The sequence below is a fragment of the Hordeum vulgare genome, chromosome 7H, assembly GCF_904849725.1.
Source record: "Hordeum vulgare subsp. vulgare chromosome 7H, MorexV3_pseudomolecules_assembly, whole genome shotgun sequence".
Lineage (NCBI taxonomy): Eukaryota > Viridiplantae > Streptophyta > Magnoliopsida > Poales > Poaceae > Hordeum > Hordeum vulgare.
The window spans coordinates 4,559,890-4,631,978 of NC_058524.1; the positions used below are offsets into that span (position 1 = coordinate 4,559,890).

General features: G+C 44.5%; 4 protein-coding genes across 4 annotated transcripts; 2 read left to right on the forward strand and 2 right to left on the reverse strand.

The window, feature by feature from the left end:
* Nucleotides 1-16,360: 16,360 nt before the first annotated feature.
* On the forward strand, nucleotides 16,361-18,509 carry LOC123410594 (WAT1-related protein At3g30340-like). The gene is made up of 3 exons (XM_045103538.1): nucleotides 16,361-17,535; nucleotides 17,649-17,800; nucleotides 17,985-18,509. The coding sequence occupies exons 1-3, from the start codon at nucleotides 16,744-16,746 to the stop codon at nucleotides 18,145-18,147; spliced, it is 1,107 nt and encodes a 368-aa protein (XP_044959473.1). The 5' UTR covers nucleotides 16,361-16,743; the 3' UTR covers nucleotides 18,148-18,509.
* A 24-nt stretch (nucleotides 18,510-18,533) lies between these two features.
* LOC123410596 (ferredoxin--NADP reductase, leaf isozyme 1, chloroplastic-like) lies at nucleotides 18,534-21,084 on the reverse strand. Its single transcript, XM_045103539.1, has 7 exons — nucleotides 20,533-21,084; nucleotides 20,366-20,444; nucleotides 19,613-19,704; nucleotides 19,443-19,520; nucleotides 19,253-19,315; nucleotides 18,893-19,127; nucleotides 18,534-18,783 (listed from the first exon to the last, which is right to left on the reverse strand). The coding sequence occupies exons 1-7, from the start codon at nucleotides 21,007-21,009 to the stop codon at nucleotides 18,716-18,718; spliced, it is 1,092 nt and encodes a 363-aa protein (XP_044959474.1). The 5' UTR covers nucleotides 21,010-21,084; the 3' UTR covers nucleotides 18,534-18,715.
* Nucleotides 21,085-22,944: 1,860 nt separating this feature from the next.
* LOC123410390 (SKP1-like protein 1) lies at nucleotides 22,945-25,004 on the forward strand. The gene is made up of 2 exons (XM_045103328.1): nucleotides 22,945-23,415; nucleotides 24,651-25,004. Exons 1-2 carry the CDS (start codon nucleotides 23,080-23,082, stop codon nucleotides 24,822-24,824), a joined length of 510 nt encoding a protein of 169 aa, XP_044959263.1. The 5' UTR covers nucleotides 22,945-23,079; the 3' UTR covers nucleotides 24,825-25,004.
* Nucleotides 25,005-38,006: 13,002 nt separating this feature from the next.
* On the reverse strand, nucleotides 38,007-38,877 carry LOC123413159 (B3 domain-containing protein Os06g0107800-like). Its single transcript, XM_045106111.1, has one exon. It carries the CDS (start codon nucleotides 38,817-38,819, stop codon nucleotides 38,157-38,159), a length of 663 nt encoding a protein of 220 aa, XP_044962046.1. The 5' UTR covers nucleotides 38,820-38,877; the 3' UTR covers nucleotides 38,007-38,156.
* Nucleotides 38,878-72,089: the final 33,212 nt, after the last annotated feature.

The following is a 72,089-nucleotide window of genomic DNA, read 5'->3' on the forward strand; positions in this document are numbered from 1 at the left end:
TCATCTCTTACAAAGGGATTTCATTTTTTTTGAACTTATTTGAAGTACATACTTTTTGTGTGTTCAAAATGCACCATTCAAAGGCGCATCACAAAATTTCAACCATTTCTGACTTCATTTGGTATATTTCGTGCATTTACTTATTTTTTTTGAGCTAGTTGACCCTGAAATTGAAAAGCACTACAAATGAAATCTGAAAATGTTGAAAGTTGGCATGCTATCATCATTTCACCCAAATAGCATTGTTAAAAATTTGAGAGGGCTACGACAAAAACTGGATGCAGTTCGTGTACAAAACTGACAATCTCTCTCGAAGTAGCAGGGTTTCGAACGAGAACTCATCTCTTACAAAGGGATTTCATTTTTTTTGAACTTATTTGAAGTACATACTTTTTGTGTGTTCAAAATGCACCATTCAAAGGCGCATCACAAAATTTCAACCATTTCTGACTTCATTTGGTATATTTCGTGCATTTACTTATTTTTTTTGAGCTAGTTGACCCTGAAATTGAAAAGCACTACAAATGAAATCTGAAAATGTTGAAAGTTGGCATGCTATCATCATTTCACCCACATAGCATGTGTTAAAAAGTTGAGAGGGCTACGACAAAAACTGGATGCAGTTCGTGTACAAAACTGACAATCTCTCTCGAAGTAGCAGGGTTTCGAACGAGAACTCATCTCTTACAAAGGGATTTCATTTTTTTTAACTTATTTGAACTCCATACTTTTTGTGTGTTCAAAATGCACCATTCAAAGGCACATCACAAAGGGATTTCTTCTTCTCTCATATATGGTGGACACTAGCTCACCTACTTTCCCTAGTGCATAACCAATATCTAGCACAAGGAGAAGAAGGAGAAGCGACCCCCACAACAAAAGTGGTTCCGCGGCACGCCACGTGGTTCCGCTGCACGCCACGTGGGACTAATGGTCTTTCATTTTTAAATGATTGTTTTAATCAAAAACAGATCTGTTACAAAAGGGATTTCATTTTTTGAACTTATTTGAACTGAAGACTTTTTGTATATATATGTGGTCGAAATGCATGATACCATGAAGTTAGAAAGGGCTAAACCATTCAAATTTGGAAACTATAATGGCACAAACAGAAACTAGACATATATAAATTGGTCCAAGAAGTACATGATACTAGCCCAAACAGTACATAATAATAGCTACCATAGATATATATACAAGTGTTCGACGTTCAGAACACTACTCGTCTGAATCATCTAAATCAGAATGTCCACGTTCCTCGAGGTGACGCTGGCCATAGTTGATGACTCGAATCTTGCGGTACAACTCGTATGAAACGTATGCATCTTTTGCTGCATACTCAATGTTGATATCATCAAGTGGGCCCTTCTCCCAAAGTTTGTGCTGATACTTTGGGAAACTGGTCTTCATATCACCATATGACTCGTCGATCAAGGCAACTGCCATATGAGCCATCGAAGTCCTGTCATGTCGAAGCCTGAATATCGTTTGGAGATCAACGAGGCAACCAGCTAGTATCTCAATACCGAAGCTGTGCCTCATCTTCAGCTTGTTGTTCCTTATGTCAACGGAAGCAAAAGTGATGCCGCTGCGAAGGAACTCCATGAGTTCTGGACAATGCTTGTCACTCCTGCAACAGAAACAAATTAAAATGGAACAAATGTTACATACTGCTGCAATAAGGAAACATGTTTCACTACAACTAAAGAGAAACTTATCTTTAGTATTCAAATAGAACATATGCAATGGAACCTAGAGAGATCACTATAGCTATCCAATGGAACCTAGAGAGATCACTAGCTATATGCAATTTTCATGACTATGACATATCATATTGCTATCCAATGGAACCTAGAGAGATCGCTAGCTATATTCAATTTTCATAACCTTGGATCAAAGAACACCGCATAAAATTGTATCACTACAACTATGATTTCAATTCTAATACGATTTTTCAGATTATGGAACACTATTCCAATTAGATTGTGCTCCCCTTCAACTAATCAAAATTGTTTCACTACAACTATTTGAAGGGAACCGACTATGATTGAAACAAATAAACTTACAATGTCATTATCTTGGATCAAAGAAAGCCTCAAAACTTACCTCGCCCATTGGAAGATCAAGACATGGCGTGCGAAGCATAGCTGGATCACGCAACACCGCGTTGATCGGCCGTCTACTCCAGATCAAGCCCCAAGAACTTCACATGATCCGCTGCGTGGTCAAACCATCGTTCCTTCAACTGTTGAAGAAAAAACGGCACCTCCCTGCTCAGGTTCGTGTACACGACACGGAGCTTGGTCGTGCCATGTGCGACCACCTCATGAAAGCTAGTTGCCATGGTGGAAGAAGAGAAGGGAAGAAGAGAGGAGAAGAAAAGAGAGGGCGACGCGAGAGAAGAAGAACAGAGAAATGGCGACTGTACGCTTCGGTTCGTGCTTTTCATTGCCCGAAACGACGCGGGATGCAAACCGTTTGGGCCTTTAATCCCGGGTTGAGCCACCAACCGGGACTAAAGAGGTATACCAAACGGTTGCCACAACTACGGCAGGCCACGTGTTAGGCTTTTAGTCCCGGGTTGAGCCACCAACCGGGACTAAAGAGGTATACCAACGGTCGCCACCACTACGGAAGGCCACGTGTTAGTCCTTTAGTCCCGGGTTGAGCCACCAACCGGGACTAAAGAGGTATACCAACGGTCGCCACCACTACGGCAGGCCACATGTTAGTCCTTTAGTCCCGGGTTGAGCCACCAACCGGGACTAAAGGGGGATACGAACAGTTGCCACCACCACTGCCCGCTGCGTAGCCCTTTAGTCCCGGTTTGTGACACGAACCGGGACTAAAGGCTCCTTACGGGCCAGGACTAAAGCCTCAAGGGAGGCATTGAGAATTGGGGCGACGTGGCCGGGCCTTTAGTCCCGGCCCAGAGGCAGGCCGGGACTAAATGGTCCAGGCCAAAGGCCCGTTTTCTACTAGTGCTCGTTGATGAGCTGAATAAGTCTTTCTTTTTCCACTTTGTAAAATCCACTCTGGTTTTTGGCCCAGCCCCTTAAGAATTGTCGCAAATGCCTGATTTTGTTTTGCCATCTATCGATACTAGAGGTCCCACCGGTCTCTTTGGCCCATTCAGTAGCAAATATATCCCAAACGTTGTCTCTCTCGAACCACCATAATTCAAAAGAAAAGACGTTTTTGTTGCCCACATGTGTTGCCTTCCCTGAGTCAACTAGAAGTGGTGTATGGTCCAAAATTGCTCTCTGCAAGGCCTAGACCGTTACAAGTGGAAACTTTTGTTCCCATTCAACATTGGTGAGCACCTGGTCCAGCTTCTCATATATTGGAGCGGATAGTGAATTCGGCCATTTGAATTGTCTACCACTAAGGTCTATCTACCTTAGATGGAGACTCTCAATAAGTATATTGAATATGAATGACCATCTAGCATCAAAATTATCATTACTTTTCTCTTCTCGTCTTGCAATGATATTGAAATACCCCCAACTAAAGTAGGTAATCCTTCATTTCCGCAGATCCTCACAAGATCGGACAAAAACTCAGTTTTAAGCTCTTGTTGAGTTGCTCCATACACAACCACTAGAGCCCAATGAAATCCATCAACTTTCGATCTCACCCAAAATTTGATGGTAAAATCACCATATACCACATTAATGACTTCCAGCGTTTCACATTTTACCCCAAGGAGTATTCCTCCGGATCGACCCCTTGGAGGTAAGCAATGCCAATTAAAATCAACCCCACGTGAAGTATTACTCAAGAACTGTGGAGTAAAATTATCTCTACCAGTCTCTCGTAGAGACATAAATTCTAATTTATGCTCTACCGATGCCTCCACCAGGAACCTCCGTTTAGCCAAGTCCGCTAGACCTCTGCTATTACAAAAGATTCCTTTAATTTTTCACCATAAAATTTTCTCGTTTGTTTGACTTGCGCACTTCTATGTATTACTGACGTAGGATAAATTTTCCTCTTCCAAGAACATTTTGGTTTATCCGGCATCAACTCTTCAGTCTCGTGGCCATACCCAGAGACTGAACCATCTATTGGTTCTAGAGGATCCACATAGCCCTCAGAAAACCAATATGTTTCCTATCTTATCTCTAAGAGAGGTTTCTTGCCCTCCAAGTCTTGTAACCAATATATACTAGTCCATGAGGCTCAAACAACATACATCATATTCCGCACCAATTCCCTCTCTCCGTTCTAACATGGTATCGGCCGCAAGTTCCTAGACCTAGCTGCCGCCCGTCACATCCGCCCTGCGGCCGCACCCGGGGCGGTCGGCCTGCATGATTGTCGTCGGGGGTCGTGCTGCCCGTACATATGGTTTGTCCGCGAGTCGTGTTGATCGGCTGCCCTAGAGAGTCTTTTTCCCGATCTCTAGATCCGGGTTTTTTTCTATCTCCCGCCAGTCGCATTGATCGGCGTTTTTATTTTTGGTTTTCTGATCTAAGATCAGTTTGCATCACCAGCCGCCGCCATCGATCCCGTGACTCTAGTACGACATCGGTGCGACCCGGCCTCCAAACCAACCCGGCGGCCTCGCAAGACGCGGCGCCCCCTCACGGCCATCGATCGTGCGTCTGCTCACTCGTCGGATGGAACAGGCTGTCACCGCCCTTCTCCGACCGGGACTTGTTCATCACCACCCACCTTCGTCGCCTCTACATTCGCGCACCATCTGCGTCAGGCCGGATCTCGGATCCGGCCGCGTAGCCCTCGTCGGCTTCCTCAGGCCGGCCTTGCCGGCTGCCTCGGGCTGGCTGCTAGCTGTCGGCTGTGTCGGCCTCGCCGGCAGCCTCTAGCCGACTGATTTCTCTGGCTGCGTCGGGCTCGTATGCACGTCGTCTCACACACACTATCGTCATCGACTTCATCTCTGACTCTGTCGCCACCTCGCCTCCACCAAGCGATGTCCCTAACCTCGCGTGTGATCGGATTGATCACCCACCCCCGCGCGATCCGCCTCATCTACGCCGTACGACCGATGTGGCCATTTGGTTGCACGCGCCCCTAGGTCCCGTGAAGACTGTCCCAAGTAAAGCATGCCCCTCCACCGATCGAGCAACGGGCTACCGTTGCGTCACCCCGTCACGACACAACGCCGCCACCCCGTGGCTCTCCTCGCGGATGCACCGACTCGTGTGTTGCCACTACGTCGCCCCTTCGAGTCGTAGTGCCACGACACACGGTCCCTGCGACCCGCGACCTGCTACTACACTGCCCCTTCGGGTTGTAGTGTCGTGACATGCGATCCCCGTTGCCGCCGAAGGCCGTCCGCGTGGCTGCATCGACCTGCGTACCGCTGCTGCGTCGCCCCTTTCGGGCCGTAGCACCGTGGCACGCGATCCACGCCGTCGCCCCGAGGTCTTCCCGCCGCCGCACCGACCAGCGTGCTGCCGATTTGTTGCCCCTTTGGGCCATAACACCACAACGCGTGGTCCACTCCGCCGTCCCCATGCGTCAAGTTCTACATGGCATGCGTCGCGCTGACTCTCTCGATGTGGGAACGCCACCGTTCGCGCCGATGTTCGTCATGCTATCGGGTTCTTTCTCACGTGCTTCAAGAATCATCGCTGCGATCCTAACCAGCCGTCACCACTCTTCTTCGGTGCCGCTGCAGCTCGCTCACCCGAGCCGCGCCGCCCGTCCACCCCCTTCATCTTTGTCCAGCACCAACTCATCGCCAGCGCCGCCATCGTCTTCCTCGACCACTTCATCTACTCCGACTACCGCAGGCAACATCCCCCCCCCCCCCCCCGCCGCCGATTTGCGTCGCAACCGTCGTATAGTCCTTCTCTGCTAGCCCCCTTGACATGGCGTACAAGTTTTGTTGAGGTCCCCCTCTACGCATGCCCTTTGATGGCAACACAGTCGCATGCCTTCGTCCCCGGTGCGTTCCCAGGACTGGCAAGTCTGGAGTGACACATCATCAACATTGACTCCGTCCGCCTATGGATGCCCGATGCTGGCAACACCGAGGCGTGCCTTCGTCCACGACGAAATGTGTCTCAAATATGTCTTCTTCCCGGTACATCACTACTTCGACACCACTGCGTCCATGACTAACTTTCCGCCCGCAGATCTACGGCGACTTCCTAGACACCGGCTACCCAGACTCGACATCGACCACGGCGTTTTTCGCATGGCTACCCCGACGACAACTACACCACCCATGCTCTCGGCTACTTCGACAACGGCACAAAGGGCTATCACCTCGCTTGAGCAACTCAACGGATTCCTCTATAGTCCACGCGTCCACGACGCGACACTGTCCTCGACGCTCTCGCTGCGACCGGAGGGATGTCAGACCCGTCGGCTGTTATTCTCTCTAGTCTGACCGTCCGTGACGCTCCTGTTGTTCTCAACGCTATCGTTATGGCTGCGGGGTATGTTAGAGATATATTTGGTGTACATGTATTTGGTAGTCTAGAATTTGTAATTCGTCTCCTACCTTATCTCTAGTAGAGGTTTCTCGCCCTCCAAGTCCTGTACCCAATATATACTCGTCCATGAGACCCAATACAACATCCATCATATTCCGCATCAATTGCTCTCTTCCCCTTCGAATAAGAAAATGACATGGAGATCTAATTCCATGACGCCGTCTATGCAATCACCTCACCACCGCTAGCTAGGCCCTTGGCAATGCTAGGGAGATCTAAACATGGCCAACCCGAAACCGCGGTTCCCTCCAACTCGCCGACACCGGAAGGCATCTAGGTGTGAGTTGAACCATCGATGGCGACAACCATTACACAAGAACCCTAGCCGCTTTTTTTCTTGAGAAAGCTGGGAGACGAGAGACGCGGCTTCAGATCTCATGTGTGTTCATGTATTCTTCAGATGCATGCTTTATACCTTTTCACTTTTAAAATATGGAAAATGTTTTCCTCCTGCCGACGGATTGCACATGAAGGATCTATCGTCTTGTATGCCTGCCACGTGCCATGCTAGCTGCAAGCTTATCTTTTTGGTCAATGCGTTTTTATCCCATTCATTGATTTCCTCCGTCTTCATTCATCTTTGTTTTTCTCCATCGCTTTGACTCTCTGCTTCTCTTTTCTGCAACATGATCTCCGTTGCACAAATATTTTGTAATATGATCCGTGTTGCAAAATTTTCTATAGCAAGGTCTATGTTACAAAGATTTCCGCAACATGATCTTTGTTGCAAAAATAGAGGACCACATGCGACCGCTAGATTGCAACATCTGGGTGGTGATCCGTCGACCGTTGTTTTAGAAATTGTTTCTGCAATATGGTCGTTGTTTCTGTAACGTGATCGTTGTTTCTACAACGCGACTGATGTTTCAAAAATTGTTTTTACAGCATGGCCATTGTTTCTATGACAGGACCGTTGCATGGTGACACTGGGCGTAGGTCTGTCAAAGAGGAAACTACACATGCAGCGGAACCTAGGGTTTCATGATTTTTTCAAAGTGGAACAGAGATGTTGTTTCAGAAATTAACCCAGGCTTCTTGATGAGATCTCCTCGAAGACGACAGTTGAGCTCCCGCACACCTGCGGCGGGCTGATTTTGCGATGGGCTGGTGGCGGCGCCGCGCGGGGCGCAACTCTATTAGGGCCGGGGAAGAATGTCTAGTTTCTGCAACTGACCGCTTGTTGGAGGAAATAACGATTCAGCATGCGGGATGCGGACGCTAGATCATACGGCTATCGAACGGCTATTAACTGGGGCATCCAACGACTATCCAGGTGACGGATAATTTCTAGAAATCGACCGGCTGAAGCGTAGCGTTCCCCTTAAAATATAGACATAATTTTTTTGTGAAGTAATTATGTCACATCACGTGACACCATGCTCCAAAAAATCTGGCTATTTGCTTTTCCACTTGTAGCGCATCCAGTCATCGGTGCCCCACGTGTTGATCATTTACACAGTGGCCTCGTGAAAGTATATATTCACAAGAATTTTAGTTACCGGTCTCTTCAAGGAGGACGGTGTAATTTTCTGGGACAGCTTCCACAAATGGAGCGAACTAAATTAGGAAGGAGGTGTAGCGTGCACTCCAAAAAGTTGAAAGAAAACCAGGAAAGGCTTGTCCCTCCCAGTGACCATGCCATATGTGATAGGTTGATAGCTAGCCTAGCAAGCAAGAGAAGCCATTATTGAAATAAAATAGTGCACTTTGCATTGCAGAAGATGAGAGGAGGCAAGCAAAGGTGGCTAAGCTAGCTCCTCAAAGAGGATGTGTAGTGTAGTGTAGCAATTGCTAGCAAAGCTAATTAAGCTAGGATGATCCGATATATTCAACCCTGCAAGCTCTTTCTAGATCAAGATGGAGATGATGATGACCTAGCTAGCCGAATGGTCTCGAAGGAAAATGATGTAATTAGGGACTAGTAAGCTACATTCGCGTCCATCTTTGAATGCTCATGGCTAGCAGATCAGGGCGTGTGAGTGAGTGCCACTACTGTCGACTAGTCGAGTAAGCTGATCATCATCATGTAGGTATATATGAATCAATGAATGTGATGATAACTTGCCAACCAGGGCATGGAAAAAGGATCTCTGCATCCATTTCAGCTCTTTAATTTCGCCGTCAGAGTTGAGTTTACAACAACACAGACTTAACTGATCATGGTTTATCTAAAAGTAACTTAATTGATCATGCAGCTAACCATACAAACTAAGGAGATCATTTCCGTTTGGTTTTTGAAGCAAAAAAGAAAAAAAACGCTTCGTTGATGTACTAATAGATCATGGTTTCTGAGAACCAAATTTTGAATTTGTTTCCATTGATCATAGTTGTGTACATCAATCTAGAAAGAGGCCGGAGGTTATCCTCCTTTTTCCAGAAACAAAAAACCAGAGCAACACAAACTAAACTGATCGTGCGGTACAGAACCATCCAAAGAGGATTCTGACATCTGAATTGCAACATTTGTGAAAGATATCATCGATGAGCCGACGTCGGTTGCTAGAGGCCAGAGACGTCGCTTGGACGGACGGACGGAACAGGAGAGGCACACTGTTGAGCTAACAAAAAGAAGCATAGCATCAGATCCATATGCCGTCCCATGTCAACCGTTGCCTTTTGCAATATATGATGGACAGTGCATGGGATCTATCTATCTAGCCAATATTGTAATGTGTGATTCAGCATCAGTTGTCAGGTGTCACTAGAGTACTGGAAGAGAGAAGAAAGAAAGGAACAATTCTATTCCAGTGACTACCGACACCGACTGACAACTGATTCTTCCATACACTTGACTGGCTATGGAGCTATCTATCTATAGGTTAAGATAGATAGGTCAGGTTCCCAATTCATCTCATGTCATCTCATTTGTGCCTTTTCCCTTTCATCCTCACTATTCTTTTCCCACCTCTGGTCTCGATCCACAGTTAGAGTTCAGTCAGATCGATGCAATCTTTGGTAGGGATGCATGGGTAACCATGAATTGGTAACCGGATGTGATAAAGCTTTTTGCTCGGTTTTCGCTGCGAAATGTTAGTTTATTTCATCTCATACTTTATTCTTGCCGACCAGATTCTATTCTGTGTTCACTTCACTTCGCTTTAACCGTTATTCCGGCCCCAAGTACAGATGCTTCAAAGATAGAAATGCTCGTGACATAGGAGAATTTATTTAGATAGATGAAGATTCCCGCACTATGTTTTTACCTTTTTAGTTACGATCATGGGACACTTTTTACTATTCTGGATAAACCGAGTCGCATTACCCCCCATGATTAGGACATATGATAATTTATATAGATAGACAAAGGGTTTATTCCTATGGGTTTTTTTAACATTTCATACATGATCATGTGACAATTTTTACTATTCTGGATAACCAAGTCGCATTTATTTATATATGATGATGGCACAACTTTAATGTTTTCGCTGCAAAATGTTAGTTTATTTCATCTCGTGGTTTATTCTTGCCGACCAGATTCTATTCCCCGTTCACTTTGATTTAACTATTATGCTCGCCGGACCCAAGTATAGATGCTTCAAAGATGAGAATGCTTGTGATGGTATCAGTTACATAAAGGGTTTATTCTCTCCTTATTTAACCTTCATTTACAACCGTGGGATAGCTTCATTCTATTTTAAAAACACATACAAATCAAATTTACACCCACGGTTATAAAGTTGTGACAAAATTTATCTCACCATAGGTTGTTCCTCCCCGGCGCGCTCGCAATGCTGAAGTGGAGATGACACACACACATTCATAGAATCCTGTGAAGAGGAAACCACACGGTGCATAGTAACCTTTTGTGAGACGTTGTGTTACACAATATTCATGGGCTCATCAAACCAGCGTTTACCACCAGTTGCACCTCAGACCCACCCTAAACCACAACGTCACACTGGAGGGATGGGATAAAAAATGTGTTTCGCTTTTGCTACAAAGCCATGTCAGTTATTTTCATCTCACTCATGGTTTATTCTTCCAATCAGATTCTATTCCATGTCCATTTTAACCGTTATGCGGGCCCCAAGCACATATGCTTTGAATATAGAAATGCCTGTGAGAGAATTTAGATAGATAGAGTACTTTTTTACTTCCCATTTACAATCATGAGACAAATTTTACTATGACCTTGCAGCACCTTCCATCTCACAATGTTTCAGAGTTCGGTTAAACTAGCCATGCCACACCCACTCGACAAGCGACGTATTCATTGGGTTGAGAAAATATGATAAGTTAAGGAAAATCATTGCAATAACATAAATAAACAAAAACCGCGACATATATGAAGATTCAGAGTATAAAGGGGGGTGGATATACTAAGAAAACAAACAACCTAAATTTTCTTGTCAAATTTCTTTATATATAAATTAGAAGCTTCGCTAGAGATTTCTTACACACAAAAGTTTTTATGGAAGAGTAAGTGCGGAAGTAAATTTTGCAGGGTAAATTTCTCAGGAGAGAGACAAGAAATGCTATTTCTCGGATAGTTGGTTCTATCGTACTCCTCATTGGTGGAGGTTTCAACCACAAAGTCTCTAATGCCCTGTTTGGTTGCGCAGAATTCGCCGCGGAATTGAATTGGCAATGGAATACAAAATCAACGATTTGAATGGAATTCCAGTTTTGCTGTTTGGATGCGCATGGTATTCGTCCGTAGAATCAAGGCTAGAATGGAATTCCAAATCCTCTTTGGATATACATCATGTGGAATTGTAATTTTCTGGAATTTGAACAATATAACATCGATGATATGCAGGGAGGGGCCGGCCAGGGGTAGGTGTGGCGGCGGGTCGGCGCAGCATCCATGGCCGCCGTCGGTCACCATCCCGTAGTCAATCCCCGATCTGGGGTTCGGCCTATGCGGGGAGGGGCCGGCCAGGGGTAGGTGCGGCGGCGGGTCAGCGCAGCAACCATGGCCGCCGTCGATCACCATCCCACTGTCAATCCCTGATCTGGGGTTCGGCCTATGCGGGGAGGGGCCGTCCAGGGGTAGGGCGAGATGGGAGAGGGAGGCGGCGAGGAGAAGGTGGGCGGGGAAGAGGAGGAAGGGCTGGAGATGGAGGCTGACCTGCTCGGGCCGCCGGCGACTCCCGCCTCGTGCGTGGTCGCTCGAGTAGGTTGTCTCTCGATGCAGCAGGTCAGGGGGAGGAAAACGCGAGACGAGCAGATTCCGTGAGATTTCCCACCTCCACAGCTCGGAAATGTTTCGCACACGGGGCTGGTCCGCTCGGAATTGGGCCTGGGTTTCCAGATGCAAATTCCTAATACAACCAAACAAAAGAATTAGGGACCCAATTCTAGATTCTTTAATTCCATGCCCAATTCTATGCAACCAAACAGGGCATAAGACTACATACCAAAAGGTGTTTGTCTCGGTAGCATTACTCAACAAGGGCCTCCAAAGTGCTTACCATCTATACCACCATGTCTTATCGACCATCAAGCTCGAGTCTCACTCGAGGTATAATCTTCACAAAGTAGGCGATCTTCAAGCACCCCCAAAACTTCTTTGTTCCTCCACACATCGATGGTCCCAAGCAGACCTAGCCAATATACGAGGTGCACACTCTCCAAAAGTTACAAGATAAGGTTGCTTGTCCGTCAAAAGAAAGTCGCCGCCACACTTAGACCTTCAAACGATGAAGCCTTTAAAGGCTGACTTGAAAGCAAAGAGTATAATAGAGCTAGGAAGGTTTGGCATGGATGTTGGAGTAGAACTTCCTTTGAGAAACACACATGATTGGTGGCTCTCTCTTAGAAGTGGATGTTCGACATGAAGTTTTTTTAACAGTGGGATAGGTATATGGGTATATATAGGCTAGACCTAGAATTCTAATTTGGTGGACCAAATAATTTGAAGTGTGAGAGATAATAGGGAAATGATTGAGGTGCTTGGGAAATTTTACAGGTTGATCTCTAATAACTTCGTTAGAAACTCGTCACCTAACACAGTTGATCACTTTGGATAGTACCAGCATATGTAAGGACTTAATATGATTTTGAATCAGTAAAGCTATATGAGAAATATCCTTTGCCTTGCCCACACTTGGACATGAAGAATTGAGCTTCCAACACTGAGACTTAATTTGAAATATACTTAGAGAAACATTAGTCTATTTAATTAAGTTGTCAATAAAATATCCACTATAGAGGCAAGGGGTGAACTTTCACAGTGTCATGTGATTTTAAGACCGAGTAATAACCCGCCACGAGGTCACACAAACACGGTCACAAGGTGAATGGGTAAGCTCATGGAGAGAAGAAACAACTTGTACAACCTTATCGCCATATCACATATGAGATCAAAAGGCCTAGTTGTTCAATGTTGTGCTAGCCCTAGCGCAGCCGGCCATGCATGCATGAACCAAAATACGAATGGATAAAACATATCCTATATGTTTAGTTTTTCTTTCATTCCTTTGGAAACCCATACCATCCACAATCAAGAGTCGACACATAAAACAATATTTTTTCTTAAAACGAAGAGATTATAAGCAAGAACGCGTATCTAAAATGCACTCGTTTTCTTGTCGTTGTAAATCCACAACAACCTACATGCACAATGAAGAGAGGACAAAGCAAGAAAAGATCTTCTTTGTTGCTTCCTTTGGAGAAAGAAAGGTGGATACAAGGGTGTAGGTGGCTTAGAGCAATTCTAGCTGATGTTGCATAATTTGAGAATTACCATACTCGTTATGTAGTCGATTGCCAAGAAATGTCGATGCTGACTAAGTTGCATGCAAAGTCAGATTTGATACAATCCAACCCCCAAAAAATTCTCACCTTGTGGGATCCGAATGTTAGTCGGACACCTCTTTATTTCCATTTATTTTTTCAAAAATCCCTCCTCCCACAACTACACGTCCAACCCCCCCCCCCTTCTCCAAATCGCCCACAACGACTACTCTTAAATCCAACCAACCACCATCGCTGGCCCATGGCTACCCCCAAATCATCTTGGTCCTCCCACTGCTGATTACTCCTCCTGCTACCATGCCGCCTAACTGCACCCAACAGCACTAACACACGGCGACGCCATGGCTCAAGATCCTAAGAGTTATGGCGGCCATCCTCTCTCCGGGAGCCCCCTCCTAGGACTTCATCATGGATGTGCACAATATGGGCCCCATCCTCACTCCATGGGCCTCAAGATCCTATGAGGCACAATGACCTTCGTCTCCCAAAGCCATGGCATGGAACTTCGCGCGCGCGCGCGGGGGGGGGGGGGGGGGGGGGGCAATGGCATCAGCAATGACGCGATTATGGCGGCGGCACCTCAATTTCAACGACAGAAGACGACTCAATTTTTGAAGGCAGTCCTTGATCCGGTGAGATGGTTGAGGACAATTTTCCATCCAGCCAAGCCTAGTAGATTATGGAGTCCACTCTAATGTATCCCTCCCATGCTCCAAATACGGAGGTTGTGATGCCTAATATGGAGGGAGCTCCAAATATTATGGTGATTGATGGGTGGATGGCAACTCTGGTGAAGGTGATTTTTGTGGTTTGTGCTCCATGTGGCAGGTTTTATCAATGTTTTAAATAACAGTCTATGCCATTTAGTGGTGGCTTGACCAGAAGCTATGAAAGGCTATAGGGGAGCTAAGCCTCATTTACGTTTCTCTTAAATCATGAAAAATTGAAACAAGAAGTATATAATCAAGCATCATATATGATATATTGCATAAATTTTACATATACACATGTTCACATATCAATACGCGAGTATAAGGGAGCATCCTAATTCAATAACCAAGCTTCACATCAATGCATCATATATATCATATAAACAAGAAAAAATAATATAATGTAGAAGTATGGTTTTGTATAGCAGCTTAGCAGGCTAAATGACTTCAAATTTAGCGCTATAGTAGAAATAGCGGGCTATTAGCCACATTTTCAGTTTAGCACTAAAAGTGCATAGCTTTAGCAGGAGAGCTCCCAAAGGCTACACCGGGGCTATAGCGGCCGTCTATTTAAAACATTGGTTATTATTGTAGTTTGAGTGAATATAGTGACTATGCTAGAGTTGCTCTTAGCTGGAAGAGGTAAAATAATAAAAAATTAAATTTAGTTTCTGAAAGAGTTTGAAATTCTGGCAAGCCCTCGGTAACACGACAAGATAACAAAGCGATTACTAGGATCCGTGTAGAATAGTTAGGCCAGCCAACAATAAAAGGAGCAAAACCAAAATTCGCCCATGTAGGCTCATTTAACAAAGAGGGAACCTTGGTTGTAACCCAACCCGTGGTCCAAGCCGAACCACGGAGAAGCACACGGTTAGAAGTCATAGTATTCATCATGATACAAGTGTGTGATTAAACCCAACACACATAGAAATCTTTGAGCTCACCGTAAGTTGTTGGTACAAATCAAAGATCTCATATTGCACGGGTGTGCACCTATTTGGTAGGCGCACTCTGGTCAGAACCAGGTTCGGTTAAACTCCTCTCGCCGTCCGGACAAGGGGTGCTGTTTAATATGATGAAATAAGGTAAAAAAATCATATGAACAAGTGAAATAAACGAAAGAACATAGTGCCACGGGATTTCCAAAAGGAGTAAAATACACCATAAGGTCCCATAAACGGTTGGAGGCAGGAGTGATATAGGGATTGTTTGGATCGTGCCCACTCCCTCCGTACCAAATCACGGTGTACCAACTAGTTGGGAGGATTTCGCCTCCGTAGTTTCGTCCGCCTTTGGCGAGAAAACGGACCGTTGGCCCAAACTTTGGCGTATATTCGAAATCCTGGCCATGATGTAAACCCATGCCAATGCCCTCAGTCAACATGGAAAAATTGGCAAGGCCGTTGTTGGCTTTTATCCAATTAAACGTACCCATAAACTCTTGGACAAAAGTGACAGTTTGTATAACTTTGTGGCATGCGCGCTTGTGGCCGTATAACATCCGAGATAGATGATGAGATCAAAAGACCCACAAGTAGCGCCCCCGACCATGCAGGAAGAGGCATGGGCCAAATTGCCAAGGGATAACGCATATCCAACGACATGTCCAGTTTCTTTATTTCTTCTTTCCTTCTGATGAAATCTCCTCTAATTTGCACAGCTAAGAGAGGATCAAGAAAGCAAAGATCTTTTTCTGACATGCACATATTATATAATACAAAAACATCTACAACGGGTCCCTCAAATCTTCTCAAACATTCGGACAATGTCCGGACAGGAAAGAAGAAAAATTACATAACCGGACTCCTCACTTTGTCATTATACATTTGGGATGTCCATAAAACCTCGTATTCAACCCATATGTGAGAAGACCTTACGGATGCGGCCGGATTAGTGTTTTGTCAGTCGGTCACGTAAGACTCAACCCACCCAGAACACTTGTTCTCTTTTATTTATTCTTGCCTCTTTATCCATCCTCATCAATCATATGCATATGATCAGATAAAGTGAGAAACATGATCGTGTGTACATGCACAAACAAGGGATTGACGAGACATTGTACATTGATTAATTTAGTGAGACAATTTTTTATACGCTATAGTGTACGATGGTATAGCGTGCTATTTTTTTCAGTGATTAAAACGGGATATATAGGACGCAGCAGACGTTTGAAGAGATAACACATATCCAAAAATGTAGAGACTTTCTTTTGTTTCTAACCCTACAACAACAAGAAGAACAACAACAACCTACACGCACAATCAAAAGAAGAGAAGAGAAGAGGAGATGATAAAGGAGGGAAAGATCTTCTTTGTTGCTGCTGCCTTTGGGAAAAGAGGGATCGTAGATAGGTGTAGGTGGCTGGCCGGGGCACCCATCATTGATAGCAGCTAGCACAGCAAAAGATGAGGTGAGGTGGTGAGACCCGACCCCGATGGATCGCACACACAACACACAAACACAACACGCAGAGGCGAGGCGAGGCAGACACTTGCATGCTACCTACAGCACAGCACTACACCGCACAGCTCCCTCTATCTCTTGCACCACTGTATGCCGCTGCAGTTGTAACCAATCTGGTCCGGTCCGGTCACCTTTCCCGGCGGTGGTGGTGGCGAAACCAAAAGCCGCCGTACCTGAAACGATTCTCCCTCCTCCCTTCCATCCCTCGCTTTCTTCCTCTTCTTTCTTGCATCATCCCTCCAATGGACGAGCCGCGCCCACCCGTCCTCCTCCCACGTCTATAAAGCCCGCCTGAAACCGACCCAAGCTGCTCGCCCGCCCGCCCGCCAGCAAACCTTCCTGTCCACCTGCCTGCGTGCGTTGTTGTGCGTGCGTACGTGGTGGTGGCAGGCGGAGCGATGGGAGGGACCGGCGGCGGCGGGGTCTGGCCGGTGGTGGTGATGGTGTTCCTCAACGTGATCGCGGCGGTCATGGTGTCCCTCGTCAAGGTCGCCATGAACGGCGGGCTGGACCCGCTGGTGCTCGTGACGCTGCAGCAGCTCACCGCCGCATGCTTCCTCGGCCCCATCGCCTTCTTCCGGGAAGGCAAGGCGCGGCCCAAGATGACGCTGGAGATCTTCGCCTACCTCTTCGCCAGCGCGGCGCTGGGGGCGGCGCTGCGGCAGTACATGATCTTCGTCGCGCTGCGGTACACCACGGCCACCTTCGTCACGGCCTTCTCCAACGTGGCCCCCGTGCTCACCTTCCTGCTCGCCGCCGCCACCCGGTCCGAGTCGCTCAACCTCCGCACGGCCACGGGCGCCGCCAAGCTCGCCGGCACGCTCGTGTCGCTGGCCGGCGCCATGGTGCTCACCTTCTACCGCGGCGTGCCCCTCACCCACGCCCACCACGGCGGCCAGCTCCATTACTCTGCTCCGTCGCCGGCGTCGTCGGTTGCCGACCCCGGCGCCAGCAAGAGGTGGACGCTCGGCACCGTGGCCATCCTCGGCAACTGCGTCTGCCTCTCCTGCTGGTTCCTGCTCCACGGCCGCCTCGCCCGCAAGTACCCCTACGTCTACTCCTGCAACGCCTTCATGTCCACCTTCAGCTTCCTCCAGGTCGCCGCCGTCGGCCTCTGCGCCCACCGCAGCCTCGGCCTCGCCGCCTGGCTCGTCACCTCCAAGTTCCAGATCCTCACCATCCTCTACGCCGTACGCAACCAAACCAACCGAACCAACTTCTTTCATTACTTGTATGTATGTATGTATCAGCTGTCAGTCACTGACGATCAGCTTGCTTTGTCTGAAACTCGATCGAAATTCAGGGAGTGGTGGGGTGCGGCGTGTCGTTCGTGCTGCTCACGTGGTGCATCGAGAAGAGGGGGCCGGTGTTCGTGGCGGCCTTCATCCCGGTGGTGCAGATCATCGTCTCCGTCATGGACTTCACCGTGCTGCACGAGACGCTCTACCTCGGAAGGTACTACTACGTACTACTACGACAACACACCATTCCACTAGCACTAGCACCACACCTGAACGATCAGATTCAGAGTTTCAGACAGACACCGAGAGATCGATCATGCAACTTCATAGTGTCCACCACCACACCACCCATGGCCATGATTGACTCGACACCTGACAATATAATTGCGCTTTTGCAGTGTGCTGGGATCAGTGTTCGTGATAGGTGGGCTGTACCTGCTGCTGTGGGGCAAGAGGCAGGAGGCCCTGCAGCAGCCTCCAAAAGTTGCAGAGGATGAATCGGAGCAGCAACAACAACCACAACAGCAGCAGCAGCAAGTGCAGGTGCAGATGCAGCCCTGACCAAGACTGGAAAACAGAGGAGCCCTCTGTCCACAGCTGGGTGGGTGTTAACAAGCGCAGATCAAATAAGTTCTCCAACACACTTTTCAGTTTTTGTCTCCCCCATGTTCTTGTGAGATCACCATTAATGCTGTAAGTTAAGCTTCAGGACAATGTCAATGTCAGTCATGTCATGGAGCTGCTTAGGTTCTGATCCAGACAACAGTCAGTAGGATATGTTGATCTAAAGGTTCTATACTAGATGTCACCACTTTTTTGTATGTTTTTGGAGAATTGTATTTTTTTTCCTGCGGACATATGTGGAGCGTTTTAACTGCAAATTTGTAAGACCTATACATGGCAATGGCATTATTTGAGTGAAACGCTGTTGGGAAATTTTGAGAAGCGAGGGAATAGTAGTGTATATATATCTGGGAGTTGATATAAACCAAGGTGACAAAACATAGGAAATAATACACTCTTTATCTACTTTTATTATGTACGTAGATCAATCTTCTTCGACCGCACGAATAGGCGTGCGTCGGCACATATGCACAACAAAAAGTGTCGACAATGTAAAACACAAGAATCAGTAGACTTCGACGTTCCATTGCTCCGACTTCTTCAGTTGCTTCCTGTAATCTATCCAGTCGATCCCTACCATCATCAAAACAACACGAAGTTCAGCACCATTCGCACTAAACAGCTCAAGTTATTGAATCAACTAAAACAAAACAAAATTCAGAAGAATGTATTGTTGCAGTACCTTCTTTTGCAGCCAGTGGCACCATGATCTCATCAATACCCTTCTCCATGCCCTTCAGCCCACACATGTACACATAGGTGTTGTCCTTCTTCAGGAGCTCCCACAGCTCATCCTTGTACTCCGCCATCCTTGTCTGGATGTACATCTTCTCTCCCGCCGCGTTGGTCTCCTCCCTGCTGATGGCGTAGTCCACCCGGAAGTTGTCCGGCGCCTTCGCCTTCATCTTCCCAAACTCCTGATGTTCACAAATGCAGTGCAACCAAACAAGATAATGATCAATTGTCTGTCACAAGAAGTAAGGAAGTAGAACTTGTAGAGAAAAATCTCATGGAGACTACACGAGGCAATCTATGTTCTGACCTCTGGGTAGAGCAAAGAGCTGCTGGTCGGGACTCCCAAGAAGAGCCAAGCTAGGCCATTGAACTGCACAAGCACAAGGGTTTACACAAACATAATTGTTTGATTCAGCTTTCTTGTGAATACATACAAGGTCTTCAGTATCATGTGGGCAGGGAGTAGTAGACTGAACATCATCAGCACTACGTATTACCTTGTAGTCATCATACTTCTCGAAGAACATTTTCCACAGGAATGACCGGAACGGCGCGATACCCGTCCCTGTCGCAAGCTGCAAGCAATCGAGGACGATAAAATTTACTAGTCGGCTCGGTTTGTGATGGATGAATTGCTGAATCTTTTAACCATGGGGTTGAGGCTCACCATGATAATAGTAGCATTGGGGTCTTTAGGCATGAGCATCTCTTTGCCTACTGGCCCTGTTATGTTGACATCGGCGCCAGGCTTCAGGTCGCCTGCATTAGCATGGAAAATAATAAAACATGCCAGTGAGAATGAGATACTACTGAGTCGTAAAATAGCCATGATGAGGTCCGGTCTTAGTAAATGGTGATCCAATTGTAATTTATGGTTCCGTTCCCAATATATAAAATTTATTAGCACAAGAAACAAATGTTGATGCTCTGCTAAGCCTGAACTGAACTGACTCTGAATTCTGATCTGTAACATATTATTTTTCAGAGAGAAGCACATGGGGTTGCAATAGCCATGATAAGGAGATGGAGACACTAGCGAGTAGCAAAATAGCCATGATATAATCCAGTGTTAGTAAATGGTGATGCAGATACTTATTAGCACAAGAAACAGATTATTAAACCTACTCTGGAAACTGAACACTGGCGATTTTCTTTCAGAGTGATGCAATGCAACAGAAGAACAGCAGTGGAGATAGTTAGTACTAACTGCCAAATCCATTGCAGAGGTAATTGTTTTGGATTGCACTGAAGAATAGCATAGAACAAATGATTTTAATTTTTAGAATAATTATTAACTCATCCTCATTTCTGAAGTGCAAAAAGCCTGAACCAAACTGAACACTGTGAAGTCTGAATAAATTTTTCAGATTGTTGAGAGCCGAACAATGCAGACTCCTCATCTCTGGGAATTGGGACTCACAGAGGAAATTGGAGCAGACGCCCTTGACGACCTCCCCCGCGTCGTTGGTGTAGACGAGGCGCTTGACGCACAGCGAGACCTGCAGCCAGATGGATTTCAGCCAGCGAGCAGAGCCAATTAATGGTGCGGCGGAACGGACGGATCGAGCAGGGTGATGGAGCGCGTACGGTTTTGGCGTCGCCGAAGTCGCCGAGGGCGCTGCTGGCGATGGAGTAGAGGCGGAGCTTGTGGGGCTTGCCGTTCTTGTCCTCGCCGTCGGCGACGACGCCGATGGACTGGCCCTCCTTGTAGGGCACGGCGCCCTCGGTGGAGAAGACCATGTGCCACGTCTCCCCGGGCGCGTCGTCGGCGGTGATCTTGGTGTTGAGCAGGCACTTGCCCACGTACGGCTCCTTGGGCCGGAACGTGTTGGTCACCACCCCCTCCTCCTGCTTCTTGGACACCTTCTTCTCCTTCACCGGCGCCGCGGCCGCAGCGTCGGTGGAGATGGCCTGCGCTCGGATGGCGAGCGCGCCGCGGCGGGAGACGACGGTTCTTGCGGCGGACGGGAAGCTGCAGTGGGAGTGCTGCGGCGCGCTGGACGGGGACGTGGAGGTGGTGGTGGCGGCCCGGAGGGAGACGGCCGCGGCCGTGACGGCGGCCATGGCTGACACCGCCGGGAAGGACGGTGGGTGGGGGTGAGTGTGGGTGGGGATCAAGGAAGGTGGCTGGACTCGGCTGCGGGTGGAAGGGATGGGAGGTTATGGGGGCGGGAGAGAAGAAGGTGGATAGAGTGGAGGGAGATGAGTGGAAGGCAGGGGAGGTGAGGATGAAGTGGTGCTCCTGGTTCTCTTTTTTTGGAGGGAAGAGAGCAACACAAACCAAAGGCCACCCACTCACTCACTCACTCATTGACCCCACCCACCAAAACTATCTTCTCTCCATAAATCTAAAATCTCTGTCTCTCTCTAGGAGGAAGATTCATATGTCTATAGAATCCAACAAGTATCTGCCCTGCCTGGCTCAGCCTGCATTGCCCTGCCAAATTGCTTGTCATGGCCACAAAAAGTGTCGCCGGCCACCGTCGACACGGGGGCTTCCTCCTCTACCTCGCCTTTGGGGCACCAGCGTGGAGGCGGATCTCTCGACGCCGATGAGCTCCTGCCAACCCTCAAGCATAGTTTTCTGGTGTTAACAAGGATTCTATATGTGTTCCGCAGAAGAAGAAAAAAGCATTCTGTAGCGGAGGGAGCCCTGAAGTTTTCATAGTGCTCGCGTTGCCATGCCCATAAGTCGGCACGTGCTGAAATGTTCAAAGAAATCAAATTCAATGATTTGCGCAACATTCGCAAAAACTCGTAGATAATGTCATGGTGCCAGGACCCCTGTGCATGATACACGGCTTAGTTTCCACCACTATATACCACCAAAATATGAAAAAATGTTTACCTTTTGAAATAAATATTTATTATTTTCGAAAGAAAACAAAAAATAATTGAAAAGTGGTAGAAACAACATGCTCGATACACTGCTCTCTCACTCGCTCCTAATCTGGACCGGCCCATTTGTTTTCCTCAGGAGCTACTTTTCGCCCGATACGAGATGTAAGTAGATCCTGCCTTTAGCTACTAGGCCGTCTCAGTACTTTAGCTTACGTGCAAAGTTTTTCTTCAGTTATGTTTTTGGTTTTTCACTATTTTGCATCTGTTTTATTTTGGTTTTCTTTGGTTGTCCTATTTCCTATTATTTCTCTTCTTTTCTGAGGTTTTCCTTTTTTTTCTTCGTTTCCACTGGTGTTTTTCTTTACTTTTTCAAAATATCTATTTTTATAGAAATTGTTAATTTCTTTGTGTGTATCAGTAACATTGTTTTATACATGTTTAATATTTTTCTAAAGACATTATTAGCATATTTTCAAACATGTATTTTGATGTCTACTTTTTCCAAATATATTGTAATCTTTTCTATACCACTAAAACATTTATACATGTCTTATTTTTTTAAAATACACTATTACAATCTTTTCAAGTACATGTTCTTAAACATTTTGAGAATATATGTTAAAAGCTCTAATGCATGTCAAATAAATCAAAGAAACAAGAAAACATTCTTTGAACGATAAGAAACGTCTTTAAAACTATGCTGACGGTCGCCACAGGAGCTGCAACTCTGTTGCACGGCCGAAACCGGCAACGAGGATGGCCGGCGAGGGGCTGAGGCGACAATTAGGATGGTGGACGAGGCCGGCCGGCAAAGGCAGCGAGCAGAGATGAGGATGGCCGGCGAGGGGCTGGGACCAACAATTAGGATGGCCGATGAGGACGGCCGGCAAAGGCAGCAAGCAGAGATGAGGACGGCAGGCGAAGGGCGGCGACGGGAGAATGCGTATGGCCGGCGAGAACAAAAGGGACTATGAGATCGATGCATATCGATTTCCTAGTGTAAAAGTGCTGCGTTGACAAAGACGAGGGACATCGGACGGTTCCCAGCAAGCAACCAAATCAGACGGCTGCGGGCTGACCGACCCAAATTTGGCCCGATGGGCCGGCGCCTAGCAACCGCCATAGATAAATAGATATACCCCAGCCGGACGGGGAAGCCCAACCAACGCCGCAAAAACCAAAGCTCCCATCTTTTCCCCTTCCGTCTCCGTCTCCGTCTCCGTCGCCTCGTCTTCTCCGCGATCCCCAATCCCTCGATCCCCGATCCGCCCGCCCCCAGCCCGGATCCAGGCGATGGCGGCCGCGGGAGACGCCGGCGAGAAGAGGATGGTCACGCTCAAGAGCTCGGACGGGGAGGAATTCGAGGTGGAGGAGGCGGTCGCCGTCGAGTCGCAGACCATCCGCCACCTGATCGAGGACGACTGCGCCGACAACGGCATCCCGCTCCCCAACGTCAACTCCAAGATCCTCTCCAAGGTCATCGAGTACTGCAACAAGCACGTCCAGGCCAAGCCCGCCGACGCCGCCGGACCTGGTGCGTCCGATGCGCCGCCCCCCGCCGATGACCTCAAGAACTGGGACGCTGAGTTCGTCAAGGTCGACCAGGCCACCCTCTTCGACCTCATCCTGGTATGCTCTAGATCTCCTCTTTCCTGATGCTCTTCTCCTTCCTTCTGCTCTTCTCCTGTTTCCAGGTCTTCCTACTCTGCAATCTAGAGATTAGTTAGATCAATATCGATGCACACAGGGACCGTTCCATGTTCTTGTGGTAACCTTGGAATAATTGATTGTCAATTTTCTCTGTGATTAACTTGTGGAAACATTATGTGGGTGCCAGTTAATTGCAACTTTATGTGAGTGCTAGAATGCCAAGTTTCTCTGTGATTAACTTGTGGAAACATCAGACCACACAGAGCAGTAATACATGGTCTTTATCATTATTATGCATTTTTGTTTAGTACTCCGTATCTAGCATTGGTTTAGTGTTAATTGTGCCTTGTACACAGCGATGCAAAATTACATGATTAATTTTGCTTTGTTCCGTCTTTGTTTCAAACTTTGTATGCATGTCTTTATTATCTTGTCTAATCTACTGGATGCATGCTGGCTATGAATGCCTTCTTCTATCTAGCTGAGTTGCTTGCCTGTGGTGTACCGTCAACATTATGTACATTACATAGTTGTAGCTAAATTACCACATATTATGCCTGTTCTTGTGGCAAAGCGATTGTTGCCCACTGTAAAATTCTGAGCTTTTCCGCAGGTGTTCAGTAGCGTCGCTTTGAACTTGTTTTTTTTTACAGTTATATGTTGTTTCATTCTAGATAGGGTGGTATCTCAGATGTTGGATCAATATAATCCAAGACCATACATTGCTTACCCCTGATCCCATGTTCTGTTTTGCTTCACTGTTCCAGACATAGTAATAGCTGATACATACAGTTGCCAATTCGTTCTGAGAAGTGATGCTCGTCATCTTAACCCGTGCATGAGTTCACAACTTATATCCATGTGTAAAATCATCATCTTTCCTGCAAGAATGTAGTAGTATCACCTCTGACTCTGTTTTGTCATTTCGTTTGACTGTTTGATCCAGTTGTGTTACAGACTTACAGTCACTTCTGATATCTGAACCACGTTCAAACCCATGTTCCAGGCTTTGAATCAATGCTTCGGGTTTTTTTTTTGTGTGTGTTCTTTTGCCAGAAAAACATCTATGTAGAATGTGTAATTAGCTATTCCCGGCGTTTTTGCAGTTAAATTTGAATTGCAAAAACGCCTTATATTATGGTACAGAGGTAGTATGTTTTTGTAAATGAAATGCTTCTCTATGACACGCCTCTTTTCTTTTTGCCCCCTCTCAGGCCGCAAACTTCCTCAACATCAAGGGCCTACTGGACCTGACCTGCCAGACTGTTGCCGACATGATCAAGGGCAAGACCCCTGAGGAGATCCGCAAGACCTTCAACATCAAGAACGACTTCACGCCCGACGAGGAGGAGGAGATCCGCAGGGAGAACCAGTGGGCCTTTGAGTAGAGGAGCATGTAGGCGATGCCATCCGCACTGGATGAACAATGCTTAGTATTAGTCATGTCTGCATTTTATCGCCCTTTTTTATGGTTGTTTTTGTCTATCCTACAGTCGGATGAAAAACAAATGGGTTTCAGTCATAGACTGAACCAAATCATGCATAAATTGGAGTCAGCCTTTCAAACAGTCTGCTACTTTATTTTGATCATTTACAGAAACTTCTACTGATCTGCAGATTGCTTCTTTGAATAGTACTCAACTTTGAAAGAGGATCCAACTAAGCAATCCAACACTTTGATAAAACATTGAAAAATCTCAGGCTTGTCAGCGTTGGGAGACTGAATGACTCCAACGAGTTGCTTCACTGTCTGAAGACAACAAAAATGAGAAACATGAAACTAGAGAGTAGTGCACTGCAAGCTGGTCAAAAGCACACTTTAAAAATCTCAGACTTCACAGAAAATGGAACGACCGACTAATGTTATGAAATAATAATGAAACTGAGAAAAGGCGCAATGTAAGAAATCCATCAATAGCACTGTAAAAAATCAAAATAAATAAAATGCTCTGACAACAACCTGAACACACTAAAATCATATCAGAGCCCTTGTAAACAAAATACTTATCTCTCCGTTCTTAAATATAAGTTTTTTTGAATATTTCATTATGGACTACATACGAAACAAAATGAGTGAATCTATATGTCTATATACATCTGTATGCTTCGGTCCAAAGGCATGTTTTCTACTAGTGACAATGTCGCCGGCTGCAAGACGGCGGTCACGGAGGAAGGCACTCCACCCTTTAGGGAGGTACGATTTTGCTTCTGTGAGAGCCACGGTTGTGACACTTAAAAAAAACCTTAATTAACAATTTGGCGAAAACTGTGACCTCAATTATGGAATCGGATGGAGTAGTATGGGTCTCGAGTGACCTGTTGCACCATACAAATTGGCGACTGTTGGGCGTCATCCGGATGTAGTACCGTACGATCTGGGCATCATCTTCAGCCGACGATGCAAGTCAACGCAACTTGGTCTCCTTCCTTTGTCTTCTCATCGCCGCCACGACCATAGCACATACAAACTCCGCCGGACTCGCAGCAGGGCGGCGCCATGGCAGCACCGGCTCACAGCATAGTCGAAGAAGCCCGAGCCACCGTTGCAGCAAACGTCGCAGCCAACATGCCGCCACAACACCGGTTCACAGCACGACATCGTCGTTGCAAGCACCGGCTCGCGGCATCGTCGGAGCAGCTTAAGATGCCGTTGCAGCAAAACATCGCATCGGTTGGGCTGTCGTTGCAGCCGAGATGCCGCCGCAGCACCGGCTCACAGCACAATGGCGCCGTCGCAGAATTACCTCGCCGGGTTGCTGCATTAGCTCGTCGTTGGCCACCGCTGTGACTCCCCTCATCGCAACACCCACCGCTGTGACTCCCCTCATCGCAACACCGTCGCTTCCCTCGCCGTACCCGTCATTCACCTTGCAACGTCTTGTCGTGGTGCTTCTTCGTACGTCGTTGCAGCATAGCCGGCTCGCCGGAGTGCTACTCACAGCTCGTAGCACGGTGGCATCCTCACCGTAGCTCTGCCTTGTGCACGCACCACAACACGGGCAGCGTGCCGGCGTGTTCCTGCAGCTCCACCTCACACCACGCGTCAGAGCTTGTCGCTATCTCACGCAGCGCGGTGGTGCAGCTTGCAGCATTTGTGAAGCCTTACCGTTCTCTGTGGGACTTTATCACTCCATGGAAAGGAGCATGGAGTGCATCTCGTGTGTGAGAAAGAAAAGAGGATAAGGGAAATGAGAAGATGTTTTCAGGCAGGGCAGCTGGTGAAGATAAGAGCATCTCCAACACTGACCCCAAAAAACGCGTGGAACACGACTTTTAGGGCGCGCGGGACGAATTAGCGCGCTTCAGCGGACGCGGTAAAAATGCGCGCGCGGGAGAAAGCGGGCGGGCGCGCATCAGATTTGACGCACCGCTTTCAGCGTGCTATAAAATGTCGCGTCCGCCACGCGGCTGCCCACATCCACGCGCCTCTCCCTCACTGCTTTCTCGACTCTTCCTGTGCCTCTCCCTTGCCGCTCCCTCTGCCACCATGCCGCTGCGCCGCTGTTCATCCTCGGCTACCACGGCGTCCGCGAGCGCCCCTCCGGCACCTACTACGCCGAGATCCGGTCCGACGACGTCCGTCTCGGCATCGGCACGTTCAAGACCGCGCACGAGGCCGCCCGCGCGTTCGACGCGGCGGTGTGGCGGCTAGGGCAGCCTCTCGCGCAGATGAACTTCCAGGACGTCTATACGCGTGAGCAGGTGTATGACCTCGCCCCTCCCCCTCGTATGATCACGGAGCAAGACTGTCAGGAGCACCGTCGGCAACAACGCCGGCTCCTCGTCGCCGAGGAAGACGAGCGAGCCATGGCGGAGTGGCGCTGGCGCCACCCGGAGGACGTCCCCGCAGAGAACGCCTACTGGGCGAAGAGGACGACAAGGCGTCGCGCGGAGCGGCAGGACAGGCGTCGGCGCAAGTTACTCGCCATATCGCAGTGCGGGGTTGTCGAAAGCGGTTTGTCGTCCATCTTTAGTTCCGACGATGAATGTTGGGAGGACGCGTTTCTATCTACCTCGAACAGCACCCACAGTGACGATTCGGAGTAATTTTATATCTATATATGCTAGTTTTATTATCTATGTGTTGAACTAGTTTTATTATCTTTATGTTGAACTTGTTTTATTATCTTTGTATTGAACTAGTTTTATTATATATATGTAATATTTTTTTTATTATCTATATATAGTATATTATCTATATTATTTATGTGTTGAACTATATGCGTGTTGGATAAATTTTGGATTTTATTTACAGCGGTTGCTAGAGCGCCGCACGCGTGCTAAATATGCTGCGACGGCTGAAGGGCGCTCACCGGCGTCCTAAAAAAATCTATCCGCGTGATGTAAATTATTATTTTGGGCGTTGGTCGAAACGCAACGCGTTGGAGATGCCCTAAGAAAGAAAGAGAAGGCACAGCAGGCTGCCGGTTGTAATCAAGCAGTTTCCATACAAATTCAGGCGTAGAGACGTCATATATAAGGTAATCCATCCAAATATGTCTGAGAAAAGGGAATCCATCCAAAGATTTCTCATCCAAAGTGCCCAACCCTAACGGAATTCCATGGCAGCCGCCGCGTCGGACCGGCTCTCCGATCTTCCCGACGACCTTCTGATCCACATCCTCTCCTCCCTACCCTCCCACCAGGCTGCCCGCACCACGGCCCTCTCCCGCAGATGGCGCCGCCAGCTCTGGCGCGACACTGCCACCGCCAACCTCGACTACAGATCTTGCCGCGGCGCCGGCAACGCGCTCCACTCCCTCCGGTCAGGCGGCCGCGTCATCAAGAAGTTCACCGTCACCATGCCCGACCGGGAGTGGGACACCCCCCACTGGGTCATGACCTCTGCTTTTGAGGACGGCGTGGAGGAGGCCCGGATCGAGTGGCAGGACGGCGGCTGCCCGCACTACACCTTCGCCGCCCCGTCGCCGTGGTCGCCGTGCTACGACCTCAACCTCTCGCTCGACTCCCTTACACGGGTGCGCGTCCTCGACCTCACCGGCTGCAACCTCGGCCGCACACACCCTGCTCCGCCGCCAGGGCAACACGTTGTCGTTGTCGTGTTCCCGTGCCTCGAGGCGCTGCGGCTGCGGCGGTGCGCCGTGGAACTCGACACGCTCCAAGCCATGGTCGACGCCGCGCCCAAGCTCTCCGACCTGTGCCTCGAGTCCCTTGGCTTCCTGCGGGATATCACCTCCTCGGTTGACCACCGGATGCCCTTCCGCCTCTCTTGTCCGGCGGTTGCTGTCCTTGTCATGGCCAACCTCCACGTGCTGAACAGCACGGGCACATCGGACATCGGTGATTGCCGCGTCGAGGTCGACGCGCCGCACCTCCGCCGCCTCCACTATGCCCAGTCCATGAGCTCCGACGACACCGCTTTCTCCTTCGTGTCGCCCACGCCACGCCTGGAACACGTCCACCTGGCAACGCACTCCAAGGGGATGGCGCCGTTGCGCCGTTCCATGCTCGCCCTCGTGGTGTCTCACCTAAGGTTCCTCAAGCTCACGGCCTACTCCATCCCTGACCTCGCCCGTGACGATCTGCCGGTGTTCCCCAGGCTCGACCGCCTTGAGATCGAGGAGCTCTGCGGGTGGTGCAACAACAACAACCATGTCGTCGCCGCAGCCACCACCGTGGTTTGCCTGCTCTACAGCTGCCCGGCTGCCCGTGAGCTCCGGCTCAAGTTCAGCTGGCTGGACTACCTTCATGAAACGGTTTCGGACCCGACAATCCAGACGGCAGCCATTGCGGATTTCAAGCCGTGCAGGTGCGACGACAACAATGATGAAGATTATTCTTGCTTTGACGTACACCTAGGCTTACCCCGATTCATGCACGACCGTATTTCAAATTGCTCGCTGAGGCGGGTGGTGGTGGAGTTCGACATGGGTGAACTTACCTGCTTGCAAGTCTTGCTAATCAGGTTCCTAGTGCAAAACGTCATGGGTCTCAAGGAGATGGTCGTTGAAGGTGATGAGGGTTATGACTCGAGCTGGATCGATTGGAAGGTGGCGAGTTGGAGATACAACAAAGGTTCGTCTGCTGCTGAGCAGTAGCAGGATCCACCACCGCCGCCTAAATTACGTTCGCTCGATTGTGATTGCCCTCATCTGATTTCCACAATCTCATCATGGTACACCGCCTAGCTAGTCCACCCATGTGCTCGATCATATATGTCTGTGCATCTTACGTTTTGACAGCATTTTTCATGATATGTTTCGACAGTATATTTTTTACGACTTTGCTAAACCACATCTAGATGTGATATAAGTATTGAACATCTATGTCCTATATCATTGATTTTACATGGAAATTCGTGTGATTTTTTTTTCTTTTTGATTTTATGCTTGATTTAGTCATTTAGATGTGCAATAACTATACCATATCTAGATGTGTCCTAGACACATTCTCTTTCTTATACTAGATGACACCCCATTTTTTTAGAATATGTTTGATGTATTTTCAAAAAGTATATATTCGAAAAATTATATTCATACACAGAAATTAAACAACATTAAAAAAAGCAAGAAGCAGAAAAGGAAAATGGAGACAAAAAAGTTAAACAAGTAAGAGAAAAGGAAACATAAAGGAAAAAAGAGACGGTACATCATCCAACATATGGTTTAGAGATTGTGGGTATTATAGCAAGAATGCAGCTGTTTTGAGCATAGAATAGCAACTTCTTAAAAAAATAGAGCATATAATAGAAATTACCTTCAGAAAAGAAAAGTGTAGCACTATATTCAAAAGCAAACTGTACTTTCAAATTGTTTACAGCCACTTGCATCACCTGTATGCAAAGTAGATTAGAATGTAGTTATGAAAAGTTTAACATTAGCCCGCACTAGAAACACACATAGTATGTGTGAAAGCGGCAGAATCGACCGAATATGTGATCTAGGGGTAGCCTTATGCCGCCGCTGGCGCTCATCGGAAACCGGCGCCACTTCTACTGCAGCGTTTTATCTGTGGATCTCCCGCCCTTCTGTATGCTGACGATTGTGATGCCGCCACTTATATGTCATTTTGCCATGTTGTGGGCACGAAAAATTTCTTGCGGTTCTCTTGGTATGGATTTGTTAGCCGTTGGATGGAATCAACTATAGATGATACCATGTATCCGGTTAATTTATATGTATGAAACATAAGTAGCATAATGACATATTTGCACACGAATGGTCTATTTCCTAACAAGGTAATTTATTTAAAACTCACTCTACACAAAATAGGAAGATAAGACAAGCAAAGTATTGTAGACACGAGGAAAGATGGTAAGTTCATCGGCTCATGTGTAGCCTATAATCCGTCGCAATCCTAGCTGTAGGTCTCCCTTGCCCCCTCCGGCAACGATCTCCGCTGGGGCATCGCTGTCGTGGCTGTGGTGGGATCTACACCTGGCCACGGTTGTTTACTTTGGGTGTTCAACATGAGCGTCGCGATCTGAAGAATAGAACTGGCCAGATGGTCGTACAAGGCTTGTTAGCAGTACAACTTACTACGAGTACTATTTTCGGGTTGGTACATATAACAAATTAACTGACTAGCCTAATTTGTAGAGGTACATATAACAATTAGACTAGAGGAACAAGCTAGCTATATGTTGGTATTTTTGTTTTGAGAAACAATATAAGGGGCTATGAGCAAGGTATGCACCAATATTAATTAGTATTATTAGTTTGTAGAAGTGTCGTTTAGGTCCCTAGTCCAACCCAAAACCGTTCAAGATTTGGATCATTTTTTTCTTGTAAGTTGTAATCAAGGTCGGCAAGGGGTTAGTTTGCGGTATTTCACATGGTATTTGCATCAATATCAGCTGCACTTGACCTCTGCATGGATCCTATTTGATGTTGAAGAGCTACAAATGAAAATGGCAGGGGCTCAAACGATGAAGTCGATACGAGTCAACGTTGATTAGAAGAAAAAGAACAATGAAATCGATACGAGTCAACGTTGTAGATCGGCGAAAATCAGAGAACATGTCTTGGTCATGCTAAACTACATGATTAAGCCATCAATGCGACAGTTGTGCATGGATGTATAATGTCATTTTAAACATACTATATCAGGGCTGGATGATGATAAACTTTGGAGACTAATGAGCTAGCGGTCATACTAATTAAGGAGGTCAATGAATATTTAGTCATATTTGTTGCATTTGGAAGAAAATTCTTTGTGACAGACAACACACACATGTAAGAGTACATGCCAAGTATATAGGTTAATTTGAAGGGATGCTAGCTGGAGAACTCGCATAATGCACTTACCAGTCTGTTTCGTGATGCAAATTAGTTAGGTTTGCAGAAATTAGTCAGTTCCTTGATGCAACTAGGCCATGATAATTATTTTTTAGGGTGCATAATTGAGAACAAAATTATATAGCAAGTGATTTTTTTTAAATTAATGTGCAATTTGGGTATGTGCATTTGTAGTGGTAGGCTTGTCATTCTCGTGCACCAGCCCAACCATCGTTAGTACCATAATCAATCAAGCGAGCTAGCTAAAAACTACAACATAATAATTAATCAGATCAATTGGTTTTGTGACGTCAGCTCCACTTCCCTTGAACCTGGCCGCACCCAAAGGTTGTCCCCTGATGAAGCACACGAGTTTAATTATGACTCCCTTCATTCCAAAATAATTGTTTGAAGCTTAGTACAAATTTATACTAGAACTAATACAAAGTTGAGACAGTTATTTTGAGACAAAAGGAGTATATGTTAAATAACAATCTAATAATTTTTCATGGCCTGGAGATTCTAGCCAATCAAACCTTAGATCACTAAACTATGAACCACCACTTGGCTGATCTCTGGTGGCTTGATTTATTTAGTTGGGCGTGCATCTCAAGCACCCCCCGCACCCTTCCCCCAATTTGAACTTGTGTTGATTTGATTATAGTTGATGATTATACTGCATGCTAGTGGTGATGCAGTCTCAACTATCAAGGTCCAGGTCGTCAATATTAATCACTGCATGCAGGGTTTAGGTGTGTGATGCACTTCACTTGCCTGCAAAAAGTATTAATGTATAGCACCATTCAGGTCCCTTGTCTTGTCCAAAACCATACTGAATTTAGTTGTTTCTTGTAACTAAGATCAGGTCGGCAAAGATTTGTGATATTGCATTGCAACCCAGGAAAGTACTGTCACTGCTACAAAATACCTCATCACACATGGTTCAAATAGCTCATAAAAAATGAGACTAAGATCCATCACACTTGCAGGTATATGCCAGTGGCACTCTACAAGTAATATGCCAAATGATGATGATGATAAGCTCTAGAGATAATCCAAGATTGATGAACGACACGGTCAGCTGCTAATTAACTTTGTCACATTATTTGGAAGAAATGGTAATTGGGAACTAGGCGCCGGCTCTTTGAGCTATATATATATAGAGGCGAGCAATACTATACTTTGGACAAAGGGAGTAAAAAGAAAGGGAGATGAACATCAAATTAAAATTAGTGATGTTTCAATTAACTAGGGTCAACTGGATGGGATGCAAGCTGAAGAATAGAACTGGCCAGATGGTCGTACAAGGCTTGTTAGCAGTACAACTTACTACGAGTACTATTTTTTGGGTTGGTACATATAACAAATTAACTGACTAGTCTAATTTGTAGAGGTACATATAACAATTAGACTAGAGGAACAAGCTAGCTATATGCTGGTATTTTTGTTTTGAGAAACAATATAAGGGGCTATGAGCAAGGTAATAAGCATTTAATTATTGTCTTAGCTTGCACGATTAAAACTATATCAAAAATAAAATATGGAATTTGGGTTTGTGCATTGTGGTGGTGTGGTTGTCATGGATGCATCCTCATGTCCCATACATTCTTAATAATCTTATTACCCTAATCAATGAAGCCATTGGATGCCAGAAGGTAGAGGCTTGGTTATGACGCCATCCTTGAAAAATAAGGTTTATATCACCTTCACTTTACTTGGACTCGGTCAAGCACTTTTTTATGTATGCAGTAAGTAGGGTTTCCTGACCAGGTAGGCGACTAAACTAGGAATGGCCACTTGGGTGTGGTTGCATCTGAATTCCCCCAATGAGCTTACATTTTCTACACATCGATTTGCATACAGTTAACGATATACTAGCTTGTGATTAAATATTGTAGTCTCTACTCAACTTCCAAGGGCCAAATTGACATCTTTCAATATTCTATTTCAATCTTGTTCACCGCAAGTACGGTAAGGCCCTTAAGTTTGTACTGCAGTGCAGTGCATTTGCACCAATATTAATTAGTATTATTAGTTTGTAGAAGTGTCGTTTAGGTCCCTTGTCCAACCCAAAACCGTTCAAGATTTGGATCATTTTTTTCTTGTAAGTTGTAATCAAGGTCGGCAAGGGGTTAGTTTGCGGTATTTCACATGGTATTTGCATCAATATCAGCTGCACTTGACCTGTGCATGGATCCTATTTGATGTTGAAGAGCTACAAATGAAAATGGCAGGGGCTCAAATGATGAAGTCGATATGAGTCAACGTTGATTAGAAGAAACAGAACGACGAAGTCGATACGAGTCAATGTTGTAGATCGGCGAAAATCAAAGAACATGTCTTGGTCATGCTAAACTACATGATTAAGCCATCAATGCGACAGCTGTGCATGGGTGTATAATTACATTTTGCACATACTATATCAGGGCTGGATGATGATAAACTTTGGAGACTAATGAGCTAGCGGGCATACTAATTAAGGAGGTCAATGCATATTTAGTCATATTTTGTTGCATTTGGAAGAAAAGTCTTTGCGACAGACAACACACACATGTAAGAGTACATGCCAAGTATAAAGCTGAGCTATATCTATGGATAATCGTGCAAGAAATTAGCGATGAAGTTAGTTAATTAGGGTTAATTTGAAGGGATGCTAGCTGGAGAACTCGCATAATGCACTTACCAGTCTGTTTCGTGATGCAAATTAGTTAGGTTCGCAGAAATTAATCAGTTTCTTGATGCAACTAGACCATGATAATTATTTTTTAGGGTGTATAATTGAGAACAAAATTATATAGCAAGTGATTTTTTTTTTGAAAATTAATGTGCAATTTGGGTATGTGCATTTGTAGTGGTAGGCTTGTCATTCTCCTGCACCAGCCCAACCATCGTTAGTGCCCTAATCAATCAAGCGAGCTACTACCTCCGTCACAGTTTAGAAGACACGCACGTGTATCTAGATCGTCAATTTGACTTATATAAAATCTAGTATTTAGGCCATGTTTGGTTCATAAGTCCTAGGACTTTTTTTAGTCCCAACTTATAAGTCCTAAGTTCCTAAAAAGTTCCTACCTGTTTGGTTCCTAGGACTTAACATGGACTAAAAGACCATATTACAACTATAAGTCCCTATAAGTCCCTCCTTGAGAGTCTTATTTCATAAGTCCCAAATACCCACCTTAAGTCCCTATAAGTCCCTCATGTTTGGTTTAGATGGGACTTAAAGGGACTTATAAGTTCTAAGTCCCTAATAAGTCCCTGTAACTAAACACCCCCTCCCTATAACTAAACACCCCCATAATGTAAAAATTATATCATTCAAAAATAGAACATCTAAAGTTTTTAATAATATATTTTTTATAATATATGCTTATCATTAAGTTGGTCAAATTGAGAACCTAGGTACACATGCCGGACTTATAAACTGAGATGGAGGGAGTAGCTAAAAACTACAACATAATAATTAATCAGATCAATTGTTTTTGTGACATCAACTCCACTTCCCTTGAACCTGGCCGCACCCAAAGGTTGTCCCCTGATGAAGCACACGAGTTTAATTATTACCCCCTCCATCCCAAAATAATTGTTTGAAGCTTAGTACAAATTTATACTAGAGCTAATACAAATTTATACTAGAGCTAATACAAAGCTTAGTACAAATTTATACTAGAGCTAATTATCTAGACAGTTATTTTGAGACAAAAGGAGTATATTTTAAATAACAATCTAATAAATTTTGATGGCCTGGAGATTCTAGCAAATCAAACCTTAAATCACTAAACTATGAACCACCAAACCTCGAGTGACCAAAATGTGAACCACCACTTGGCTGATCTCTGGTCCCCTGATTTATTTAGTTGGGCGTGCATCTCAAGCACCCCCCGCACCCTTCCCCCAATGTGAACTTGCGTTGATTTGATTATAGTTGATGAATATACTGCATGCAGGGTTTAGGTGTGTGATGCACTGCACTTGCCTGCAAAAAGTATTAATGTATAGCACCATTCAGGCCCCTTGTCTTGTCCAAAACCATACCGAGTTTAGTTGTTTCTTGTAACTAAGATCAGGTCGGCAGCGGTTTGTGATATTGCATTGCAACCCAGGAAAGTACTGTCACTGCTACAAAATACCTCTTCACACATGGTTGAAATAGCTCATAAAAAATGGGACTAAGGTCCATCACGACCAGCATGTCACAGGGTTGTACAATTCTCCCAAGGACTTCAGAGTAATATTTGGCTTTTGGTTTCCCACTCAGAAGTGTGAGTTTTTTAATCTGGATTGAGAAAATTTGAGTGACATGAGAGTGGCAGTTGGCAAATCTACAATTTGTACTCGTGCAGCTAATATATACTTAATACTAATTATGGAACATCTTATTATTATTTGGTACTATTTGTTGAAGTTATTGATGATATCTAGACCAAATTATACTACTTGTTGTGTATACTCACAAATTTGAATTAGTGTATTGAAATTATATTGTCTGTACCTTGTGTATATATGTACATTGTGGCATTTCCTAGGACGGCCTCTGAGTAGAATAGATCAATACATAGGATTGTTGAGTGTACACTAGTATCATATTCTCAACGCATTTACTCACCCAATATAAAGTTGTGGCTATGATTTATTTCTTATGAACTTTTTCATGTTTGACGGCCTATAGTATTGTACCTTCATATCCATAACTGTTGTGCAACGTCATATTTTTTTATTTAGGTGACATTACATGACACTATCAAACACCTTTTTCTGGATTGCCCGATGGCAAAACTGTTATGGAATTCAATTCATATAGCCTTTAATATCAAACCTCATTCTAGCATTCACTCGTTATTTGGGACGTGACTCGACGGAGCTGATATCTGTTCATAGAGACAGTTTCGCATAGGAGTTTGTGCGTTATTATGGGTTATATGAAACTGTAGGAATGACATGGCTTTTAATAGAAAATATCACAATTTTTTTGCAGGTTATGCATAGGGCAACGTCTTCAATCCGTATGTGGTCGTTACTCACTCCTGTGAAGAACATGAATACTTTGGCTACTGGATCTGTCCGATGAAAGATGGTAGCTCAGGATATATTCAATCGGTTTGGATGACGGTCCAATAATAGAATAGCTAGATAAGTTTCTAGTACTATTGTACACCTATTGTTGCTATTTATTTTTCCTCTCACAGCTTCCCTGAAAGCTTGTATTGGATATTATTTGCTTTGGATTTTAAATAAAGGTGGTCCTATGCATCTTTCTAATGCAGAGGCCGGAGGTCAGCCTCCTTTTCTAAAAAAAAAATCCAAAAACTGAAATTACTGGAAGTAAGAGGACTCTAACACATCTAAAAAATAGATCAAAAAATATTATTATATCTAAAATAACCCTCCTCACAAGTTGGGAAATTTTGTGCGCTCCTAATGGCAGAAGGAACTTCCTATCCCCAAGATTTGCCTCCATCGTATGTGCCGCCAGTGCCCCTCTGGCTTCAATGCGGCGCACCGGCTAGAGTAGGCTTCCCGGTCGCCTCATCGACATTGAAGCGGGGCCGCCTACTTGTCTGGTCCCGTCGATTTAACTAGCATCAATGCCATACCGAGTCACGTCCGCTCTGCAACGGCCTGACTAGCATAAATGTGCTTATGTGCAACGACCGCTTCGTACAAAGAGCATATTTCACGTTGTGAGTGTTTTGGAGAGGGATTTGGCAGTCAGATCCATACATGGCGGTGGCCCACACACCCGCAAAGCTCTCTTTGGTTTCCGTTCGGATTGCGAAATTTTGGACGGCTAAACGTGTTCGCGGATCAATGGGTTACCATGTTGGATGGTTTTTCTAGCATGTGGACACCTCGGTCCACATCTTTGACGGGTGTTTTGAGGGTCCACATTGAAGATGGCCTTGAACCCCATCCGTACATCATTGTGATGCACAAAACCATTATTGGCTCCACTTGTTATATACTCCCTCTCTTTGTAAATATAAGTTTTTTTTATAGATTCCACTAATGGATTTAGGGATGTAGAGCGGCACCCGATCCACCCCGCTTCCAAGTCAAAATATCTTAGTTTAGTTATATTTTTTTGTCGGATTTACCTTAGTTTCAACTAATATTATGTTATGCGGGCTCGCCTACATCCCTAAATGAACTACATATAAAATAAAATAAGTGAATCTTTACTTTAAAATGTGTGTATATATATACATCCATATGCAGTTTTTTAATGAAATCTTTAAAAAGACATATATTTAGGAGCGGACGGAGTTGTACATAGACAAATTTTAATCAGAGTTAGATTAAGGGGATGTATTAGATTTAAAGTGATCGATCGATATAATTGAAATTCAACCGTGCGAACTTGATATCTTCTTATTTTGTGATGACAAGATCCCTTCTTGCGTTGATTATCTACTAATCTGCTATCAAACTGGAGGTCAATTTACTAAATCTGGAAGCATCAGGCAAGTTGAGCACAAGCGGAGGTCATCTTCTCATCAAAGCTAGCTGCAAATCCAGCGACAGCGGCTCGGCGCCGATGAGCTCGAGGTCCACGCCGAACAGCCGGAAGCACCGGACGTGCGGCGCCGTCTCGCCCGAGGACGTCGACCGCTGCGGCATAAGCGTGACAACTTGCGGCATCACTGCTGGCGCGAGGAGGCGTGTTGGCGGCGCCGATGCACCTATTCCGGTGCCACGCCGCCGGCAGTCGATGAAGAGGCGTGCGCCGGTGCGGCAGAAGGAGACGGTGTCGCCGGCGGCGAGTCGGCGGTCACGGACGAAGGCACTCCACCCTTTGGTCATGACATAGCTCTGGCTGCTGCTCCAGTAGGAGAAGCGGAACGCCCACGCCCTGCCGCCGCCGCGGCCGTCCTCGAACCGCAGCACGGCGCCGGGGCAGGCCGCCCTGGCCGCGCCGCCGAGCAGCCGCGGGAGGATGTGCCGCTCCGCGAAGTGCTTGGGCACCACCAGCCGGTTCAGCTTCCCCACGTCGCTCGGCGTCACCACCTTGTCGAACATGTGCTCCCGCCTCATCCTCCTCTCCTCGCCATTGCCGCCATTGCCGCTGCTGCGCGACAGCTCGACTCCTCCTCCTCCCCCATCTTGCTCTGCTCCCCTGCTCTCCCCACCACCAGCCGTCAGCGCCATTGATTGATTGATTTGCTGCAACTCGACTGATCTCTAGCTGGCTTGAATTATGATGCCGAAGTACACCTGCACATGTGTGTTTATATATAGCAAGCATTCGACCTTTGTGATATGATCTTCGCGCGGTCGTCGCGCCAAAGTCGTCCCTGTGGATATACTTCTACATACATACACCATGGGACTGATCCCAGCCGTTGGTTCTTCTGATCAACGGTCCGAATGCATCCTTAGTTGTGCGGCATATATGTATGTATGTGTGACGTGCTACGCTTAGTTTCATGTTATTTAGGAGCAGGTGAATGTGAAACCATGAGGCACAGAGCAATTTCAAGCTAATTATTTTTACAGCATAAACGGTAAGGACAACGAATTTCGCAAAAAAAAATTGGTAAGGACAACGAAGTCGATGTAAGTCATCGTGGTACATTGGTGAAGGTCAACGGGAACGGGTCTTGTTCAAGCTAAACCAAGTGATTAAGCCATCGATACGACAGATGTGCATATATAGAAAATTACCATTTGTAGTACTATATAAGAGCCAAATGGTGGATACTTACAGAGGTCAACTCTTAAGTACTAACTAAATTTGTCCCGTTTCGAAGAAAAGTCTATGCGATAGACAATACACACAAATGCAAACGACAGGTGGGATGACATAGTGCATGCCACCAGTTGTATATTTGATCCATGTATAGAGATAATCACCCGAAAAATTCTGATGAAGTTGGTTAGTTAGGGTCAATTAAATGGGATGCAAGCTGTAGAACTAACAAATGCTGGTAGGAGTTTTATAGTGACAGTACAAATACTAGGACTAAGTATTATTGAGCTGGTACCTTGTGTAAATTACTTAGTTTGTTGATGCAACTAGGCCAGGAGAAGTACTGTGAGCTTGCATAAGTGCATATAAAAGTACAAATGACAAAAATGGAAAATAATGTGCAATTTGGGTGTGTGCATCTGTGGTGGCAGGCTTGTCATCCGCATGTCGGAGCCTAGCCATAGTAAATACCCTAATCAGTCAAGCAATTTGGAGCTAGCAAGATAATTTTTATTTTGTTATTCCCCTAAAAACATGTGGTTAGTAGTACAACATGATAATTAAGCGAGTTATTTAGTTCGGTAAGGTCATCCTTGGAAATATGGTTTAGGTCACATCCACCTTACCTGGACTTAGTGGCACCCAAAGGTTGTTCCCCAGTGAAGCACAAGGGTTTAGTTATTTATAAGTATAATAACAATCAAGTACAGTTTCCTGACCAGGAGATTTTGGCCAATTAAACCTCAGGTGACTAAACTATGATCACCACTTGGCTGATCTCCATTGCCTAGTTTATTTCGTGGTCATGCATCTGAGACCAACTTGCATTACTTTCCTTTAAATAAGATTATACTAGTACATGCTAGTGGTGATGTAGACTCAACTCTCAAGGGCCAGACTGTCAATTTAGGTTGGTATGTAGATGTGTAATGTGGTGCATTGGCCGAAACCACATCGGGTTTAGTTGTTTGTTGTAACCAAAGATCAGGTCGGCAACGGTTTCTGGTATTGCATTGCAAACCAACAGGTATTGTTTGGTTCCTAGTTTCTTTATCCTCCAAACTTTATATTGTGGAAATAAAGTTGGGCATATTTTATAAAGAATGGACAAACATGTTCTACTGCCTTCATCACAGTTTAGAAGACATGCACGTGTACATAAATCATTAATTTGACTTATATGAAATATATTGTTTAACATAAAAATATATATCATTAGAAAATAGAACATTTAAAGTTTCTAATGATATATTTTTTATAATATATGCCTCTCATTAAGTTGATCAAATTAACGACCTAGCTACGTACATGTGCTGGACTTGTAAACTAAGACGGAGGGAGTATTTGGAATGGACCGAGGTAGTTGGGGTGACTAAGGCAGCATCACGAATTTGGATAATAAAATCATGTACTTTGTTTCAAAATGTGGGTATTCTAAAATTTTGTTAGTTATATATTCCGAAGTTTTGTAGTTTTGTAGTTTTCGCGGGTTTGTGCATTGTGGTAATTACACCTGCAAAACAAGCACATCACCACAATGCACAAACCCGCATGTTTTCTTAGGAACTAAGGTAACAAGAAGGACCTTTTCTTGCAAACACTATGCATGGCTAGGAACTTTTGTAGTTTTCGCGGGAATTTCCATGTCTTGACTTTCATGCATGGTAGTTGGTACTGCCTATATGTTGAGCTGTCAATCTCGTCCGTATGCACAGCCTACAACTCTAAATGTCATACATGCAACATGGATCCTTGTAATTCTTTAGGAGATTTCTTCAGCGACGTAGGTTTTGAAAAATGTACTTGCAAGAAAAGGTCCTTCTCAAGCTTAGTCGTTCAATCCATATGGTTACCCCTTAACCAAATTATGATGTGATGTAAAGCCATGAAACCATGGATGTGGTCGACAGAGGTGTATATATATCATATAGATACTAGATACTTGGTGCCACTTGCAGGTATAAGCCAGTGGCACTATACATCTATACATCCCAAATGATGATGATGAGGTCTAGAGACAAGCGAGGGTTTTGAAACGACAAGAACAACTGTGGTTTAATTGGTCACATTACTTGGAAGAAAGGCAATCGTGCATGAACATTATCAGATGCCAACTCTTTGACCTATATATAGAGGGAGTAAACAAATAAATAATGATAGATCATCATTGAAATTCGTGTTGAATTGATTGTTATAGGGTTAACTAAATGGGATGCAAGCAGGATAAGATAAATGGCCAGATGGACATATGACTCTTAGGGTAGCTAGGGGCACAACTTATTAGGTATACTATTGTTGGATTGGTATCTAGAACAAACTAACTAGTCTAATTTGTGGGCTATTAGGCTAGCTATTTGTACATAACTTTTTTGAGAAATAATACAAGGAGCAAGGATCTGGCTAGTAAGTCCCAAAACAAATGTCGCAAAATTTATACAAAGTTAGTACAAATTTTATACTAGATCAATGACACTTATTTTGGGACGGAGGGAGTAATACTTAATTATTAAATCAGCTGGCATAACTGATCATAAAACTATAGGCAATGGCAAAAGAAAACATGCGGGCTTGTGCATTGTGGTGATGTGCTTGTTATGCAGGTACCCACATGTCCCTCCCGTGCATTTTTATTAAAAATATATATATTTACCTTAGTTAACCAAGCAATCGGGTGTCAGGGGTACTTTACTTGTCAAGCAGAGGTTTGTTTATGCCTGCAATAGGTAAATTAATTAAGTTTCCTGACCAGGTAAGGGACTAAACTAAGTATCACCACTTGGGTATGGTCTCCGGTGACCCAATTGATTAACTGCTCGTGCATCTGAGCTCCCCCCACGAGTTACATTTTGTATTTCCATATGGTGAAAGAATACACTAGCTGGTGGTACACGCATGTAGTCTCTCCTCAACCCTTAAGGGCCATGTTGACGGTTTTTAAACATAACATTATCAATCCAGGACCAGGAGTACACAGCAGCTGGTAGGGGTGTTACGTTTGTAGTACAATCTACAATGGATTAGTATACTCCCTCCGTAAACTAATATAAGAACGCTTACATTATTAAAATAGTGATTTAAACGTTTTTATATTAGCTTACAGAGGGAGTACTAGTTTGTTGTACCCGCTCTAAACCGTTTCGGATTTGGAGCAGCTTGTATATACACGTTGTTTCTTGTAAGCAAGGTCGGCAATGCTTCTATCTAGTCTGTGGTATTTGTCTAGCATCGGTGAGTGAGCCAGTGACAATCTTTTTTTTTTTTCCTTTTGAGGGTGAATTACGATTTCTTTCAGCAGGACAAGGCTGCAATTTCTTGTTTGAACTGTATGCATTTTGTACATGTATAAAATGCAGATTCTTATGTTGCCAATACTCCGATCACTGAATCGCATAGAGATTACAAGATTTCTGTGGTTCTGATAGCAAGAACAAGCTAGAGAAACCTAGAGGGATTACATGAATTGGTAGCCACTTAGGATACAAACAGCAAGAACAAGGGATTAAGAGGAGAGCCTGAGGTGGAAGAGAGAAGCCAGGAAGAAGAAGCCGTGATCCATTAATTCCCGGATGGTTGTGTAGCTGCCTCCTTCGTATCAGGTTGCACTGGCTGGATGGAGGTTGGGCCCATCCTCTAAGTTTCTTCACCACTTTTTCTTTCTTTCTTTATTTATTATTTAACACCTCTCCACCTTTTCTGAGCGTTAGTGAAGATGTATGATCCACAGAAAAATCCATGGTTTCATACATCATTCAGCACCATTCGTGACATCGAACTGGTGTGAATTACTTGCAGTCAAACTTACAGAAATGCAAAGCCACTTGTATATTGTACTAACTATTTTGCACTCATACACAACTAAAATTGCTGAGCAAACAAAGGTCATCTCATTGGATGGTTTCGCATGTCAAAATTAGATATTGTTTTTCCCTTTATGAGTTTTTGCGGTGTGGACAATCAACTGACGAGCTGACGACCTATAAGGTAATTTGCTCGTGTAAATGGAAAAATGGCTTCTTTGAGTTAAAGGAATAGTATAAGTTTTAAAGAGGATTTGATACTCTAGAAAAAATAAACCGACTTAGGTAGTTTGATTTGCTTGATTAGAGTCCTTAGAATTTTCCTCCTAAGCATTCCTTTTGGAGAGAAAAATCAATCCATCCAAATTTGTTGCCATAAGGGTAACTCTAATAGAGTCGCGTTTCAAAAATTGCTCACTAATGCAGAAAAGGCTAGCTATGTCGTGGGAAAAATTGTCTTGCTGGCGTGAACACCCAAGGCCACAATATGGTGCCAGTGTTAAAAAATATATTCTAGTGTGGCAACCGACACCAGCAATATATGACATGTTGATGGCGTGTCACGTGGCCAACTTGATCTATACATTTATACTACCTTTGTCGTGCGTTTTTGTCCAACGCCAACAATTTATTTTTTAATAATAAAAAAATACTAATTTAGAACTAAACAATTCATTTAACAAGATACTCATAAACTTAAGAGTTTATATTCATAAAAGGTACTAATCAACTAAACATACTCATAAACTTAAGAGTTTAAAACCTCACAAAAACTACAGCATACTCAAATAACTGCTCTTCATCAAGGATTAGGCTCAGCTGGCGAATCTTCTTCCGGTTGCTCTCTCCATCCTTTTTGAAAGAGCAACTTACATCTTTAACTTATTCCTCTCTACCCTAAGTAGTTTTCTCTTCTCCTTCAATTTATCCCTCTCCTTCATCAAGTTATACCTCTCCTCCCTCAGTTTAGTTGACCTACTGACGGCATCAACACCCTTGGCCAGCAACTCATCCCTGTCATTCTTCACATAGATATTGTTTTCTTCCAGTTTTTTTATGAGCCATTCTAAGCGCTCCTTTTTCACTTTTCCACAGCGTACACGATCCCTTGTTACTTGTAGAATTGTCCTTATGTCCTGATTCAAATTATGTACACAAACAAATTAAAACTTGTAGCAATTATAAATCAACTACTACCTAAACATTGTGAGATTGAGACATATGAAACTTCTGTACAAATCATTTTAGCAAAATTTCAATTTCATCTTACAAAGAGGCTTTAGAGTATAAATTTTTAAGTAGCTTGGCAAACTAGTTGTATGAAGGCTCAACTAGTTCGGCACCTATTACATATGACCCTGAATTTCTATAATTGGATAATCGGAAACTTCGCACTACGACATTCTATTTTTCGGATTTGAGGTACACTTCATCCACTGCCCATCCAGTTCTCCTAGATATGTGCAGATGAACTGATGAACACATACACGCGAAGAGGTATACTACTTGTATGAAATTACCTAGTACTCCTACATATATGTAGAAATAAATTATTATTGAAGAATAAAGAGAACCGGGATATACACTTTCTGCCATGAGTTTAGTCTACTCGTCTTTAACCATATACATTGAGTGGGATATTTTCTACCATGATATTTTCTACAGCATTAGAAATTAGCTATTATAGGTTCATATGTCATATTAGTTGTCAATTTACCAGGCTACACAATAATATTTGAGAGTACTTGAAATAAGTTTTGATCCAAAAAAGAAAGAATTCTTTTACCAGGGGTACTTGTCATACGCTACGAGATCTATTGATTCAATATCCAGTTGGGGTTGCTGGATGTGCAGACCGCACAGGTTGGGGTGGATGTGCTCTCTTGTTGGCACGCCTCTTAAACAATTTGTGGCTCTTATGAATTGGAGTGCATGCTTACGTTAAGCTAAGCCATGTGGGACTAAAACAAACTTCTCTGTTGTTTGTTCATTCGGTTGACATGCGGGGTATGTGTGTGGGCTTGCCCTCTCTTAAATATCCAGAAGCCTTATACCGTAATGATGGCCCATACGTGAGTCTAGGACCACATCTTGTTATTAGGAGGGCAAAACTCATTCGTCGTGTACTGACCAATACACGTATTTGGCTATATATTGTCTTAAAAAACCGTATTCGGCTATATAATCCAAAGTGTGGCTTGTGTGTGACCAGAAGTATTGTGTTTCAAATAAGGCTGTGTTTGGTTAAGCTGGAGATTCTAAAATAACTACAATGGAAAAGTTGTTGTGGGAAAGCCGAAAGCTGAAAAATTGGGTACCTCCAGCTTTGAAATTTACACTAGAAAAAAGCTATAGATTCTCAAAAACTGCTTCGAACATTTATCACTTCGGTTAGCTTTTAGCTTTTCAAAGCAAAAGTTGATAAAAACAAAAGCTGAACCTAATTGCGCCGCTGCCAAAACGTTTGGAATTTCAAATCGGCTTCCATGGAAGAGTTTGGTGATTACTTAGATGTGGACAACGGATGAATGGATCTGCTTAGTCTCCACTCTGTAGTACTAGTGGTACGATGCTTCATATCATGCTCTCAAAGATTCCAACTCAAGGAAGGAGCAGACAACGGATCAAATTGTCATTGCAACTACTAGTTTTAGTGCATGGTACGAATTTGACGCAATCTTATATCACATGTTTTTTTAGAAGAAAGGCCGAGGTCTGTTGTTAAATTAATAACGCCCTGATAAAGAGGAAAAGTCAAAAACTCAGTACGGAGTACATGGTGCTGAAAGATCTGCTTACAAGACATCAAACACACTAAGCAAACTAAAAATCCATAAGAAGCGCCCATTGACAATGGGCGAGGTAGAAGATCAACATGTAGCGAGCGGGAGATCATACCTGTGTCTACCACAATATGGATGGACCGAGCCGAATTTGTTGAATATATGTGTCGCATGTATATTACGTATAGCCTCATCCACCTCCTAGTTGTGTATAATTGAGGTAAAGGCCCAGAGGCCCACTTATACTCCATATATATGTGCACCTTGGCACCTGTCAATACATTGGCACCTGTCAATACATCAACAATTATATGAACAGCTTCCCCTACGCCACGGCTAGGGTTTTTTTCCTCTTAGGCGATTCCGATCGCCTTTGAGTCCGCAGGCTTTGATCTCCCGCAGGCTTCGATCTCCCCCCGATCTCCTGCTTTTCCTTGGCGCTTGTTCGCCCTAGCGGGATGGTGACCGTTTCGGATGGCCTCTCCGCGACGAGCGGCGACCGGGGTAGCAGCGGCGGCGATGGTGGCGACCAGATTACCACAAGGACAGATCTGGATGGATTCTTTGATCAATTAGACATCAATGAGGAAGAGTTCGAGGATGTATTCATCGATGAGGAGGATCCAATGATGCAGGAAAGTGTAAGGTGGCTAGCCCTAGCTAGGGTTCATACCGAAAAGACTTTCAGTCAAGGTGCGTTCTATAAGGACATGAGAGCTGCGTGGAATCCGGCGCAGACCGTACGGTTCCGGCCAGTAGGACCCAATCGATTTGTCGTTCAAGCATCCTGTTTGGGGGATTGGGATCGGATCATGAAGCATGGTCCTTGGCTGTTTCGCAATTGGGCAGTATTGTTGGTTCCATATGATGGGTTCAGTAAGACGGAAGATATTCATACTTTCCACATGCCTATATGGCTGCAAATTCACAAGTTGCTGGAAGCATATTGCAAGAACCATATTGTGGAGAAGCTCCTGAAGAGTGCAGGCGAGATAATGGAGATGAGGCTGAACGGCAATATACGAGGAGATTATGTTAGGGTCAGGGTGAATCATGATGTCCGTGAACCCCTAACAAAATATGTGAGCATTGTTCGTGGGAAGGAACGGCAAGTTTATCTGGTTCGGTATGAGAAGTTGGCAAAGTTCTGCAAGTTTTGTGGCTTGGTCGGCCATGATTTCAAGGAGTGTGGTACCGGCATCCATGAGGAGAAGAGCTTGAAATTCGGGGACTGGTTGTATGCTGATGCACCAAACAAACCGAGACATGATACCCATTCTGCACATACTTACAAGGGATCGATACCAAGAGAGCAGCAGTAGCAGATGCCATTCAATGGGGGGCCTGGCACCACAGCTAAGGAGCCTGTAGACCCTGTGAATATGGACATAGCTTCCTGTCCGGTGATACCATTGGGCTCCTCATCATCTGGAGAGAAGGAAACTAGGAAGCGGCTGAATTTGGATGCAGCTAATGGTGTTGGCACAACCACGACTCCACCGGTCCTACTGGCTATCACGGATGGAACGGGGAAAGACCTGAAGGAGACTAGCTCTCCTACAAGTAGCAACAACAGCAAACGGGCAAAGTTGTCAGCGGAAGTTGAATCAGAAGAGATATCGGCGGCCTCCCTCGGGATGGACCGCCGGACGCAATGAATATTTTAGCATGGAACTGCCGGGGTGGGGGGAACCGCCGGACAGTTCGTGAGGTTGTGGCCCTCTCAAAAGCCAATAACCCCAAGCTTGTTTTCCTTTGCGAAACCAGGCAAGCGTCGAATAAAGTTGAGAAGCTGAGATGGAGACTTGGTCTGAAGGGTTTCCATGGTGTTTGCAGTGATGGTCGGAGTGGAGGTTTGGCGCTCTTTTGGGACGAATCCCTCTCGTTACTGTTTTGGATTCTTGCAATAGATACATTGATGTTTCTGTGTCAGATAATGGTGCTGGTATTTCGTGGAGAGGAACTTTTGTTTACGGGGAACCAAGAGTTGAGAACAGGCAAAATATGTGGGATCACTTAACCAGGTTACGGGCCACATCCCCGGATCCTTGGTTTGTATGTGGTGATTACAATGAGGCGTTATGGCAGCACGAGCATCTCTCGAGGACGATGCGGTCAGAGTCACAGATGGCAGCCTTCAGAGACTGCCTAATGCTATGCGAGCTTGATGACCTTGGGTTTTGTGGTATCCCCTACACATACAATAATGGGCAGGATGGCAACCGCAACGTGCAAGTGCGCCTTGATCGTGCTTGTGCGATGAATCTTGGAGAGAGTTATTTCCAGCTGCTAAGGTTTCTCACCTTGCCTCCTCATGTTCGGACCATAGCCCGCTTCTGGTGCAGCTGGAGGGGGTTCAAGGAAACCGAAGGGGGTTTGCGAGCCCAAGATATGAGATAATGTGGGAAAGGCATCATGCGCTTCCGGAGGTGATTGCAAAGTCTTGGGCTGCTAGTCAACCAAACGGGAACCTGAGCTCGGTAGCAGCAGCTCTCAAGAAACTATTGGCGGATTTAAGACAATGGATTTTGGCAAATTTTGGTGACGTTCTAAAGGAGATAGAGCAGTTACGTTCTCAGCTTGCAGACCTGCAGGTTTCTGGTGCTGATCGTGCTCAAGTTCAGGCGAAAATGAATCAGCTAGATGAGCTATTATACAGAGAAGAAATGTTGTGGCTGCAGCGATCACGTATCACATGGTTGAAAGAAGGTGAACGAAATACCCAGTACTTACACTGGCGGGCTGTGTGGAGAGCTCGGCGAAACCACATCCACCGCTTGATGAAAGCGGATGGCTCCTGGTGTTCAGTGCCCACGGAGATGGAGAGGATGGTGTCCTCCTATTTTAAGGAGGTCTATACCAAGGACCCTACTCTGGTTGCAAATGAGGTTCTTGAGTGCATAATCCCAAAAGTTTCTTTGGAGACTAATGAGACTCTGTGTAAGCCTTTTTCAAAGCAAGAAATATCTGATGCGCTCTTTCAAATTGGCCCCTTGAAGGCCCCTGGTTGTGATGGACTCCCTGCTCGTTTCTATCAACGTAATTGGTCTGTGCTCAAACCTGAAATAACTGCACCTGTGCAAGAGTTTTTTAACACAGGGAATATGCCGGAGGGTGTAAATGACACATCTATTGTGTTGATTCCTAAAGTTCCACATCCAAAAGAACTGAAGGACTTTCGACCAATTAGTTTATGCAATGTGGTGTATAAGATTGTATCAAAGTGCATGGTGAACAGATTGAGTCCGTTTCTTACTGAACTTATATCAGAGAATCAGAGTGCTTTCATTCCAGGGAGACTCATCTCTGATAATTCTATCATTGCCTTCGAGTGTATACACCATATTCAGTCCATGAAGGAGATTGCTCCGGCCCTGTGCGCCTATAAGCTGGATCTCTCGAAGGCTTATGATCGTGTGGATTGGGATTTTCTAGAGAAGGCCCTTAGGAGGTGGGATTTCTCACAAACTTGGATCTCACGAGTTATGGCTTGTGTTACTTCTGTCAAATATTCAGTGAAGTTTAATGGAAAGTTATTGGAGTCATTTTCCCCCTCGAGGGGGCTCCGACAAGGTGACCCATTGTCCCCCTTTCTATTCTTATTTGCTGCTGATGCCCTTTCTGCTTTGATCAGTAAATCTATGAGGGAGGATGGTCTGCAAGGGGTGAAAATTTGTCGTGGAGCACCTGAAATTTCTCATCTACTTTTTGCGGATGATTCACTCTTATTCTTCCATGCAACAGAACAGCAGGCAGTACTGGTTAAAGGTTTGTTGAACACCTTCGCGTCGGCCACGGGCCAGTTGATAAATCCCTCGAAGTGTTCCATTCTTTTTTCAGATCATTGCTTGCCATCTGTTGTTACTGCTATCAAGAGTGTGTTGGAGATAACTCAGGAAGTTTTTGAGCCTAAATACTTGGGACTACCAGTACCGGAAGGAAGAATGCACAAAGGCAAATTTGAAACCGTTCAAGAACGTCTAAGGAAGAGACTAATCGATTGGAGTGAACAATATATGTCGTCAGGTAACAAAGAAGTCTTAATTAAATCTGTCGCTCAAGCTATTCCTGCATATGTTATGAGTGTGTTCAAGCTCCCTGCTTCGGTTTGTGATGAGCTCACCCGTATGATGCGCCAATATTGGTGGGGAACGTCCTCACGTCCCTCGATCCGCCCCGCGAACAATCCCGCGATCAGTCCCACGATCTAGTACCGAACGGACGGCACCTCCGCGTTCAGCACACGTACAGCTCGACGATGATCTCGGCCTTCTTGATCCAGCAAGAGAGACGGAGAGGTAGAAGAGTTCTCCGGCAGCGTGACGGCGCTCCGGAGGTTGGTGATGACCTTGTCTCAGCAGGGCTCCGCCCGAGCTCCGCAGAAACGCAATCTTGAGGAAAACCGTGGAGGTATGTGGTCGGGCTGCCGTGGAAAAGTCGTCTCAAATCAGCCCTAAAACCTCCGTATATATAGGTGGGAGGGAGGGGGCCTTGCCTTGGGGTCCAAGGACCCTCAAGGGGGTCGGCCGAGCCAAGGGGGAGGACTCTCCCCCCAAACCAAGTTGGACTAGGTTTGGTGGGAGGGAGTCCCCCTCCCTTCCCACCTCCTCCCTTTTTTTTCTTTTCCTTTGATTTCTTATCCTTGGCGCATAGGCCCCTTTTGGGCTATCCCACCAGCCCACTAAGGGCTGGTGCGCCACCCTCATGGCCTATGGGCTTCCCCGGGGTGGGTTGCCCCCCCCCCCCCCGGTGAACTCCCGGAACCCATTCGTCATTCCCGGTACATTCCCGGTAACTCCGAAAACCTTCCGGTAATCAAATGAGGTCATCCTACATATCAATCTTCGTTTCCGGACCATTCCGGAAACCCTCGTGACGTCCGTGATCTCATCCGGGACTCCGAACAACATTCGGTAACCAACCATATAACTCAAATACGCATAAAACAACGTCGAACCTTAAGTGTGCAGACCCTGCGGGTTCGAGAACTATGTAGACATGACCCGAGAGACTCCTCGGTCAATATCCAATAGCGGGACCTGGATGCCCATATTGGATCCTACATATTCTACGAAGATCTTATCGTTTGAACCTCAGTGCCAAGGATTCGTATAATCCCGTATGTCATTCCCTTTGTCCTTCGGTATGTTACTTGCCCGAGATTCGATCGTCAGTATCCGCATACCTATTTCAATCTCGTTTACCGGCAAGTCTCTTTACTCGTTCCGTAATACAAGATCCCGCAACTTACACTAAGTTACATTGCTTGCAAGGCTTGTGTGTGATGTTGTATTACCGAGTGGGCCCCGAGATACCTCTCCGTCACACGGAGTCACAAATCCCAGTCTTGATCCATACTAACTCAACTAACACCTTCGGAGATACCTGTAGAGCATCTTTATAGTCACCCAGTTACGTTGCGACGTTTGATACACACAAAGCATTCCTCCGGTGTCAGTGAGTTATATGATCTCATGGTCATAGGAATAAATACTTGACACGCAGAAAACAGTAGCAACAAAATGACACGATCAACATGCTACGTCTATTAGTTTGGGTCTAGTCCATCACGTGATTCTCCCAATGACGTGATCCAGTTATCAAGCAACAACACCTTGTTCATAATCAGAAGACAGTGACTATCATCGATCAACTGGCTAGCCAACTAGAGGCATGCTAGGGACGGTGTTTTGTCTATGTATCCACACATGTAAATGAGTCTTCATTCAATACAAATATAGCATGGATAATAAACTATTATCTTGATACAGGAATTATAATAATAACTATATTTATTATTGCCTCTAGGGCATAATTCCAACAGTCTCCCACTTGCACTAGAGTCAATAATCTAGCCCTCACATCACCATGTGAATTACATTGTAATAAATCTAACACCCATACAGTTCTGGTGTCGATCATGTTTTGGCCGTGGAAGAGGTTTAGTCAGCGGGTCTGCTACATTCAGATCCGTGTGCACTTTGCATATATTTACGTCCTTTTCCTCGACGTAGTCGCGGATGAGGTTGAAGCGTCGTTTGATGTGTCTGGTCTTCTTGTGAAACCGTGGTTCCTTTGCTAAGGCAATGGCACCCGTGTTGTCACAGAACAAGGTTATTGGATCCAGTGCGCTTGGCACCACTCCAAGATCCGTCATGAACTGCTTCATCCAGACACCCTCCTTAGCCGCCTCCGAGGCAGCCATGTACTCCGCTTCACATGTAGAATCTGCTACGACGCTTTGCTTGGAACTGCACCAGCTTACTGCACCCTCATTAAGAATAAATACGTATCCGGTTTGCGACTTAGAGTCGTCCGGATCTGTGTCAAAGCTTGCATCGACGTAACCTTTTACGGCGAGCTCTTCGTCACCTCCATACACGAGAAACATCTCCTTAGTCCTTTTCAGGTACTTCAGGATATTCTTGACCGATGTCAAGTGATCCACTCCTGGATTACTCTGGAACCTACCTGCCATACTTATGGCCAGGCTAACATCCGGTCTAGTGCACAGCATCGCATACATGATAGAACCTATGGCTGAAGCATAGGGGACGGAGCGCATATGCTCTCTATCTTCATCAGTTGCTGGGCACTGAGTCTTACTCAATCTCGTACCTTGTAAAACTGGCAAGAACCCTTTCTTGGACTGTTCCATTTTGAACCTCTTCAAAACTTTATCAAGGTATGTGCTTTGTGAAAGTCCTATCAGGCGTTTTGATCTATCCCTATAGATCTTAATGCCTAGAATGTAAGCAGCTTCTCCTAGGTCCTTCATAGAGAAACTTTTATTCAAGTAACCTTTTATGCTCTCCAAAAGCTCTACATTGTTTCCAATCAGTAATATGTCATCCACATATAATATTAGAAACGCCATAGAGCTCCCACTCACTTTCTTGTAAATACAAGATTCTCCAACCACTTGTATAAACCCAAATGCTTTGATCACCTCATCAAAGCGTTTGTTCCAACTCCGAGATGCTTGCACCAGTCCATAAATGGATCGCTGGAGCTTGCACACCTTGTCAGCATTTTTAGGATCGACAAAACCTTCGGGTTGCATCATATACAACTCTTCCTTAAGGAAACCGTTAAGGAACGCCGTTTTGACATCCATCTGCCAGATTTCATAATCGAAAAATGCAGCTATTGCTAACATGATTCTGACGGACTTAAGCATCGCTACGGGTGAGAAAGTCTCATCGTAGTCAACTCCTGGAACTTGTGAAAAACCCTTTGCCACAAGTCGAGCTTTATAAACGGTCACATTACCGTCAGCGTCCGTCTTCTTCTTAAAGATCCATTTGTTCTGAATAGCCTTGCGGCCCTCAGGTAGTATCTCCAAAGTCCACACTTTGTTCTCATACATGGATCCTATCTCGGATTTCATGGCTTCTAGCCATTTGTTGGAATCTGGGCCCACCATTGCTTCTTCATAATTTGCAGGTTCATTGTTGTCTAACAACATGATTGATAAGACGGGATTATCGTACCACTCTGGAGCAGCGCGTGATCTCGTCGACCTACGTGGTTCAACAGAAACTTGAACTGGAGTTTCATGATCATCATCATTAACTTCCTCCTCAACCGGCGTTGCAACGACAGAGGTTTCCCCTTGCCCTGCGCCACCATCCAGAGGGATGAGAGGTTCGACAACCTCGTCAAGTTCTATCTTCCTCCCACTCAATTCTCTCGAGAGAAACTCCTTCTCGAGAAAAGCTCCGTTTTTAGCAACAAACACTTTGCCCTCGGATTTGAGATAGAAGGTGTACCCAACTGTCTCTTTTGGGTAACCTATGAAGACGCACCTTTCCGCTTTGGGTTCCAGCTTTTCAGGCTGAAGTTTTTTGACATAAGCATCACATCCCCAAACTTTAAGAAACGACAACTTTGGCCTTTTGCCATACCACAGTTCGTATGGTGTCGTCTCAACGGATTTTGATGGTGCCCTATTTAAAGTGAATGCAGCTGTTTCTAATGCATAACCCCAAAATGATAATGGCAAATCAGTAAGAGACATCATAGATCGCACCATCTCTAACAAAGTACGATTACGACGTTCGGACACACCATTACGCTGTGGTGTTCCAGGCGGTGTTAACTGCGAAAAAATTCCACATTGTCTTAAGTGAGCACCAAACTCGAAACTCAGATATTCACCCCCACGATCAGACCGTAGGAACTTGATCTTCTTGTTACGATGATTTTCCACTTCACTCTGAAATTGCTTGAACTTTTCAAATGTTTCAGACTTGTGCTTCATCAAGTAGACATAACCATATCTACTTAAATCGTCAGTGAAGGTGAGAAAATAACGATATCCGCCGCGTGCCTCTACGCTCATTGGACCACACACATCGGTATGTATGATTTCCAACAAGTCACTTGCACGCTCCATTGTTCCGGAGAACAGAGTCTTAGTCATCTTGCCCATGAGGCATGGTTCGCACGTGTCAAGTGAATCAAAGTCAAGTGACTCCAAAAGTCCATCAGCATGGAGTTTCTTCATGCGCTTTACGCCAATATGACCTAAACGGCAGTGCCACAAAAATATGGCGCTATCATTGTTTAATCTAACTCTTTTGGTCTCACTGTTATGTATATGCGTATCGCTATCAAGATTCAATATGAACAATCCTCTCACATTCGGTGCATGACCATAAAAGATGTTACTCATAGAAATAGAACAACCATTATTCTCAGACTTAAAAGAGTAACCGTCTCGCAATAAACAAGATCCAGATATAATGTTCAATGTTCATGCTCAACGCAGGCACTAAATAACAATGATTTAAGTTCATCACTAATCCCGATGGTAGCTGAAGTGACACTGTGCCGACGACGATTGCATCAACCTTGGAACCATTTCCTACGCGCATCGTCACTTCGTCTTTCGCCAGCCTTCGTCTATTCCGCAGTTCCTGCTTCGAGTTGCAAATGTGAGCAACAGAACCGGTATCGAATACCCAGGCACTACTACGAGAGCTGGTTAAGTACACATCAATAACATGTATATCAAATATACCTGATTTTTCTTTTCCCGCCTTCTTATCTGCCAGATACTTGGGGCAATTGCGCTTCCAGTGACCCATACCCTTGCAATAGAAGCACTCTGTTTCAGGCTTAGGTCCAGCCTTGGGTTTCTTCGGCGGATTGGCAACAGGCTTGCCGCTCTTCTTCGAATTGCCCTTCTTGCCTTTGCCGTTTCTCTTGAAACTAGTGGTCTTGCTCACCATCAACACTTGATGCTCTTTACGGAGTTCAGACTCTGCGACTTTCAGCATCGCAAACAACTCGCCGGGAGACTTGTTCATCCCTTGCATGTTGTAGTTCAACACAAAGCCTTTATAGCTTGGCGGCAGTGATTGAAGGATTCTGTCAGTGATAGCTTCATGCGGGAGTTCAATCCCCAGTTCAGCTAGACGGTTTGAGTACCCAGACATTTTGAGCACATGTTCACTGACAGACGAGTTTTCCTCCATCTTGCAAGCATAGAATTTATCGCAGGTCTCATACCTCTCGATCCGGGCGTTCTTCTGAAAGATAAACTCCAACTCCTAGAACATCTCAAATGCTGCATGACGCTCAAAGCGACGTTGAAGTCCCGGTTCCAAGCCATACAAGACTGCACATTGAACTATTGAGTAGTCCTCCTTACGTGCTAACCAAGCGTTCTTAACATCCTGATCAGCCGTAGCGGGTGGTTCATCTCCTAGCGCAGCATTAAGGACATAATCCTTCTTCCCAGCTTGTAAGATTAGCTTAAGATTACGAGCCCAGTCTACAAAGTTGCTTCCATCATCTTTCAACTTAGCTTTTTCTAGGAACGTATTAAAATTCAGGATGACTGTCGCGTGAGCCATGATCTACAACACAAATATATTCAAAGTGGACTTAGACTATGTTCAAGATAATTAGAGTTCAACTTAATCAAATTATATGCTAAACTCCCACTCAAAAAGTACATCTCTCTAGTCATTTGAGTGGTTCATGATCCACTTACACTATCCCAAGTCCGATCATCACGTGAGTTGGGTATAGTTTCAGTGGTAAGCATCCCTATGCTAATCATATCAACTATATGATTCACGATCGACCTTTCGATCTCATGTGTTCCGAGGCCATGTCTGCACATGCTAGGCTCGTCAAGCTTAACCCGAGTGTTCCGCGTGCGCAACTGTTTTGCACCCGTTGTATGTGAACGTTGAGTCTATCACACCCGATCATCACGTGGTGTCTCGAAACGACGAACTGTAGCAACGGTGCACAGTCGGGGAGAACACAATTTCGTCTTGAAATTTTAGTGAGAGATCACCTCATAATGCTACCGTCATTCTAAGCAAAATAAGGTGCATAAAAGGATTAACATCACATGCAATTCATAAGTGACATGATATGGCCATCATCACGTGCTTCTTGATCTCCATCACCAAAGCACCGGCACGATCTTCTTGTCACCGGCACCACACCATGATCATCCATCAACGTGTTGCCATCGGGGTTGTCGTGCTACTTATGCTATTACTACTAAAGCTACATCCTAGCAAAATAGTAAACGCATCTGCAAGCACAAACGTTAGTATAAAGAGAACCATATGGCTCCTGCCGGTTGCCGTACCATCGACGTGCAAGTCGATATTTCTATTACAACATGATCATCTCATACATCCAATATATCACATCACATCGTTGGCCATATCACATCACAATCATACCCTGCAAAAACAAGTTAGACGTCCTCTAATTTTGTTGTTGCATGTTTTACGTGGTGACCAAGGGTATCTAGTAGGATCGCATCTTACTTACGCAAACACCACAACGGAGATATATGAGTTGCTATTTAACCTCATCCAAGGACCTCCTCGGTCAAATCCGATTCAACTAAAGTTGGAGAAACCGTCACTTGCCAGTCATCTTTGAGCAAAGGGGGTTACTCGTAACGATGAAACCAGTCTCTCGTAAGCGTACGAGTAATGTCGGTCCAAGCCGCTTCAATCCAACAATACCGCGGAATCAAGAAAAGACTAAGGAGGGCAGCAAAACGCACATCACCGCCCACAAAAACTTTTGTGTTCTACTCGAGAAGACATCTACGCATGAACCTAGCTCATGATGCCACTGTTGGTAACGTCGCATGGGAAACAAAAAATTTCCTACGTGCACGAAGACCTACCATGGTGATGTCCATCTACGAGAGGGGATGAGTGATCTACGTACCCTTGTAGACCGTACAGCAGAAGCGTTTAGAGAACGCGGTTGATGTAGTGGAACGTCCTCACGTCCCTCGATCCGCCCCGCGAACAATCCCGCGATCAGTCCCACGATCTAGTACCGAACGGACGGCACCTCCGCGTTCAGCACACGTACAGCTCGACGATGATCTCGGCCTTCTTGATCCAGCAAGAGAGACGGAGAGGTAGAAGAGTTCTCCGGCAGCGTGACGGCGCTCCGGAGGTTGGTGATGACCTTGTCTCAGCAGGGCTCCGCCCGAGCTCCGCAGAAACGCGATCTTGAGGAAAAACCGTGGAGGTATGTGGTCGGGCTGCCGTGGAAAAGTCGTCTCAAATCAGCCCTAAAACCTCCGTATATATAGGTGGGAGGGAGGGGGCCTTGCCTTGGGGTCCAAGGACCCTCAAGGGGGTCGGCCGAGCCAAGGGGGAGGACTCTCCCCCCCCCCCAAACCGAGTTGGACTAGGTTTGGTGGGAGGGAGTCCCCCTCCCTTCCCACCTCCTCCCTTTTTTTTTCTTTTCCTTTGATTTCTTATCCTTGGCGCATAGGCCCCTTTTGGGCTGTCCCACCAGCCCACTAAGGGCTGGTGCGCCACCCTCATGGCCTATGGGCTTCCCCGGGGTGGGTTGCCCCCCCCCCCCCCCCCGGTGAACTCCCGGAACCCATTCGTCATTCCCGGTACATTCCCGGTAACTCCGAAAACCTTCCGGTAATCAAATGAGGTCATCCTACATATCAATCTTCATTTCCGGACCATTCCGGAAACCCTCGTGACGTCCGTGATCTCATCCGGGACTCCGAACAACATTCGGTAACCAACCATATAACTCAAATACGCATAAAACAACGTCGAACCTTAAGTGTGCAGACCCTGCGGGTTCGAGAACTATGTAGACATGACCCGAGAGACTCCTCGGTCAATATCCAATGGCGGGACCTGGATGCCCATATTGGATCCTACATATTCTACGAAGATCTTATCGTTTGAACCTCAGTGCCAAGGATTCGTATAATCCCGTATGTCATTCCCTTTGTCCTTCGGTATGTTACTTGCCCAAGATTCGATCGTCAGTATCCGCATACCTATTTCAATCTCGTTTACCGGCAAGTCTCTTTACTCGTTCCGTAATACAAGATCCCGCAACTTACACTAAGTTACATTGCTTGCAAGGCTTGTGTGTGATGTTGTATTACCGAGTGGGCCCCGAGATACCTCTCCGTCACACGGAGTCACAAATCCCAGTCTTGATCCATACTAACTCAACTAACACCTTCGGAGATACCTGTAGAGCATCTTTATAGTCACCCAGTTACGTTGCGACGTTTGATACACACAAAGCATTCCTCCGGTGTCAGTGAGTTATATGATCTCATGGTCATAGGAATAAATACTTGACACGCAGAAAACAGTAGCAACAAAATGACACGATCAACATGCTACGTCTATTAGTTTGGGTCTAGTCCATCACGTGATTCTCTCAATGACGTGATCCAGTTATCAAGCAACAACACCTTGTTCATAATCAGAAGACACTGACTATCATCGATCAACTGGCTAGCCAACTAGAGGCATGCTAGGGACGGTGTTTTGTCTATGTATCCACACATGTAAATGAGTCTTCATTCAATACAATTATAGCATGGATAATAAACTATTATCTTGATACAGGAATTATAATAATAACTATATTTATTATTGCCTCTAGGGCATAATTCCAACACGTACAAGATGGCCCCTACCTCCTGATGATCTCCTAGTAGATAATGGTAGGGAATGGCTTATGCACCTCTTATACAGGTGTCCGGATGATGTGCGTGACATGATTATCATGCTAGTTTGGCGCATTTGGCAGCTACGCAACGACCAAACTCATGGTAAGGAGATACCTCCTGTTTCTTCTACGGTGGAATTCCTGGACAGTTATTATAAATCCATTAAGTTAGCAGGACGTTATTCGGTGGATGAAATTCTGAAAGGTAAAATGCCATCTTCGGCAACTCAGATAGTTCTGCCCAGGAGGGAGACTCCTTCCGTGCCTTGGCCGGCGCCGAGTCCAGGATATGCTGCTCTGTCAGTTGATGGATCATTTCAGGAGTCAGATAGCTCGGCAGCCGCCGGTATGGCTCTGCGAGATCATGAGGGACAGGTCATTTTTGCAGCATACCGGGTCCTGTTTTATTGCAACGATGCCCTGGAAGCTGAAATTCATGCACTGATGCAAGGTATGGCCTTGGCAATCCAACATACAGATCTTCCAGTCGTCGTCCAGTCGGATTCTTCAGAAGCCTTAGCGAGCCTCTCGAGCAATGCTTTAACTCGCTCAACTTATGGTCATTTGGTCCGAGAGATTAAGGAGTTGATGAGTAATAGGGAGTTTGTACCTCAGAAAATCTATCGCACTCAGAATAGAGTTGCCGATCGGTTGGCCAACTATAGCCGTTCTGAGCGAACCACAGCTGTGTGGTTGCGTTCGGTTCCACCTTGTATTGAGGGTTTGTGGCCTCTCGACTGTAACACTACAACATCTTAATAAACTCCCTTTATCCCGCAAAAAAAAAATACATCAACAATTAATAGTATTGCCTATCCTTCTCTTTACATGGTATCATCCTTCCCGATCCACCCTAGGGTTTAGCCGCCGCCACTGTCGCGCCTTCTCGCGCCGCCGCCGTAGCCGCCGTTACCCACCACCACCGCACCTCGCCGCCGTCACGTCTTCCTCCCAACGCCGCCGCCGCTCCATGCTGCCACCTCCTTCCGCTGCCTCCTCTCCTGGCCGACCCGCAGCCTTCACCACCGCCGCGATCATCTCTCCCGTGCCGCTGCTGCTGCCCCATCACGCCACCTTGCCCAACGCTGCCGCTCTTCCCACGCCGCAGCCACCCACCGCGCCGTCACTCCTCTTCTTCCAAACCCTATACCTAGCTCCTGATGGACTCTCCCGGCTCCTCCACCACCCGCTCGTCCAACCCCTTCGCCGGCCCTGAGCCCTCTGCCACTGCCATCCGAGACCTCAACATCGAGGCACGGGTCCCCATCCGCCTAGATAGCTCCACAATAATTGGGATTCTTTTCGGTGATTGACGTAGTTTGAGGAGTTCATGTATTCATCATGTGTTAATGCTTTGTCCCGGTTCTTCATTAAAAGGTGATTGTAATATTCCTTAGTTTCCTAATGGACCCCGTTGCCACGGGGCGGTAGGATAAAAGATGTTATGCTAGTTCTTATAGAAAGCATGTATGACTATATACGAAATACATGCCAACATTATACTGATAAATTGGAGCTATTTCTGTGTCGCTCTAGTGTGTAATTGTTACATGATTGATGTCATCTAAATCATTATCCATCACCGGTCCACGTGCTTATGTTTTTCATATACTGAATTTTGCTAAGTTACTATTGATGTTGTTACTGTTACAATCACTATAAAAATGTTGCCGTTACCGTTACTACTATTATTTTGTTGTGCTACTAAACTCTTTGCTGCAGAGAGATATTTCAGGTATGGTTGAATTGACAACTCAGCTGCTAAGACCAATAAATATTATTTGGCTCTCCTTGTGTCGAATCAATAAATTAGGGTGTAATATTTCCCGCGAAGACTATTGCGATCCCCTACACTTGTGGGTTATCACCATGCGTTGTTGTCGTTGACGGAATACTTAGAAAGATTCACCGCACAAGTGACAATTCGGCATCTGGATATCTAAATGTTGGCTAGCAAGCAGAGAAATCAAATATAGAATAAGACTAATATCACAATAATTTAAGTGGGTAGAAGACTGATTTTTTATTATAGCTAAAATGTCTTACAAGACATATTCGAGAAGAGGGGATAGAAGATTCTCCACATGAGAAGAGAACTCCGTTTTCACCTCCGATTTTAGAGTTTTTTTGCAATCACAAAGATACCATTGTATCATATTTCTTCAAAGAATCTATGTTTCCTTCAATTTCACCATGTTGTGACTCTTCGTTGCATAGAACGAGAAATGAAAGTAAATGCTATTCAGTACACGATATATATCAGATTGATTTCCCTACATGTCAATATAATCAAGAGATGGCCACTTGGTCACTATTTCACATGATTAGGAAAACAAAACCACTGGATCCTTACTGCAAGATCATACTAATTGTCCAAATAATATTGTACTTCAAGTCTACACCTAATGTGGAGATGGACAAATTGTCACAACCAGTGACTTCTAAAATCTCATTGTCCAATTTTTTTTTAAAACCGAGATCTTATAGTTTCTGATTTATTTAAATCACAAACATATTAAATTTGTTAACCTTTTTTAAACTGTAATATTTTTTGAATTCATGATTTTTTATTTGAAACTCGTGAACATTTTTGAAATTAGTGAACATGTTTTGTTTATAGTGATCTAAACAATCTTATATTTCTTTATAGAGGGAGTATTTCGGAAATAATTTTTGAAATTTACGAACGTTTTTTCAATTTTTGGGAACAACTCTTTAAGACCATTTTTTAAATTGGCGTCATTTTTTAAATTGACGAACATTTATAGAATTCGTTAACTTTTCAAAAGCATTTGATTATTTCTTTGAAATCTAGCATCATTTTATTACTCATAAAGAAGTTATAAAATATGTGAACATTTTTGAAAAAATGGATTTAGAAAAATCAAGAAATAAAATTGAAATCCCATTTTTTTAAGAAATGATAGAAAACAGAAAATAAATATAAATATAAAAAAGAAAAATGATAGAAACAAGTGACGTCCCACCAGGGCACATGCATGGGGAGCGGGCCGTTTAGCTATGGGAGGTCCCCGTGTTTTTGCTATGGGAGCCAAACATGGTTTAAGTTTGTTACGTAGATGAAAAAGTTTGCTAAATCAGCGCTACCGAACAAGCCCTTATATCTTGTAGATAGACGGTTGAGATGATTTGGATGTACCTCCGCTAAGTTCTTTTTAATGGGTAGTCTTGCTACTTAAAATGAATCTACGGTTCCATCCTTCAGTTTTCTCCCCATCATCACTTCGTTCAATCTTCCACGTATGACTATCAACCTTCCATCAATTGTTTGTCAGGCATTCAATATTCCACCGATCTAATTAAACAATTTTAGTCCACCGTTCTAAATTTTAAAAATTATCAGCCAAATCAAATCAATTTGGTATATTTGGAATTGTATTTATGGAAAGAAATCAATCGCTAAAAATCTAATACTTGGTAACATCAGACATATTACGGAAACTCTTTGCTTTCATTCATCCATCAAACTTTAATTTTGCCAGTATGATGCACGCGTGCACAATATATCTTATATTTGTTGGCCAAATTAGACATATCAAAGTATTTGCAAGCACACCACATCACATATATCCACAGGTCTAATTTTCTAAAAAAAATTCTCATGCCAATTTTTTCAAGAATGTCGATCTGATGCATATCTTGGTGCAATAATCAATTATATTGTTTGGTGCTTGTCTATTTTTGCTGCAATGGCTGCGACATACCTTGGCTTTGTGGGGGTATTGGGGATCGTGGGAGGATGTGACATTAACGGCGGTGGTGGGAATGGGTTGTGCAGAAGAAGATGATCAAAGAAGAATGATTTAAAGGAAGAAAATGTGACAATGTTGTTTGATGCATAAGGATCGTAAGCATATATAATCAATATGATTGATGTTGAATAACTAGAATATGTATGCCCCATTGCAATGCATGGGCATTTATCTAATAGAATGAAAATAATATTGAGGTTATTAATAATATGAGTTTATAAGAAATGCAATAATGAATTATTTACTAAGTGTAGGGCATATAAGGGACTCTTTAACATGCAAATGTGTTACTAGCACAAATGCCCATGAGTTGCAACGGGAGTAAAATAAAAAATAAAAAAAGTGTAGTCCATTGGTAAAAACGCACGTGGATACTGTCAAAAAAAGGCACGTACGTAAGGTCTTAGATTATAAAATATGTACAAAGAAAGAACCTAGTGCCAGTATATCATGTCCAAAGATTATAACATTTCCCAAATATTGATGCTTAAGTTAACATGTTACAATACAAATAGTCGGTACGAAATAAAGACAAATATTGATTAGCATTGTATCCTAAATATTATTATTATTAAATATTTAATATGTAAAATAACAACATATTCAAACTCTACACGTTTTTCTAATCAAGTTTCATATATAACATGTTTAAATTGGATTTACGGTTTAAAAGATATTGTTATTTGAAAATACATATTTATTCTGAATGGATTTCGAGGTTATTAACGCATATGTGAGGGGTGTACGTAAAAAATTTAAAAAACGATTCGCTCTGAATATAATTTGGATCGCGGGTTATTTAGCACGAAAGTAAGGGGGTTTTGTGTAAAATGTGAAAAAAAGGTTTGGCCTCACTTAAAAACGTACCGCGGGTTAATTAGAGGAAACTACAGGGGTGTTTTTGCAAAAATGCCGCGACGGAGGCCAGAAGCTGTGCGTGCTTTATATATACTAGCAAAAGGGCCGTGCGTTGCAACGGGAGAAAAAAACCACCATCTTCAATAGGAATGACCACATTATGTTCATATCTCGTCGCATGATTTTGAAATTTTGTTCACAAATGAAGAAAAAAATTCTTTTTTTAATTTTATTCACAATTTACAAATTGAAACAATGTTTATATATATTTTTTAAATATCATGGTTGTCAAAAAACTTGGTAACTCAAAGAATTATTCTGAATTTCAAGAAACATTTTTTAAAATATACTATCATATTTCGATCCATCCTAACAATTAATTCTTCAAAATTCACTCAAGTATATAGTCTGAAAGACTGAGAAGCATTACTGTTGAACTGCATACATTCGATCATACGTAAACATTTTTACAAATGTGGAAACATTTTTAGAATCGACAACATTTTTTAATATTTATAAATATTTTTTTAAAATTCCAAACAATATTTGATATTACGAACTGCTTTCAAGTATTTTCTTGTGAATTGGCGAATAATTCATTTTTTGAATTATCAAACATTTTTTAATTGCATTAAAGAAATTGCTCAAAACGATGGAGTTTTTTGATTCACGAATGTTTTCTCCAAAATTACGATGTTTTTAATATGCAATTTTTTTTACAAAAATCCTAAACAATTTTTGAATTCGCAAACATTTTATGTTTTATCAAACATTTATGTAAATATAATTTTTGAATTTCGAATTCTTTTGTTTATTTGAATTTCGAATTCTTTTGTTTATTCGAATTCTTTTGTTTATTTTCCAGCGAGCAGAGCGTAGTATAGCTGGTCCCTATGCTTGGACCGACCCATGTGAGGATTCCCTGCAAAACGTTTTTTATAACTTACCCTCCGTTTCAAAATATAAGACCTTTTAGGGATTCCACTAGGAGACTATATACGGAGCAAAATGAGTGAATCTATACTCTAAAATATGTCTATGTACATCCGTATGTAGTTTATAGTGCAATCTCTAAAAGGTCTTATATTTAGGAACGGAGGGAGTAGGTGGCATTGGTGGGTAATATTAGACAATTTTAAAGGCAATTTTAATGACGTACCACAGAAACAATAAGTGCTTTATTAGTACGGATATATATAGAAAAAATACATACTACCATCTAGTGGTAGTTACCCCTACTCTCAGAGCCATCGGATTTCATCCACCCTAGCCATTGATTAACGGGTTTTGGTTCTAAAATAAACTATTTTATGTCCACGCAATAAAACAGTCTGCCCGTACAATTCCGATTTGCATGCCTGGATATTTTATAACTACCTCGCATTGAACCAAAAAAACTAGATTGTGATCCAGCCGCCCGCCTAGCACGTTTCATGGCAGGCCGCTTACCCATATTTGCGTGAATCAAATTTGTTTACGGCCGTCGCATGCAGTTACAACCGATTGGATTAGGAGCATGGATGCATGTGACAAAGGTATTTATCCAACGAACACAATCTTTAATAGTAGTACTTTTCACGATTGGTTTCTTATCTAATTTGAACTCGTTGCTGATCTACAGCCATGGCAAACAGGACACTGTGATGTGGTTCCTGTATGCGAGTGGCATAGTGATTCGAGTGATTCAGAGTGACATCGGGGAAGGAACCCTGCAAGCCAACCACATGCACGACGACCCACCAGACCTGTTATTTGCAGATTGGTCTCTCCATGGATCGTATGCATGGCTTCACTGCCACAGAGCCGTCGCCGACGCCGACACGCCTGTCCGCCCCCGGATTGTCGACAACGCGCCTGCCCGCCCCCGGATTGATCGATAGCTTCCTCGGATAGTGCATGGTATAAGACTGAATGTGTAGGGTACGCGAAACCAGTTGACATCAACTGCATCACCGTCACCGCCGTCGATGGGCACACCATTACTGCACGCCCTCGAACTTTGCCCACCTGATCAGTACCTCCAGCAGACCAACACCGTCGTGAATAGCAATCCAGTTCTCGAATTAGATCATTTATGTATAAGTTGTGATACATACATGTATGAGCATGCATCATCACCGGTCCAAGAAATCGTGTTGAAGTTTTTTCCTCATATTGTTTCTTGTAGATATAGTACGTACACTTGCCTGAAGATATAGTATCTACACAAATTCTTTATTTTACCATGTAAATGTACACATTTTTGCTGATTAACATGCAAACTGATCATATATTTCAATTGTACGTGCAAAGAGAATACAACAGGCACGTGCATACTCTAGTATATTTCAGAATTCAAAGATATTTGTTTATTTGGAGATACTACTACTCCTTTTTGAAGCATATATGTTCTTTTATGCAGCTGAGTATATCTCTTTTTCTTGGAAAATACTCCTTATTTGGAGAATAGACACACTTCGTCTTGACATACTACATACTTCATACACCTTTTTATAGATATCCATACAATATACTACATGCAAAATACATATACACTAGTCGGGACAGGGCCTATAGCCCCGGCCCGTAAGGGGCTTTAGTCCCGGTTCACCAACTGGGACTAAAGGCATAACCTTTTCGTCCCGGTCCTCTTACACGCCGGGACTAAAGGTGCTCCACGTGGGCGCCTCGTAGCGCCCCAGGGGCAGGCCCTTTAGTCCCGGTTCGTTACACGGTCCGGGACTAAAGATTTGCTGGCTTTTGGGTTTTTTTTTAAATGAAATTATTTTTGGGTTTTAGGATTTTAGGGTTTAGGTGTTCAGGAGATTAACGTGATGCCTCGTTTTGTGTTCGGAAATTAGTTTTCATATAATTTAAAATAGAAATAATTATGCATATATATATGTATATATAAGATTAACTTATCTTACAAGCGATCATATATATACAATTATATGGAGATCTGAATTATCGGGACTAGAGCCCGTCTATTCGATTACATGGACGAACATCAGTAATGGCCCTTAGCTACACTAAATCGTCCTTTGTCTTCTATAGCTTCCGTCCTCAGAAATCCCACAAGCTCCTCTGCAACAGCAATCGCGCGTTGCTCTGGTAGGACCTTCGTCCTCATGGCCGTGTGCTATATAAGAAGAGGAGATGAATATGAATATCAATCATGATAACAAAGAATGACGGGTAAAAATAGAGGTGTGAATGTTCATTGCTTACGTCGAATCTGTGCTCCTTGAACTCAGAGGTAAACGTGCGAATGGTCTCGCAAACATAGTATCCGCATAGATGTGTTCCCCGTGGCTGCTGGTCGCACTTTACGAGAATGGAATATATATAATCAAAATAATAATCTAGCATCATAAATGTATTGAAAATTAATAGAAGTATATCATACTACTACTTACCTGAGCCGCTCTAAAGGTCAGCTTCTCAGGAAAGTTACCGGGAGTCACGTACTTGAACCGATTCCAAACCCTGCCTGACAAGGATAATGATTTGCTAAGTTTTTCATTAATTGATATATCAGAAAATCATCGAAAGAGACCGATAGAGCGCAAGAATGATTAAAATTACCCTTGGAGCATGTCCTGCAGGCTTTGGAACTGTTCCAAGGGTCTCGATAATGGGTCGAAGGCATCAACTCTTTCCTTATCAATTTGAATGTCCAACAGAATCCAATGGAAGCTGCACATGTATATATATATATATATATGTGTGTGTGTGTGTGTGTGTGTGTGAGTAACTTATCAATTACACTTATAAGTGAATGGACACAACAGAGTAAAGACCCTCACCTGAAGTTGTATGGAAACAGTATGTGGTCACAGAAATTTTGATCTCTTAGAAACCTTAGAAGGTTTTCCTCCGTCTCCTTGGGATAATTAGTTAGCATCGCTATATGTATTTTATCTGGATCAATAAACCCAATATTTATGATGCTCTTACTTTTACACTCCAGAATCTTCATTCTGCATAATAGAGTACAAGTTATATATAGACAATGAATTGAAATAACTAAACAAGTTATATGTAGACAACGAATTGAAAAACTTAGAGACAATAGAAACTCATAAGCGATTTGTCGAGGGCGTCGCCATTGTACATCTAGAAGAGTTCATCAAAGTCGATATGGATTTCTTCGGAGCGGCCGTAGTACTCCTGTGGGACACTCAGCACGATCATCGTTCTCCCATTCTTTGATTCACTTAAGTACCATTTATGCAAGTAACGCATATTTGTTGGGAGATCATCTTTGCTGACCAAAGGCTCTCCCATGACAAACTGTGGCTTAGGGGCTACCACAGCCTTGGGTATCCTGTCGTCTTGGGAAGCCAGCAAATTTTCAACCAAGATACCACATTCATCCGCCAACTCCTTTGCTTTTTCAAAAGCTTGCCCCTGCACCGGAGGGGGAACATTCTCGGTTAACACCTTGAGGGCTGGGATCGACTGTTTGGCCTGTTGTCCAAGCTGAGGAACGTCTGATTTTTTCTTGCTTGTAGTTGAACTTGATTTGCTCCCACTTGCACTTGCATGTGACCTGCTCTTTTTCACTCCTTCTGCAATGTGCGTGTATAGTCATCAGGCTTATAGTGTAAGTCATACTGTGATGGAGTGGTTATGAAGTATTTTGCCCATGCTATGTTCTTCTCGGTGTATTTCGGGCGGGGCTCGAGTTCCTTCCTTTTTATCTGCGCATCATGTTGTTCCTTTGCTATACTGGCGTTTTCCTCGGGGGTACGATCATAAGGTCTGATAGGAAGATTAGCATGAGATACCTTTGGGAGGGGCGACAGTTTGCGCTTTGGGGAGCTCCATCCCTTAGAAATCATCGACGAAGCGTTCTTACTGGCACGCTTCCGCTTAGTATCATGTGCGGGCGGCGGCGGAGACGGACGACCCAAGTCCGGCGGCGGTGATCGAGATGGACTCGTGTTGTGCTGGCGGACGTCATGTTGAGGGCTTGGAGGTAATGGAGGTGTAGGTGACCTGCGACGACTCGGAGGCGGTGTTGTCCTTGAGGCCGAGCCTGGAAGCTTGATGTAGTTCTTGTCCCATAGGATGACTCCACCCAGTACTTCTCCGAGTGTCCTCTCATCTTCGGGTCCAGGTATGTCGAGCTCCATATCATTAAACCCCGTCATGATTTCATCCACCCCGACTTTAGCAAAGCCAGCTGGAATCTCATGACCATGCCAGCGTGCATCAGGGCCAGAAGGTAAAGCTTGTCCGACGGCCACCTTCATGGATATGTTCTTGAATTTCTGATGGAGTTCACATGATGTTGACTCCTTGATTCCATCCACGGGGTAGCCGGGACCGCCCTCTATCATTCTTCGTTCATCGTCGGGCGGGGCCTCAGATTCAGCCACGCTGCTTTTCCGCTTAGATGGGGCGCCGGTAATATCAACTGCAGGATCTTCCTGGCGCGGTACTCCTCTAAGCTCATCAATCTAGCAAGCAACTGGTTGAACTTGTCATTCTCCTCATCCTGCTGCCGCTTCTTTGCTCTCTCTCGGCTTCTGTAAGTGTCTTGGTCTCTGGCAAACCCAAGCCACCACGGGTAAGAAGGACCGAAGCCTCGCGTTCGTCCTCCATGTTCGTCATTGCCGAGGACCAGTGTGAGCAAATCTTTCTCTCTATCTGCAGTGAACTTTCTTCTTCCCTCCTTAATTTCTTTCACTATCCTTTTCCAATTCTCCCTGGGTATCCTAAGATTGTCATTGCAGATGAGGTCCCCTGTTGTTTCTTCGTACGACCCATCATGCGCAAGGAACCAATTTCTTGCTCTCGATTCCCACTCATCACGGAGTGGTTCAGGTACGACGTCTTTATCTATCAGATCTTGCTCTTTCTTATCCCACTTTGGGATGGCAGTCTCATAGCCCCCTGGCCCCAGCTTGTGGTGATATATCTTCTTGTCGGCATTTATCTTGTTCTTTTCTGATAATGCCTGGGCATCTTCTGACTCCTTGTACTCTTGAAATGCCTTCCAGTGATTCGCCTGCTTGGCTAGATACCCCTCGAATATTGGCACTTTCTGTGTCTTCAGATAGTTTTTCTATAACTTCTTCTTCCAGCTACGGAACAGTTTGGCCATCTTCTTCAGAGTCCACTGCTTGACTTTGGCCCTCAGTTTGTCTGCGACGTCTTCATTCTCACATTTTGGCAGGTTGAAATGTGACATGAGATCATTCCAAAGATTATCTTTGTACCTTTCGGCGACATAGTCACTATCAGCTGCCCCTTTGCGCTTGTTCCACTCCCGAACGCTGATCGGGACATGATACCTCACGAGAACTTTGCATTGCTTCTTGAATGTGTCAGCAGCATTCTTAGGAAGCTTGGGTTCGCCCGTAGGAAATATCACCTCAAATGTGTAATGCGTCTGTGCATCCAACTTTCTAGTCGGGCCTCGTTTCGTAGTTTTGCTCGATGTGGAAGCCTAAGAGGGAGAAACATTCGTCAAATGAATGTATATGTATACAATATAGAGCTATCTCCAATATTTTTCACATATTACAAGTGATTGTCGAACTTCATATATATACCTCGCCGGACTTCTCCTCTTCACCGGCTTCTCCATCAATGGAGCTATCACCTTCTCCGTCATTGGACCTATCTCCTGCCCCATCGGCTTCATCTTCGTGTCGCTCGACCTCCATTCCAACGTCCTGGTTTAGATATGACGACGAAGATTAAGCTGGTTCAACGTCGGGGCCGTCTTTGATTATATCTTCCATAAGTTCTTCCTCTTCGAGGTTCCTGATATGTGGATCCATAGTTCTGCAAAAAACGGATTCTCTGAACCTTTGTACCAAAAGCCAAAGTAGGAGTACTTTTCCAATTTGAGACTCCCAGATTTCTGCATAGTATTCAAAGTAGGAGTACTTTTCCAATTTGAGCATTCAATAAGCAAAACCAAATCGTAAAATAAAGTAGTATTCAAATTAGCATGCATTCAATTATAAGCTAATACATCATCACTTTTGTCCGTACATCACGGGTATCGGCGCGGGCGGTGGACACCCAAAGAGAAGGAACCATCACAGGATCATAGCTCCAGTGAGATCCCCGAAGAACCTGCCAGGTATGCTCGAACCTGCCCTCCAACGCAACCATGTAGCGACGGACGTGCTCATCCTCCTCGCTGACACGGTGACGTACCACCTCCGCGGTGTCCGGAAGCCTCGGCACCCTCACTGGCCCACGCGACCGCCACCAAACAAGGATCGGGTCAACGACGGGCTGGCTCCTCACCAACCTACGCCCCCCGGAAGGTAGCACCTCCCAATACTAACCGGGCGGAGCACAGTCCCAGACAGGGCCCCTCTGATCAAGCAGGTGTCCTCCGCCGAGTCGACGACGAGGATGCGGGATAGACATCGTAAAATGAACTAAAAAAATAAACTAGTTCTATTAATTTTTTTGCTAAAAATAAACTATTAACACTTAAGCATATACAATAGCAAAATTAAACTATTAACACTTATTTTCATTTTTCTTCTCCTCCTCTTCTTTCTTCTCTTCTCCTCCTCTTCTTTTCTTCTCTTCTCCTCCTCTTCTTTTCTTCTTTTCTTATACACTATACACTATATACACTATAGCAAAATTTCTCCTCTCCTTATACACTATACAGTATATACACTATACACTTAAGCATATACACTATACAATATACACTTTTTCTTCTTTTCTTCTCCTCCTCTTCTTATTTTCATTTTTCCTAATCTTATTTTCTTATTTTTGTTCATATTTCTTCTTCTTGTAACCCTAACCTAATTCTAAATATTACTAACCCTAATAATCTAGCACAAATGTAATAATAATAGGAATTAAATGACAAAAAAATCTTTTTTTTTTCTTCTCCTTTTTCTTCTTTTCTTCTCCTTTTTCTTCCTTTCTTCTCCTTTTTCTTCTTCTCTTCTCCTTTTTCTTCTTTTCTTCTATACTGGCCGGAGTGTTGGGGAGGAGGGGGCGGGGGGCTTACTGGTCGGAGTGTTGGCGAGGAGGACGACACGGAGGACGGCGCGGCGGCGAGGAGGACGGCGCGACGGCGAGGAGGACGGCCGACGACGAGCAGGACGGTGGGCAGCCTCACGGCGTCAGTTAGTTCGTCGCTGTGCCGCGCCGGGCAGGAGAACGAGAGGAAAAAAAAGGGATTTCATTTTTTTGAACTTATTTGAACTCCATACTTTTTGTGTGTTCAAAATGCACCATTCAAAGGCACATCACAAAATTTCAACAATTTCTGACTTCATTTGGTATATTTCGTGCATTTACTTATTTTTTTTGAGCTAGTTGACCCTGAAATTGAAAAGCACTACAAATGAATTCTGAAAATGTTGAAAGTTGGCATGCTATCATCATTTCACCCACATAGCATGTGTTAAAAAGTTGAGAGGGCTACGACAAAAACTGGATGCAGTTCGTGTACAAAACTGACAATCTCTGTCGAAGTAGCAGGGTTTCGAACGAGAACTCATCTCTTACAAAGGGATTTCATTTTTTTGAACTTATTT

Excerpts from the sequence above, each read along its gene's own strand:
- LOC123410594 (XM_045103538.1), top strand. The coding sequence starts at position 16,744 with ATGGGAGGGACCGGCGGCGGCGGGGTCTGGCCGGTGGTGGTGATGGTG. Across the intron at positions 17,536-17,648 it reads TCCTCACCATCCTCTACGCC|GGAGTGGTGGGGTGCGGCGT; the intron begins GTACGCAACCAA and ends ATCGAAATTCAG. Across the intron at positions 17,801-17,984 it reads GAGACGCTCTACCTCGGAAG|TGTGCTGGGATCAGTGTTCG; the intron begins GTACTACTACGT and ends GCGCTTTTGCAG.
- LOC123410596 (XM_045103539.1), bottom strand. The coding sequence starts at position 21,009 with ATGGCCGCCGTCACGGCCGCGGCCGTCTCCCTCCGGGCCGCCACCACC. Across the intron at positions 19,128-19,252 it reads GCTCTTTGCTCTACCCAGAG|GAGTTTGGGAAGATGAAGGC; the intron begins GTCAGAACATAG and ends TGTGAACATCAG. Across the intron at positions 18,784-18,892 it reads GCCACTGGCTGCAAAAGAAG|GGATCGACTGGATAGATTAC; the intron begins GTACTGCAACAA and ends TGATGATGGTAG.
- LOC123410390 (XM_045103328.1), top strand. The coding sequence starts at position 23,080 with ATGGCGGCCGCGGGAGACGCCGGCGAGAAGAGGATGGTCACGCTCAAG. Across the intron at positions 23,416-24,650 it reads CCCTCTTCGACCTCATCCTG|GCCGCAAACTTCCTCAACAT; the intron begins GTATGCTCTAGA and ends GCCCCCTCTCAG.
- LOC123413159 (XM_045106111.1), bottom strand. The coding sequence starts at position 38,819 with ATGGCGCTGACGGCTGGTGGTGGGGAGAGCAGGGGAGCAGAGCAAGAT.